The sequence below is a fragment of the Geotrypetes seraphini genome, chromosome 2 (genome assembly GCF_902459505.1).
Source record: "Geotrypetes seraphini chromosome 2, aGeoSer1.1, whole genome shotgun sequence".
In the NCBI taxonomy this organism is placed as follows: domain Eukaryota; kingdom Metazoa; phylum Chordata; class Amphibia; order Gymnophiona; family Dermophiidae; genus Geotrypetes; species Geotrypetes seraphini.
The window spans coordinates 219063379-219135467 of record NC_047085.1 but is presented as its reverse complement, the minus strand read 5'-3'; positions in this window follow the sequence as shown (position 1 = coordinate 219135467).

Below are 72089 nucleotides of genomic sequence, written 5' to 3'. Positions count from 1 at the left end.
TCGCAGGCAGGAGGGTGCCCAACCCCTCCTGCCAGACCCAATCCTCAATGAAACCCCCACCCCGGAACCCCCCCTCGGGCTTACCTCGCACCATCCGGCCAGCAGGCCCACCTCCCTCCAAATGAGGCAAGCCCACCCCTCCCCTGCCCAACCCACAGGATCCTAGGGCCTGATTGGCTCATGTGCCTAAGGCCCATCCCGCTATAGGAGGGGCATTAAGCGATTGGGCCAATCAGGCCCTAGGATCCTGTGGGTTGGGCAGGGGAGGGGCCGGCCCACCTCATTTGGACCGAGGCGGGCCTGCTGGCTGGTTGGTGTGAGGACCCGCCTGGCCAACTTGCAGGTAACCCCGAGAGGGGGTTCCAGGGTAGGGTTTGTCCGGCAGTAAGAGTTGGGCACCCTCCTGCCAGCGATCTTCGGGGAGGTTATTGGGGGGGGTGTCTGGGGAGGGTGGTTGGGGCATTTTGTTTGGGTGGTGTTGTTGGTGGAGGTCTGGCAGGAGGAGTTGGGTACCCTTCTGCCAGTGATCTTCAGGGGGATGGGTTCTGTCGGCAGGAGGGGTTGGGCATCCTCCTGCTGTGATTGTCGGGGATGGGGTGGGGAGGGGAAACTGGCGGTAGTAGCCGCGGCCGCTATACTAATCACGGCAGAGAGATCCCTTGCCGCGATTAAGTATAGCGGCCACGTCTAAACAAACCCGATTCTGTAACAGGCGTCTGCAACATGGACGTCGGTTACAGAATCGGGTTTACTTTGCACGGGTTTTGTTCCGATTCTGTATAGGATGCCCGGGACGGGCGTCCTATATAGAATCTGGGCCTTGATACTGTTTACTTCAATGGACTGAAAAACACCATTGATTGGTTTTCGTTTTATTAGTGCAAATTTGACATTTTCGTAAAAACTACGACACCCACTTTTAGAAGTGATGTAAGGAGGGTGTTAATAACGGCATAGCGCCATTTTTTGATTGCTGGAGCTCTGGAGAGTGGAGCAGCAATGAGGCAGTAACAGCAGCATCAATTACAAATTGTAGGCTGATTCTGTGAGCACATGAAATGTTTTCTGTTTTTTGGGGGCATTTTTTTTTTTTTGCAACATTTAATAGCCCCCAAGCCCTGAAGAAGTAGCGGTTGAGCCCAAAACGCAGGGCTTTTTTATTTAAAATTGTGCTCACCTCGTTGGGCTAATATTGTTTCTGCATTAATCACAGCGTTCTGGAGGTTTTTTATGCATGTGATGCATGAGAAAAGGGCAAATACTCTCTCTGGTTCTGAGGCTTTTTCCTCCATTCACTGTTATTATCAGCAGGCATTAGTGAAGCTATACTTGGTGGATTAGCGGATGCTATATCTCCACTTCTAAGTACAGTATATAATTTTATGTGAGTAAATATAAATATGTGAATGTAGGGGAAGTGGAGTCGATCACAGGTCTCCACCAATCTGAGAAAATAAATCCACAAAAGCATTGAAAATGGCTGACATGTCACAAGTCACATGTCACAGACAACCTATTATGTCATTTAACATTTCTCCTACATTACCCACTCCTTTACTTATGCATAGCGTGGGTTTTAGCGCCGGCAGCGGCGGCAACTGCCCCGATGCTCATATAATTCCTATGAGCATCAGAGCAGTTACTGCCGCTCTTGGCGCTAAAACCCACGCTACGCGTTAGTAAAGGAGGGGGTTAGTGTATTAAATAAACTGCGCTCTAGAGCAATATATAATTGTGTTGCCACTTCCCAAGTATTTTAAACTAAGGACTCCTTTTACAAAGGTGCTTTAGGGCCTTAACGCACAGAATAGCATGCGATAAATTGCCACGCGTGCTAGACCTTAATGCAAAACCGAAAAAAAAATCTTTCAATGTCTTGCAGTCATCTAAAATTAAACATGGCCAAAACTGAACTCCTTATCTTTCCTCCTAAACCCGCCTCTCCCCTTCCCCCATTTTCTATAGTGGTGGATAACACCATCATCCTCCCCATCTCATCGACTCACAACCTTGGGGTCATCTTTGATTCGTCGCTGTCCTTCTCCTCTCACATCCAACAGACTGCCTAAACTTGTCATTTTTTTAACAATATTGCTAAAATCCATCCTTTCCTTTCTGAGCACGTGGCCAAAACCCTAACCCACGCCATCATCACCTCTCGTCTGGATTACTGGGTACACCGTCAAAAGCATGGAGGACAACGGTGCGCTGACAATCCTGTACTGACATTTGAGTGCAGGACAAATGCATCTGCCGCTTTGAGAACTTCCATTCTACACTCTGAGGAGGGATGTGAGGGGGGGAACCCCCAACTACACTTAGAACTGCTGGCGCTCCCATTGGTGGTTGGGAGGAAACCCCCCCCAGCACACTGAAAACTCCCATTCTTTTTTCTGTTTGGGAGTTTTCAGTGTAGTGGGGGGAGTTCCCTCCCTCCCCCAGTGGGAGTAGAAAGACTTCTAAGTGTAGTGGGGGGGGGGGGTAGTACAAAAGGGAAGGCCTCAAAGCAGAAGAAACGACAGCCCGCATTTGGCCTGCATTCAAATGTTGGCGCGCCGTTGTCTTCCATAGTTTTGATGCGGCACCGGATTACTGCAATGTGCTTCTCATTGGTCTACCAGTACGCCACATCTACTGCTACTACTATTATTTCTATAGCGCTGAAAGGCATACACAGTACTGTACATTTAAACATGCAATACACGGTCCCTACTCTCTCCACTTCAATCTGTTCAGAATGCTTCTGCGTGCCTCATATTTTGCCAGGGTCCTTATACCCACATTACACCTCTACTCTGATCACTTCACTGGCTCCCAGTCCATCTCCGCATATGATTCAAACTCCTCTTACTGACATTGAAGTGTTCTCGCTCTGCAGCTCCTCAGTATCTCTCCTCTGTTGTTACTCCCTATACTCCCCTCCTGGAACTCCGCTCATCAGACAAGTCCTACCTCTCTGTGCCCTTCTCCTCTACCGCCAACTCCCATCTCTTTCCCTTCTACCTTGCTACGCCGCATGCATGGAACAACCTGCCTGGCTTGCTACGTCAGTCTCCGTCTCTAGCAGTATTCAAAGCCAGACAAAAACCTACTTTTGAAGCTGCGTTTAAACAGTGACCCAACAACATATCTGACTATCATTCCCTTAATAGTCCCCTACCATTTTTTAGCCCCCCTCTGTGTTTCTGTCATAATTAGATTGTAAGCTCTTCTGAGAATGGACCATCTCTTGCATGTACAATGTACAGTACTGCATGCGCCTGGTAACACTATAGAACTAATAAATTGTTACTGTTGTTACCTCACCAGCCTGCGCTAAAAACCTCTAAAATGGTTTAGTAAAAGGAGCCCTTAGTTTGAAAGAAGTCAAAGGGCTAGATTCACAAAGCAAACCAATCGTGTACCGATCAGTTTGCGACCCCTTTGTAACGCCGACCCGATTTACTAACCTCTCCTCCGATCTGATTCTGATCCGTGCATGCAAATGAGGGGAAACAGCATGCCAAGTAGGCAGGGACATGATTCACAAAACTTTACAGGGAACACCAACTGGGCTGGCTGATCCAACAAGAAGTGACTGCTGAGGATCAGTCGCTCAGGTCCTTTCCAACTGCCCTGCCTTCTGCCGCCCTAATTCTATGCTCCGTTCTGCTCTCTGCCCCATCTCAACCCTTCTCGTGCCTGCCCCCGATCTGCTCTATGCCCCGTTTCAGCCCTTCTCGTGCCTGCCCCATCTGCCCCATCTCAGCCCTTCTCATGCCTGCCTCGATCTGCTCTCTGCCCCATCTCAGCCCTTCTCCTTCCTGCCCCGTTCTGCTCTCTGACCCATCTCAGCCCTTCTTGTGCCTGCCCCCGATCTGCTCTATGCCCCGTTTCAGCCCTTCTCGTGCCTGCCCCATCTGCCCCATCTCAGCCCTTCTCATGCCTGCCTCGATCTGCTCTCTGCCCCGTCTCAGCCCTTCTCGTGCCTGCCCCGATCTGCTCTTTGACCCATCTCAGCCCTTCTCGTGCCTGCCCCCAATCTGCTCTATGCCCCGTTTCAGCCCTTCTCGTGCCTGCCCCATCTGCCCCATCTCAGCCCTTCTCATGCCTGCCTCGATCTGCTCTCTGCCCCGTCTCAGCCCTTCTCGTGCCTGCCCCGATCTGCTCTCTGCCCCGTCTCAGCCCTTCTCCTTCCTGCCCCGATCTGCTCTCTGCCCCATGTCAGCCCTTCTCCTGCCTGCCCTGATTTGTTCTCTGCCCCATCTCAGCCCTGACCTCCTGCTCTTCCCCGTACTGCAAGCCTGTGGTTTTAACCTGCGGGTTTAAAGCGGGTTAAAACCACGGGCTCGCTGGGCCAGAAAGTTTTAAAAGTTGCTGTTTTAGACACAGGCACACACAGCGTTGGGATCACTCTCTAGCAATCTGAGCAGTGGGTGGGGGCGTGTCAACAACTGTCCCTATATGCATGCAGGTCTTTTGTGAATTCATCAGCCTGCATGAAATCGGGAACAGATCGGACACGGAATCAGGGGTTAGTGAATCTAGCCCAAAGACATTTATTTTTTATACCTACTGTATGTACTACAATGTAATATTAGCTCATAAGCACATAAGCATTGCCTCTGCCGAGTCAGACCATAGGTCCATCATGCCCAGCAGTCCGCTCCCGCGGCGGCCCTCCAGGTCAATGATCTGCAGTGATCCATTACTCTACTACTCTTTTACTCTACAGCCTTTTGTACTGTATAGTAACCCTCTAATTGTACCCCTGGATCCCCTTTTTCTTCAGGAACTCGTCCAATCCATTTTTGAACCCCAAAGTCATACTCTGCTCTACCACCTCCTCTGGAAGCGCATTCTAGGTGTCCAGCGCCCTCTGTGTGAAGAAGAACTTCCTAGCATTTGTTCTGAACCTATCTCCCATCAATTTTTTTGAGTGCCCTCTAGTTTTTGATGCCCCCGCCAGTCTGAAGAATCTGTCCCTCTCCACCTTAACTACACCCTTCATGATCTTATAAGTTTCTAGAACTTGTTTGAAATAGACTGTTTAAGACATTTTAAAAATGTTGGAAAGCACCTCATCAGTGTTCAAACACCTATTCTCAATTAACTCTCCTGCTTTAAATTGGTAAACTATCCTTGTTCATAAAATAAAATGTTGACCAAGTTAGTGAAAATGGGAGAAAAATAATATGCATTCATTTTATTTCTCAAAATTCAGTGCTCTTGGTAAGATGCATTTTAAGATGCAATAAGTTAAATTGAAGTCAATCGATGTTAACTGAGAGAAGCTGAAATAAAAAAAAAAAAAAGAAAGTTACTGTTTATACTTTACAAGATATGGATTTAAAAATAAACTATGCCAGTTTTCTCAAAATGTGTTCACTGAAAAAATTATTTCAAACTTTTAGAATTGTTATCTGAATCATATTGTAACCATATTAGCTTCCATTCTCCATCAGTATTTTACTTGAACTTTTTATATATATATATATATATATATATATACCTTAAATGTGTTCTTTTATGCAGGACTGATAATGAGATTTCTATTGGCATCTGTAGATGGTGTGGCCCTTATTTTAGAAGACCTATTTGCAATGTGTGCATGTAAATGTTGATATTTTTCACAAGCATATCACATATTTTTTGTAAAACCTGATTTTGGAAAACTTTGATATTTATGAATGTATATGTATAGATTGCAAGGGTGTAAAGTTTGACGGAAACCACTTATTTGCCATTTCAGAAATTGAATGCATGTGTATGTACCATTATATCAAAATCAGGCTTCACAACCGTTCCCTTGGAAGGGTAGATTGGTAAAAAGTGTTCATTTGGGCCAGGTTGCCCCCTTAATGCCCCATTGCTTACTTCTTCCTCTAAAATGAAACAAGTGGTTGCAGCCTCTGTTGTTATTTGCTAGCATGTATACAAATAGGTTAGGAAAATGACAGGCATACTGGTTTAATGGTTGTCTAACATTAAGATCGTATCAGGTATACAATGGGGGAAAACTTTCTTCCCCTTGGACCTCTAACTGTGGGGTTCCACAAGGTTCATCATTATCTCCTATTCTGTTTAATAAATGCATGACTACATTATATTATTTGAAATTAATTCCAACGAAATCAATTTATACATGTGCAGATGATATTTTCATTCTGCTTGAAATTGATTCTTCTTTGAATGGTCTCACACCTAATGTAAATTACTGTATTTCAAGGATATAGGACTGGGCGCAAAATCTATACACTTCTCCCTCCAAATCCACGGATTCGGTTATTCGCAATTTTTTTTGGGGGGCTGAGTTTAATTTGGGGGGCTATTTTTAAGCCTTATCTGGTCATCTAGCAGGTTTTTGAGGCAGGATAGATCTTCTTACGCTTCTGCCCCGTGAAGATCACTCATAGGAAATAGCTGCCATGAGCTCCTGTAGTCTCTCAAGACTACAATGGAAATGCCCCGCAGCCATTTTCTATGAGTGATCTGCACGGGGCAAGAGTGTAGAAAGATCGTTCCTGCCTGAAAGCCCACTAGACCAGTGTTCTTCAACCTTTTTACACCTATGAACCAGCAGAAATAAAATAATTATTTTGTGGACCAGCATTGGTCCGTGGACCGACGGTTGAAGAACACTGGGCTAAGTCATGGGCCAGACCCCACCCATCTCTACCAAATCTCCAACCCAGACCCCACCCCCTTAATAGTACTAATTGTAACACTATTTTTTTCCATTCATTTTTCACAGATACACAATATAATCTTATTAACAACACATAATGGTTAACCACAAAATTAAACTACACAAAGCAAACTGACAGCAGATGTAAATTATCATGATTGACATAATTCAATCATTAAATTCAAAAATATAATTATTCCCCCTACCTTTGTTGTCTTCCTCCCTCCATGCTATGCCTTACCTTATGGCCTGCTCCCACCTGGCCATTTTATGCCGCCCCTGGTGTTATCTTCAGGCCGGCTCCCTCTTCCTCACTGATGCAGTGCACAAAGCTGCGGGCAGCGACTCCTTGTGCGTCCTGTGCCTCATCTGGAAGCCTTCCCTCTGACGTCAGAGAAAAGGCTTCCGGTTCATGCACAGGACGCGCGTAGGAGCCACTGCCCGTGCCTTTGTGCACTGAATCAGTGAGGAAGAGGAAGCTGGCTCGAAAATAATGCCGTATCGATCGCACCGTGGACCGGCGGTTGAAGAACACTGTTTTGGGCCTGATGCACATGCTGGCCCAGTGGATCGGCAGGAAATTTCTGTGGATCGGCAACGGTCCATGGACAGGTGGTTGAAGAACACTGCGCTAGACCACCAGGTAAGGTCCAGGATGGTTTGTTTGAGTGAGAGTTTATATTTAAAGCATGGGAGGGAGGCGGGGAGGGTCAGAGCCGGCTGAGAAGTTATTTGCGATTTTCACACTTCGCGGTCCAACTCTGCACCTAACTCCCATGAATATGGAGAAAGAAGTGTATATACCGCGTATCAACAAGAGATCCAAGAGGAAAAAGAACAAGGAACCGGCATGGCTCACTATAGCAGTGAAGGAAGCAATCAGAGACAAGAAGACTTTGTTTAAGGAATGTAAAATATCAAAAATGGACAAAAACTGGAAAAAGCACAAACATCAAAACAGGTGCCATAAGGATGTAAGAGGGGCCAAAAGAGACTACGAGGAAAAAATAGCCAAGGAGGCAAAAAACCTCAAGCCGTCCTTTCGATATATTAAGGGGAAACGACCCGCGAAGGAAGTAGTGGGGCGTTGGATGACCATGGAATAAAGGGAGTGCTAAAGGAGGACAAAGCCAACGCTAACAAACTGAACTCATTTTTTTGCATCTGTATATACAACATATCAGAAGCTGACAGGCTTTAACACGAAATGAAGACGGGAAACTAACAGGGTTGACGGTCAGTCTAGAAGAGGTATGTAGGCAGATTGATAGGCTTAAAAACGATAAATCCCCAGACCAGATGGCATCCATCCGAGGGTAATCAAGGAACTGAAAGGGGCTATAGTTGAACTGTTTCAACTAATAGCCAATCTGTCGATCATATTGGGAAGGATTCCAGAAGACTGGAAAGTGGTGAATGTTACACCACTCTTCAAGAAAGGTTCGAGGGGAGATCCTGGAAACTACAGACCTTGGTACCGGGAAAGATGATAGAGGCTCTGATAAAGGAAAGCATCATTGATCACCTTGAGAGACACAATCTGATGAGAACCAGCCAGCAGGGCTTCATCAAAGGAAGATCTTACTTGACAAACTTGCTGCACTTCTTTGAAGGAGTAAACAGGCAGATAGACAAGGGTGACCCGGTCAACATTGTATATCTAGATTTTCAGAAGGCATTCATCAAGGTTCCGCGTGAACGATTACTTCAAAAAATTGTGAGCCTTGGAATCGAGGGTGAAATACGTTGATTAAAAACTGGCTGGCGGATAGGAAACAGAGAGTGGGGGTAAATGGACAATACTCGGACTGGAAAAGCATCACCAATGGAGTGCCACAGGGTTCGGTGCTTGGGCCCGTGCTCATCAACATATTTATAAATGACCTGGAAATTGGTACGATGAGTGAGGTAATTAAATTTGCAGATGATATGAAGTTATTCAGAGTAGTGAAGACACAGAAGGATTGAGAAGACCTGCAATTTGATATAAACACGCTCGAGAAATGGGCCGCGACATGGCAAATGACGTTTAATGTGGATAAGTCTAAGATGATGCATGTTGGTAACAAAAATCTTATACACAAATACAGGATGTCCGGTGCAGTACTTGGAGAGGACCCCCCACCAGGAAAGAGACTTGGGAGTACTGGTCGACAAATCAATGAAGCCATCTGCTCAATGCACGATGGCGGCAAAAAGGGCGAACAGAATGCTAGGAATGATTAAGAAGGGGATCATGAACAGATCAGAGAAGGTTATCATGCCGCTGTACAGTGCCATGGTATGCCCTTCCCTGGAATAGTGCGTCCAGCACTGGTCGCCGTACAGGAAGGACACAGTACTACTCGAAAGTGTCCAGAGAAGAGCAACTAAAATGGTTAAGGGGTTGGAGGAATTGCCATACAGTGAGAGATTAGAGAAACTGGGCCTCTTCTCCCTTGAAAAGAGGAGACTGAGAGGGGACATGATTGAAACATTCAAGATAATGAAGGGAATAGACTTCTCTGGACCCTTTCAAGTAGTTCCATGTCCTTCTTCAAGTACGGCGACCTTTGCTGGACAGAGTATTCCAGGTGGGGTCGTGCCATGGCCCAGTACAGTGGCATGATAACCTTCTCCGATCTGTTCATGATCCCCTTCTTAATCATTCCAAGCATTCTGTTCACCCTTTCACCGCCGCCACACATTGCGCAGACGGCTTCATCAACTTGTCAACCAGTACTCCCAAGTTTCTTTCCTGGAGGGTCTCTCTGAGTACCGCACTGGACATCCTGTATTCGTGTATAATATTTTTGTTACCGACATGCATCACTTTTGTGACAAACCTAGCACCTGCACCAGTTGTGCACCTAGCAGGATCATGTGCAGAAGAGCTGACCAGATTAATTCTGGTGACCAACTTGAAGCTGACCTCCCTTGTCCATACGAACAGAGCAGTGGTGATCTGGATCAGGGGCAGGTAGACTGGCAACAGCAGCATCCTGGCTATAAGTCAGCTAGGGCAGTCAAAAAGAAACTAGCTGAGCCTAGGAAACGTAGGCAAAACCCAGGTAAGTCTGCAGTTAAACAAAAGCCCATCCCCCTTTTCAGGCTGAAGGGGATTGGCTGTGGGCTGATTAAAAGCAGGCTGAAGCAAACAGCAGAGGAAGGAGAGAGTGATGGGGCTGATTCACTCCAGCAGCCCAGAGCAGAACTGGAGCCGTGGGACAAGGAAGCAGAGACAGAGGTCCTAGATTGGCTCATGCAGGAGGTGGAAGGCAGCCTCCCCAGAGTCCTCACTTCTGCCTTCCAGATTCTAGAATGTGTGGAAGGGATGGAAGTTCAGGAAGCTGGCCCTGTTCCAGAGAGCCAGACAGAGCTTATGGACATTAACTGAATACAGTGAGTAGCCAGGAAGCAGCTGGTGTTTTTTTCCTGAGCCAGAAATTGCTTTATGTATTTGCTGCTTGCTTTTGAGCTAACCATAATTTTTGGTTCAAGAAGTTTACTTACCTGAGTGTTGATAACCTGCTTTCTTAAAGTGAAGTTTGGGCTAAAGAACCTGGGAGCTGTATGGATATTTTTTAGTTTAAAACTTTACTGTGTGTGCCGTTTGCTGGTAATACAATTGCAGAATCTCACTCAGCTGTGTTACCTTCCAGGAGATAGCTACAATGTTAGTGAGCCATGTGCAAAGCTGTGCTGCTACTTGCTGCCTATAAAAGTAGATAACCTTTGCTGCTATAATTGCTATCTGGACTTTATATGAATTCTGGGAGTCTCTCTTTCATGCCTCTGAAACAACTACTGCTGAGAGAAAGTTTGGTTTTTGTTTTGAATACTAATTTGATTTCATGGTTGAGCCAGAGTGAATGAACTCAGGCAAGACAAATTGTATGTGGTTTCTTTTGTACCTTTATTTTTCTTTGAAGCTGGATTTGTTTTGGTGAAATGCTGCAGATATTTGCCTACGTGTTACACCTTTTGGACCCCTGAGGTCAGAATAAAACTACTATTAATTTTTGAAGAACTCTGAGTGTTGGTGATTTGAAGCCAGTACTTACCCTTTCTCTCCCAGGCCTAGGCAGTTTCCTAGGGCCAATCAAAAAGTCCAGAGGATACCCCTGATCGTATGGGACATGCTAGAACATAAGGTTTGTCATATGCAAATTTAATCACTTCACTCGTCGTTCCAATTTCCAGGTCATTTATAAATATGTTGAAGGGCACAGGCCCAAGCACTGAACCCTGAGGCATTCCACTGGTGATGCTTTTCCAGTCTGAGTATTGTCCATTTACCCCCACTCTGTTTTCTATCCACCAACCAGTTTTTGATCCACTTGTGTATTTCACCCTCAGTCCCATGGCTCGTATGTCAAAGTTGCAGTCTGTTCTGGAGTCTGGAATTCAGACCCAAGAATCAAGCCAGGCCTTTCAAATGCTACTGCACAAAACTTGCTCAATATAGTCAGCCCAAAGCACTTAAGAAGGCTGAAAGTATCGTATAATTTATTGGCAATGTTGTAGAACACATTATGACTAAGTCAGTTGAAATATCATTATGTAAAAAAAACAATGTTATATTATACAATATCTGAACTTGATTATATTGGAAAATTACATCTTAATTTGAAATATTGAGATAAAGTCTATAATAATCACAAACCATAAGAAAAACAACAATCTGTACTGTACATTTTAAGATAACACAGTATATCAATTCAGATTCTGGGCACACATGAATGAGCTTCTATGATAATGATAGTCATAATGTTGAAGAGTTAACATACTTTTCTATTGTGTTTATTTTTTATTTTTTAAATTATTTATTTATCATATTTTCCATTAACATATCAAGTATCCACTTGTACAGAAAGATGAAGCTAATTAAAGAACAAAAACATTTCCAATTATATATATAACCACAATCAAGAAAAATAAAGCTTAACTCCAGCTCAAGTCCTCAAATCATAGATCCAAGAAGTGTGATCAGCGAGCATGCTAAAAATAAATCATAGAAATAAAAGGAAAGGAAAACAGGGAATTCAATCAGCTAAAGAAAGTGTCCAAATTAAACATTCAAGCACTCATGTTGTCCCTGCTTTCAGGCGTGCAGCTGACAAAAAGGTTGTCAGTTGAGTAGGATCAAAGAAAACATATTTTTGCCTTTGATACAATATCACACATTTACATGGGTGATGCAGAAAAAAAGATGCTCCAAGAGCAATAACTCCCAGTTTTAAAATCAAAAATTCACGACAACGTTTTTTGCCAGATCTGGAAACATATCCCAAGAATTCTTTTAATTTATTTCTGAAGAAAAGTCTCAGCAACCAGTTTTTATCTGGTGCTAAGGCAACTATAAGGAGTAATGTTGCTGGTGTCGCCATTTCCCTATCTGAACGTTCCAACTTCATTGAAATATTTAATAGCTGTTGGTCATCTTGTGATTTTTGTAGTTTTGGGTGTTGTCCTTCTTTTTTTCGTATAGGTAGATAATAAACCTGGGTAAATGGTGGCAACAATTCTTCTGAAATTTCCAATATTTCCATCATATAACGTTTTAACATATCTCTCAGAGGTATTGTTGCAACTCTAGGAAAGTTAATTAATCTGAGATTATTGCTACGAGAAATATTGTCTAATGCTTCTAATTTCCTTCTCAGATTTATATTATCTCTCATTAGTGTTTCTGTAATCTGTTTAGAGGCAACATTTAAATTTTTAAGGTCTTGCACATCAGTTTGAAGATTTTTCATATGTTTCATGAGTATTTAATTTTTGTTCTTCTTGACACAATTGAGGCTTAATAGATTTAGCCAGGTCCGCCACAAGATCCCAAATAGCATCTAGGGTTACTTCTCGGGGCTTCTCTATTATAGAAAGTTTTTCAGGCTCAGTTTTTCACTCAGTTCAACTGACCTATCCTTCTATTGGCGACTCTTCCATTCGCAGTACTCTCTCTTATTGTTGGAAACCTCAGGCTCCACGGGACTCTCCAAACGGGAATCCAGTTCCTGACTCCCCCCTCTGATGTCCAAAGCCTCCCGGAAGAAGAGCTCACCGCCTTCCGATTGCTCCTTCACCCACGGGGAGCTGGCATTCTGAGGAAGAGGGAGAGGTGCTCTAGTGTCAGGGCTCAACGAGATCTCCAGTCCCGGGGAAACCACCTCTGACTCGCTACCGAGTGTTTCCAGCGGGGATGCCGACGCTGCCACCAACACTTCCTGCATCCGGCGAAGAAGTTTGTCAATATTGCCAAATCTTGCTGGGACGGGGCGCCGCGAAGCTGCAGCAGCGCTACGGCCTCTTCTTTTCGGCATTACAGGGCAAGAAAAGTTCTTCTTAGAAACAAGATAAACTGGTATTCGCTCGAACGTCTATGCCAGGATGCTCAGCTAACCCTCCCTTCCGCCATCTTGGATCGTCTATTGTGTTTATGTTCATGTTTCTTAGTACAAAACAAGAGAACAGATTAACCACTATCGACAAGATCCACAAAAAAGGTTAATCTACTGGAGACAACAAACCATTAATTCTAATGGTAATACATTAATTATTAAATGAAGGAAAAGATCTCAGAGTTGCCACTCCCAGGATAATATTGTTATTGTCCAAAAGGGAATTGTGGCATGTGGTTTCTTTCATTGATCAAAAAACCTTCATTTTTGATTCTTATGTTATGTTAAATATTCAAATTTTAAAAAATTGTTGTAGATACTACCACTCTAAACTAGTTATCTCTTTTCCTTCATTTAATAATTAATGTATTACCATTAGAATTAATGGTTTGTTGTCTCCAGTAGATTAACCTTTTTTGTGGATCATGTTTCTTAGTAGTCAGCTCTCTATAAAATTATATCAAAGCTATTACAATATAAAATAATTTAACATAAAATGATGAAAAATATTTATGACTATTCATATGTTGTCTAATCTTGTTTATCCTTTCCCCAGTCTTCATTAATAATGTCATTAAAAGTGAAAAAATTTATTCAAATAGGAAAGATTTATCCATTTCCTAATATAAGAAAACATAATTCAATATGAATTCTAACTATAGGGAAAGGGAATAGAACTTGATATACTACCTTTCTATAGTTACATTCAAAGCAGTTTACACATTATACAATATACAAGTAATTATTTTGTACCTTGAGGTAATGGATAGTTAAGTGACTTGCTCAGAGTCACAAGCTGCAGCAGTAGGACTCAAACCCAGTTTCCCCAGGCCACTCAACTAAGAACTAGAGTATTCCTCCACTTCTAGGTTCCATGCCCAGTCTTTCTAGCTTAACCACAGCCAATGCTGGAATCGCAAACTTCATCTGTGTCCCAGAGCATAGTATTCTGCTCACTTTGGCCCAAATTCTTTAAATGGTGCCATTGTTGGTGGCTGCCTTAAAAGCGGCCACCAATCACGTATCAATCACATGATGGAGCCATATAGAGAATGAAGCAACAGTGGAAATATCCAAAGTTCCTGATGTGCAACTTTATTTCAACACTCTGCTTAAAAGTGTGATGGCTCGATATGCACGTATTTTGGCCTCAATGGCCTGCTTCAGGAGCCTTGCTGGACAAAATTCTCGAAGATACAATCAGTATGAAAAATCGGATTGTATCTTTGAGAATTTTGTCCAGCAAGTGTTCTTTCCAATGGTTATTTTTGATATGTGCCTCTCTTATAGGAGTGAAAGTTCTTTACAAGTGTATTGATTAAGTACAAGTGATGAGCTGCACTCCATAGTAGTAAGAATTATCAGCAAGGCTCTTAAGCAGGCCATTGAGGCCGAAACACATGCGTGTCAAGCCATCGCACTTTTAAGCAGAGTTTTGAAATAAAGTTGCACATCAGGAACTTTGAATATCTCCACCGTTGCTCTGTTCGTGTTTGTATTTATGGAGATTTTTCTCCCTGTGGTGTTTGCCATTTTTCCCCCTGTTTTACTAAAGTACGCTAAGCCTTTTAGCATGCATTTATCATGTGCTAACCACTAACACATCCATAGACTAACATGCATGCATTAGCGTTTAGTGCTTGCTAAAATGCTTAGCGCACCTTAGTAAAAGGAGCCCTTAGAGAATCGCACATCTAGCAAAGGTAGGTGCTGGAAATGTAGGTCAGGATTTTCAAAGTCTACATTTCTGGCGCCTAACTTTCATATGAATCACGCTGTCTTCTGAATATCTTGAGCAGCCATAGCCATTTGGAAATGCCCAGGCATTAGGTCCAACAATGAAAATCAAAAAGCTTTTATATATAACTAGTGTTTAAGCCCGTTACATTAACGGGTGCTAGAATATATGTCTTTCTCTCTGTCTTTCTTTCTTTCTGTGTGTCTCCCTGCCCCTGTCTCTTTCTTCCTTTCTTTCTGTCTCTTTCCTTCCCTCTGTCTGTCTTTCTTTCTGTCTCTCTCCCTGCCCCTGTCTCTTTCTTTCTGTCTCTTTCCTTCCCTCTGTTGGTCTTTTTTTCTGTCTGTCTCTCTCCATCTGGCCCCCTGTCTGTCTGTCTTTCTTTCTTTCTGTCTCTCTCCCTGCCCACTGTCTTTCGTTCTCGTGCGCTGTCTGGCTTTATATCTCCATTGTCACCTGCCTGCCTTTCTTTGTCTTTCTCTATGGCCCCCTTCTATATCCTCCCCAAAGCAAATAAAGATTGCTCCCTGCACCCAGCACACCCCTCCCCCAAAGCAAAGCAAGTTCACTCCCTGGCCCCCTTTCGCTACTGAAAAGGAAACTTTAAAATAATGCATTTAAAATGATCAGATACTTGGAAACTGCAAAGAAAGGACTTTAAATCATAATAAAAGTCATAAAATTCTGCAGCTTCCCTGCTTTCTATCTTGAAAGTTGTTTAATGATAGAGAAATTGATAGAGAGAGAGATTTTTGCAGCTTCTCTTCTTTCTATCTCTCCCTTCCTCTCTCCACGTTTTCCCTTCACACTTTCACTGAAATAACCTGAGTTACAGCTTCGGGAGCGGAATGCAGGCTACTTGCTAGGGGATCGGCCATTTTTGCTGCATCGGATCCATTGCTTTGGCCGGCCGACTTAGGCCTGTGAGCGTCGTTGGCCTGGAGGAGCCGGTCGGGGCGGGGCTTCCGTGCTGGTCGGCTGCGTGTGAGTTTAGGGGTATGGGTGATTAGTGAACATACCCGCGCATCCCTGAACCTACCCAGAGACTCCCGCGCGGGAGGAATCGCCGCCATCACCGCCCCCCTGAGCCGCCACTACTGTTGCATCCGTCGCCGGGCTCCGTTCCCAATGCTGCGCACCTAGGCCAGGGAGGAGGAGGTGGCAACAACGGCAACAACAGTGGATTCCGGGAGCAGCGGCTGCCTTCCCCGCCTCCCTCACCGCCCGACTGCAGAGCCGAGATTGAGGAGCCGCCACCGACAGCCAGACTGTGAGTGCGCGGTCTGGCTGGCTCCTCTACCAAAGCCCTTCCGGCAGCAGCCCCTCTCGCATCCGTCCCCGCGTTGCAAGCCTCTCCGAAGGCCGGCTCTCACGAAAATGCTGCCCCTCTGTCCAAAGCTGCGGCCGGACGCAAGAGGAGCCGTCAACACGAAAAACTCCAGTAAGGGAGCCATTCAGAGTGCGGGGCCGTTGCAAACAGCTGGGTTCTTCTGCTTCCCCTATTATCTCCACCGCCGTAGTCTCTTTTTTAATCTGTGGTAACCGCCATGCAGAAAATGCCATTGCTGGAGAGCAGGGAGTGCCACGTTTTAAAATTTCTCTGCCTCGCGTGTGGCTGTAGTAAGCGCACTCTTGCCGGCCACGGACCTACGGATCATGGAAGCACGCAAATAGGAGTGCGCATGCGCAAGTTAGCCTTTTATTATATAGATATATATATATATAAATACTATATATAATGTTATAGTATGTTATTATTATATGTAGGATAACTGAAAATCTTGAATGATATATATGTTACCTGTACAGATATTAGTGTAAGGTATGTAATACCTACTGTTTGTTCATTTGTATGGCATTGTTTTAGATTAAAAATCAATAAAGATTAAAAAAAAAAAAAAAAGCTCGTCCTAGGGCATCTAAGATCTTATCTATTCTGGGCAGTTGATATCCATTCTTAATTATCAAAGTATTTAGTTTTCTATAGTCACAGCAGACCTGTAAGGATCCATCTTTTTTCTTAATCACTACAGCTGGTGACACCCATGAACTATTACCTTTTTTTTGTAAAATTCCTTGAATTACTAGTTGGTACATGTGTTGTTTGAACACTTCAAATATGTACAGAGAAATGTGTCTGCAAGGTTATTTGATTGGGATATCATTGATGGTGTTAATCACTAACAAATTTGCTAATTCAGGAAGAAGTAGCTGTTGTGAAGGACTGAACAACATTGCACATGCCTTCATACCATAAACACTGTGTCACTTGCTTTCTATAAATTTCTCAGAGAAGGGTAGAATTACTGTCCTATGATTTCCAATGGTTTGCAAGAGCCCTAGTCTTCTCTGAGAGTCATGATTTTTTTAACTCGTTCTTTTGGTAAATATCCATTAAAATTCTTCTAATACCAGTTTTACTTGATTCAGTTTTACTGATATCAGTTTTACTGATTGGCCCAGGCTAGGCACCTTGGCCAATCAAGCCTTAGGATTAGTGGGGATGGGCGGACCCGCTATGCCTAAGGCCTGATTGGTCCAGGCTTCTACAGCCTAGGCCAATCAGGCCTTAGATTTAGCGGGGATGGGCCGGGAAGGGGCGTGCCATCTCATTTCCACGAGACAGACCCGTCGGCTGGACGGCAGCAAGACCCGTCCAGCTGACCAACATTGAAAGGTTAGTTGGGGGAGGGAGATTAGTTGGGGCGGGGGGGTCATTGGGCTTTCCGGCAGGAGGAGTTGGGCATCCTCCTGTCGGCGATTACAAGTTTGGGGGGGGAAGGGGTTCCGGGGTTCCGACAGGAGGAGTTGGGCATCCTCCTGTCGGCGATTATGAGTTTGGGGGGGGAGGGGGTTCCGGGGTTCGGGGTTCCGACAGGAGGAGTTAGGCATCCTCCTGTCGGTGATGGGACAGGCGGCCGCGGCTGCTATACTTTATTGCAGCAGGGAGATCCCTTGCCGCGATCAGTATAGCGGCCGTGTCTACTTACAATGTAGACCAGCATTTTGCTGGCCTACATTTTAAGCGTCTCTTCCTCTACTAGGGAGACGCGTAGGGCCGCCTAAGATCGCCTAAGGCCTGTAGGCGAGCTTAGGCATCTTGCGGGTCTCCCTAGGCTCCCGGAGGCGCCTTCAGGCTTGCCTGGGGAGCATTTTTTTTAAAAAAACGTGCATCCCGATTGGCTGATTAGACAGCTGTAGGACATCTACAGCTGCCTAAAATCGGGACGCACTTTTGGAGAATCAGGGCCTTAGCATTTTATTATTATAGATATACAATACAAATAAAGAATAAAGTTACCCATATATCACTATCAATATTTATTCCTCTCCCTCCAACCCCCCACCCCCTCTTGAGGACTGGAATTGCCTACCTCTAACTTAGACCATTAAAACAAGGGTAAATGGTTCCCATCCCACTGCCCAGAAATAAGAAGGAATAACTAATTTACAAATGCTTCATAGTGAGAACAGACCATAATCCTCTGAAATATCTTGAGTCTGCAAAAGTACAAGCTATTGAACAACAATGGTTAGCTCAGTTAGACTTTGATGCCATTTATAAGCCTAACCAAATCAACTAAAATGAGGATGTGTTAGATTACCCTAAGAGTGTGCAGATGGTCAGGGTTCAGAATATGTGAACAAAAAATTTCTTAATCCTTTCCAGTAAAGAAATTCAGTCACATGTTGAGGAAGAGATGATTTGGTAAAATAGCAAAGAAATGACCCCATGCTGAGCAAAATAATTTGCATGTTAGATCAGTCAAGTAGGTCTGATTATCATCTCTTAATTCACGATGCTAAAAAAAACCTCTGGAGAGAAAAGAACCAGATAATATTTAAAAAGGGATTATTCAGAAGAGTGGAGGATTCCTGGAATGGTGAAGAACAATTACAGCAAGAATGTCAAGAAGTATTACTAAATATATATCATGACAGAAGAGGTCATTTTGAAGTAGAAACAATAGTTGGGGACTTGCAAAAGAAATACTACTAGATGAATTATGTGACAGGGAATCTCTTGTCATGGGCTCAAAACCTGCTTTAAACCCTGCCACTAAAGAAAATGTGCCTTTTCCTAAGCCAAGGAAGCTGCCCATTAACTCTGTTCCCAGTGCTAAGATCAGACAGGCAGGGCAGAACAGAGAACGGATGGCACAGAAGCACAGAATATCTGTTCCAAGCAACTATAATCCCTTTTATAAACCATCTGTTAATTCTCCTGTAAAACCTCTGGTCAGGCAGCTGACACAGCAAAGGTTAAGAAAAGGGGTGGAGCTGACAGGCAGAACGTGGTAGAGCACCAGTGAAAGTTCCATAGCAGAATAAATCAAGGCCAGCTGAAAACAGACAGAGGCAATCAGGAACCTGGAGGGAAGGACGTTCCTCACAGAACAGGGAACTGAAGGCTAGAAGTTCTGTCTTACTGCCTTCTGCTAAGAAACCTTCTGTTCCACAGCACTGCCATGCTGAAAAAACTTTGCTTTTCCAAGGGAAAAGCTCCAGGAGCAGGGCTGGCCAAATGCTGTTCCAGAGGATACCTTGTACCCAGCTTCAGAGAGTGAAAAGTCTCTTATTGAAGTAGAGGGATATGTCTCTGAGGAGGATGAAATGGACTGCAGCCCATAAGCCCTAGACTATATGTCTGAATGCAGCATGAGTCAATAACGTACTGTGTGGAGGAGGGGAATTAAAGTTTGTTCTATAACAATGGTCTAAAGTATTTAAAGAAACATTTCTGTCCTTAAGAGGGACTATTCAATGAATGAGAGTCTGATGTGTGAATGTGAGGATTGCCTAATAGTAAAAATTAAACCAGAATCCCTGTATGCAAGTAAAGCATAATGAGTGGGGGATGGGTTAATGCTAACTAATTTTAGAAGGAGAAATCAAGCCCTGAGTTAATTCAGTGACCTGACATTTCACATCCCTGATAGTGAGAACGTTTGGGAGGGGAATCAACTTAGACCAGGGGTAGGCAATTCCGGTCCTCGAGAGCCAGAGCCAGGTCAGGTTTTCAGGATATCCACAATAAATATTCATGAGATAGATTTGCATCTCAAGGAGGCAGTGCATGCAAATCCATCTCATACATATTCATTGTGGATATCCTGAAAACCTGATCTGGTTCCGGCTCTCAAGGACCGGAATTGCCTACCCCTGACTTAGACCATTAAAACAAGGGTAGATGGTTCCCATCCCACTGCCCAGAAATAAGAAGGGTCAGTGGGATATTCATACTTCAAGCAGTCAGGTGGGGAGAACTTGCTGAAGAAACAGTGGACTCAATACAATAATTGTGCCAAGCCTCAAAAGGCATGTAGCTAAAGCCCAGGGCTGGCTGGTCTAAAGGGGTTCTTGTATATAAGTTCTTGAAACCAGAATGCTGCCCAGAACTTTGCAAAGCATGGCAGCAGAACTGTGAGAAAGAAATCTGGTTGAAAAGGGAAATGTCTTGGGTTATTTTTTCCCTTTCCTGATTGAAGCAAGGACTTGCTGTAAAAGAAAACTTTTGTTTGTGATAAATCTTTTCCAAGCATCATCAGCCGGTGGGGCTGTATTAGAACTGGATAATAAAACTTTGAACTGGCAATTATTGGTGGAAGGTTGTTTTTTTCCCCCCCCCCCTTTTCTTTTTCTCTGCTGTGCTTATTCCAGAGTGGTCCTCCAAAGAGCGCTATTCTTGCACCTGGGGCGGGAGCCGGGTTGCCAGCTCTAGGCTTACCCCTGGCCCAGTCACAATATGCATAATCTGGTAGACTCTTGGGAAAAAAAAGCCCCTATGCAATTATTTGCAGTTACCAGACCTCTAGAAGTTATTGCAATTGACTATAATATATTAGATAAGGACACCAGAGGACATGAAAACATATTGGTTGTAACTGACATGTTTACTCATTTTACAAAATCCATCCCTACGAAGAATCGGACATCAGGAACAAATGGTAATTGCAAAATGGATTAGTGTTTATGGGAGTACTCACTGAACTACATTCTGAACAAGGAGAGAGTTTTGAAGCTACTGTTATTAAGGAGCTATGTAAGTGGTATGGGATTTAGAGAAGCAGAATATCATGCTCATGGAAATAGCCTTTGTGAACTATATAATCATAGTGCGCATTAGTTCTGGAAGACCTTGCATGAAGAGAAAAGAAAATGGTGGTCTGAATACATAGTAGAACTAAATCAAATATATAATAGTACCGTTCACAGTGCAACTGGGTATGTTTCATCCTACTTATTACTTGTGCAATGAACTTTACTATCACATTTCCAAATATTCTCTGAAAATGAAGAAGAGCCTTCAGAAGATTTGGATGACTAGATTCAGAGTGATAAGCATAAATTGCATGTAACTTGAGACATAGTGGAACAAATTTCCAGACAAAATAGTCATCAAATAAAAAAGAACTATTACCAACAATATGAGAGAAGTGATCCTGGAACTTGGAGATTGGGATCTTATTCAGAAACAGGGTTAAAGAGAAAGACATCAATTGCAAGACATGAACATAAATATTGAAAAATTGGGGTCTTATAATAATTTGTTTAAAGTACAAAATAATGCTGGTCTAGGAAAAGAACTACATAGAGACCAATTACTATTGGTTCCTTAGGAAGTAATAGATAATGATGATGTTGCTGAACTGGTGAAAGAAAAAGTGAAAATTGTCAAAGATACAGTATACTGTACAGTAGATAACCAAGTAATTACAGATGATAAATCTGATATCTGATATATAATGCAATGTACAACAAATTTTGTGAAAATGTATTCTCTACTGCCACTGAATGTTAAGTAATACAGGACAATTCAGCTTCTATTAGAAAATTACATCTTAGACAGTGGCGTATCAAGAGGGGGTCTGGAAAATTCAACGATGAATTTGAAACGGCTCCCTTTCTCCCTCCCTGCCACTTACCTTCGTGGCTGCGAGTCTAAATTGCCTTCGTACAGCAGCTGGAGTTACGTGTGGCTGCTGTAAAGGTCATCTCTGACGCAACCAGAAGTTGCATCAGAGACGACCTTTACGGAAGCCATACAGTAGCCGGCTGCTGTACGAAAGCAGTTTAGACGTCACCAGCCAAAGGGCAGGGACGTTTGTCGGTCCGGACCTGTTGTCCGGGGGGGGGGAAAGAAAGTGCCATGAAGGTAAGGGGCAGGGAGGGAGAAAGGGAGGAAAGGTGGGGTGGAGAGGAAAAGACGCTGAAGGGAAATGGGTAAAACAGAGGGGGGGAAAAGGATGCTGAAAGCATATAGGGAAGACAGAGGGGGAGAAGGACGCTGAAAGCACATGGGGAAGATAGAGGGGGGGAGAAGGACGCTGAAAGCACATGGGGAAGACAGAGTGGGGAGAAGGATGCTGAAAGCACATGGGGAAGACAGAGGGGTAGGAGGACGCTGAAAGCACATGGGGAAGACAGAGGGGAAGAAGGACGCTGAAAGCACATGGGGAAGACAGAGTGGGGAGAAGGATGCTGAAAGCACATGGGGAATACAGAGGGGGGAGAAGGACGCTGAAAGCACATGGGGAATACAGAGGGGGGAGAAGGACACTGAAAGCACATGAGAAAGACAGAGTGGGGAGGATGCTGAAAGGACATGGGGAAGAGAGAGTGAGGAGAAGATGCTGGCAGGGAAGAAGACAGAGATGCCAGACTATGGGGGGAGCAGAGGGAAGAAGATGGGTGCCAGACCAATTTGGAAGGGAGGGAGAAAGGGAGAGGCACAGAAACAGAGCAAATGGAAGACGCAGAGAGAAGAGAGACAATGGATGGAAGGAATTGAATGAGAAGATGAGGAAAGCAGAAACCAGAGAAGACAAAGATAGAACAAAAATTTTCTATTTTTTTATTGCTTTAGGAGACATGTGTCACTGTTTCTATGGTGTTGCATTGTGTGCAGAGTCCAGCTTCTTGCTAGTACAATTTAAACTTTGTCTATGTATTTCTATTTTATCCCCCCTTTTACAAAACTGTGGAGCATTTTTTAGCGCCAGACGTGGTGGTAGCAGCTCTGATGCTCAGAATTCTATGAGTGTCAGAGCTGTTACCACCGTGGCTAAAATCCACACTAGTTTTGTAAAAAGGGGAGGGGTTAGTTTGTGATGACATATTCCAAGGTGTTTTCTGTGTTCTGTGTGTTCGAACGACATGGTTTTCTGTTAGGATTGACGGTGTAGGATTGATCTGTACTAGTCTGGTTAGTTTAGTTTTACAATGGGTGTAGTGATGTTTTACTGCTCACTGTAGTATGTAAGATGCTGCCTTTTCCTAGGTACTCATGTATGACGTGTGGCTTGTTACTAAAAATCATGTTTTTTGTACAGATGGGGGGGGGGTTGCCAAAAAATGATGGGCCCCAGGTGTCACATATGCTAGCTACGCCACTGATCTTAGATTAGACTTATTGATAGGTTTGACTGCCAAGACTATGAGGGGCATTCAATACTGTAATGTATTTACCTGAGTATGAAAGAAAGTAGTAAGCTCATTTACACAAGTCCTGTGCATGTTGTCTTATTATGAACCACTTCACATTCTATTGTAAATCACTGTTCAATGATAAAATTTCTCACAAAAGAAGGGAAAATAGTGGACCTTCCCCTTCCCCAGTGCATCCTGGGATGCACTGGGAAAGGGTATAAGTCCCTGATTGGGCCAGATGCCTAAGGCCCCTCACATAGAAGTAGCCTTAGTTACTGGGGTCAAACAGGGCATTGGACCTCCTTCTCAGTGCATCCTGGGATACACTGGGCATGACCTAAGATTCCAAAGGAAATTTTGTAATACCTCATACTTAAAGGAAAAATTTTAAAAAGTCAAATTGGTAATACTATTGTAAAAACATTTACTTATCTGATATTATAGGCAGTCATATGTTGTTTCTGGTACAGCCAACTTGACGAAGGTTGTAGTATTAAAATCTTCTGCTCTAAACCCTTCCTTTATAAAGCCGCACTAGCATTTTTAATGCTGACTGTGGCAGTAAGAACTCCAATTCTCAAAGAATTTCTATAAACATTGGAGTTCTTACTGCTGCGGCTGGCACTGAAAATGCTAGCGTGGCTTTGTAAAGGAGAGCCTAAATTCCTATGAAGTTTCAAAAAAACAGAACTAATTTTTTTTAAAAATCAGCTGAATTTAATCTTTAAAGGAGTTTCAAATTTATTAATCTAATTATTGGATTTTAAGCAACACTTTAAATAACTTATTTTATTTTTAACTTATATGCACATTTTTAATTAATTTTTTTATGGACTCCTTTTACAAAGTCACAGTAGCGGCTGCTGCTGTGGTAAACACTCCAATAACCAATGTATTTGCTGTGCGGCAGCTGCTACCATGACTTTGTGGATGGGTAAATTTTAAACAACATTTTTAATTAGTATAATAAAATACCATACTTTTATCTCTTTCAATTGTCATATTTCTTTGGTTTATTAGAAATTAAGGACTCCTTTTACTAAACCACAGTAGAGGTTTCTACCACGGTCAATGAGGTAAATGCTCTGACGCTCTACAGTAGCTTTGTAAAAGCCAGTATTAATGAGATTTAATAATATAATCACATATAATTGCCTCTTGTCGTCTTTGAAAAGTTGAAACAAGGTTCATTTTTTGTGTGACTTTCTTGGTTCCCTTGCAGAACAAATCCTGTCTGAGGTAATTTTACATATATTCTTATCCCTATCCCTCCCTATCCCTCTCCCATCCCCCCCACCCATATACTCCATTATTGTATGATATATGTAATAATAAAATCCCCCCTCCCTACCTCACATACTAATAAACAATAAACACAAGGGAAATAATTTTACTTAATCCTGACAGTATTTTGTTAATGGTTTCCATACATCCTGAAATTTCTTAAAATATCCCTTTTGTAACGCAATAAATCTTTCCATTTTATAGATATGGCATAAAGAATTCCACCAAAAGTTATAATTTAATCTCCTCCAGTCTTTCCAATTATATGTGATTTGTTGAATGGCAACCCCTGTCATTATAAGTAGCAATTTATTGTTGTTCGCAGAAATCTAACTTTTTGCTCTCATATCCATACCAAATATCACAGTATCATAGGACAATGCCACCGGGTTCTCCAATAAGTTATTAATTTGGTCCCAAATTGATTTCCAAAAATTCATAATATATGGGCAATGAAACAATAAATGATCTAAAGTTCCTACTTCTAAATGACAATGCCAGCATCTATTAGACAAAGAACTATCTATTTTTTGCAACCTAACAGGGGTCCATAATGCTCTATGCAACAGAAAAAACCAAGTTTGTATCATAGATGCTGACACCGTACATTTCATCCTCCAAGACCAAATTCGTGGCCATTGAGATGCAGTAATTTATCTCAGGATTTCTCAAATAGAGCAATATATCATCCACATAAGCTGAAATCTTATATTCCCGATCTTTATGAGGAATACCCTGTATCTCCTCTGTCTGTTGAATGGCTAACAACAAGGGTTCCAATACAATATCAAAAAGCAGAGGAGATAAGGGACAGCCTTGTCTAACTCCCCTACGCAACTTAAAAACTTCTGAAAAGTTATTATTAATATATAATTTAGCAACAGGAGAGCTATACAAAGTTTGAACCATTTGAACAAATCCTGATCCAATACCAAACCACTCCATCACTTGATACATAAAGGTCCATTCAACATGATCAAAAGCCTTCTCTGCATCTAGAGATACAGAGAAAACTGGTTCTTTTAAGGCTTTGGACAAAGTCAACATATGCAAAGCAAGCCTAGTGTTGTTAGAAGAATGTCTTTGAGCAACGAATCCTGTTTGATGCATACCATTAATAAAAGGGAGAGCTTTAGCTAAACGAATAGCCAAAATCTTAGCCAAAATTTTCCCATCAACATTAATTAAAGAAATAGGCCTGTAATTTGAAACCAGTGTGGGATCTTTATTTGGCTTTGGTAAAACTATAGTTAATGATTCAGCCATGGTACCCGTAATACAACCTTTAGTAAGTTGAGTCTGATATAAATTTAATAAATATGGTAACGGTAATTTGAAATGATTTATAAAACTCTACAGTAAAACCATCTCCACCTGGAGCGGATCCAACTCTAAGGGACTTCAATGCTGTTTGCAATTCGTTTCTTAATATTGGCTTTTCTAAACTTTCTTTTATATGCTCAGGAATTTTCGGTCCCTTAATTAACTCTAAAAATTTCAAACCATCCCTTTCCTTATCTAAATAAGGCTCCGAAGAATATAGGTTTTTATAAAAACTTAAAAATTGTTTTAAAATCGGTTTGATTTGAGAATAACTATTTCCCTTTTCGTCTCTAATCATCACTATTTTTGTTTTTCGTTTTTTAGCTTTTAAATAATTTGCCAATAATCTTCCTGCCTTATTTGAGTTTCCATAATACAATGCCTGTTGAGAGAATAAATCCTTCCTAATCAACTTAGAAGACATTTCATTATATTTCCCTTTCGCTTTCAAGAGGTCTTGTATTGTAGAATATTCCCATTTCTGAATTAATTTAGATTCCAATAACTTTATATCTTTTTCCAAACTATAAAATTGTTTTTTAATTTGTCTTTTAATATATGCCGAAAAAGAAATGATTTGACCTCTCATGGTTGCCTTAAAAGCATCCCATAACGTTTCTATTGAGATATCCTTTGTATTATTAATTTGAAAATAATCATTAATTTTCACTTGAAATTCCTCAATAAAATTTGGCTCCATCAGCAAAGTATTATCAAATCTCCATATAGGTCTACTATCTTCTTTATCCACTATCTTAATTTTAATCCATACCCCAGCATGATCAGACAAAATCATTGGATCTATGGAGGCTTGTGTTACTTGTTGAACTAATGAATTTGAAATCAAAATATAATCTATTCTCGAAAAAGATTTATGAACATGGGAACAAAATGAAAATTCCCGATCATTAAAATGAAATATTCGCCAAATATCTTTCAGATCACAATTTAGTACCAAATTATCCAATCCTAATGATTTCATATTTCTACTAGGTTTTTTTGTCCATTATAGGATCTATAACAGCATTAAAATCCCCAGCCACAACTAAATTAGAAGCAGCCAGTGGTAATAATAATTGTTGTAGAGATTTAAAAAATTAAATTTGATTCGAATTAGGTGCATATACATTGAAAAGCGCCATTGCAGTATTTCCCAGAACCATGTCCACATGTATCCACCTTCCTGCAGGATCAGCTGCAATTAATTTGAATGTAGCATTACATTTTTATTCACCAATATTGCAACACCTGCTTTCTTTTTAACAGCTGGGGCATAAAAAACATGTTTTATCCATTTATCTTTTAGTTTTTTAGACTCTGGGGCTGATAAATGAGTCTCTTGTATATAGCATATATCAATATTTTGTTCTTTTAAAAATGAGAGTGTTTTCTTCCTTTTTATTGGATGATTTAAACCATTAACATTTAGCGACAATATTTTAAGTTCCATTTATATTATTATTATTATCATCCTTGATTCTTAACAAATCTTTCAAACTATTATAAAATTCCCTTGTATAACTCATTTCCCTTAGTTTATTATAATGCATACCCCTCCCCTCCCTTAATGTCTAAACCATATATTATTAAAATTCTCCAAACCCTTCCCTATTCCCACCCTTATCCCTCCCTGTCTTATAATACGATAACTTAAAGACATAGGATCAGACCAGCCACCCTCCCCCTCCCCGAGCATCGTACGATAGAATTTCTTCTATAATTTAAGATTAATCCCTTCCTATGTTTAAAACCCTTAAATTTCTCTTCATATTAAACCCAAAACCTATTACATATTTATTTGCCTAACTCATCCCAACAAAGAACTGAATAATTTATTATTTAATTGTGTTAAAAGTTACAAACCAGATGTTAAAACACATACTATCATTTCTTTACCAAAACTTTTACCAGTGGTAACACATTTTTGTACTTACATTAATATTATAATATTTAAATTTCTTCAAAACATGTAAATTGAGAAATTAGTAAATTTTGTAAATATTCAATTTCCTTAAAATCTAAATTAGAATTCCACACATTTAAATACTCCTTGCAGAATATTCATAAGTTAACATAAATCTTTCTAAATAAAATATAATATCCATAAAACTAATTATTTCATTGATATAATATCCGTCTGAAATGTAAAATAGATTACACATCCAACTTTATTTCATTAATAATTTACTGCATATTTTAAATAATCTACTAATAACCATTTCATTATATCCCCAAGCACAATTTTTTTTTTTAATTTTTTTTTTATATAGAGCTTATAGCCTCTGCATAAATACCTTTTTATTAATCAGTAAAAGTACTCCTTACAATCCATATTAAAAATAAATAAAGTAAGCTATATAAAGAGGGTTGTATTTTAAAACATTTAAATATTAATGAACTACAGCAACATTTCCAATGCCCTCTAATCAACAATAGAAGCCCTAAGACTCAAGGTTCTTCCAGAATGCCTGTTTGAGTAGTATACATTACTCCTTTCCATGTACCGTATTTTCGCGGATATAACGCGCACCGTTGTAAAACGCGCACAGGGGTATAGCGCGCATAAATCACGAAGATATGTAAAAAAACTTTTCTATACCGCGCTCAGGCATATAACGCGCATGCTGCCCGACTCTCCTCTGGCCACCCCGACTCTCCTTTCGCTCTTCCCGACTCTCCTCTGGCCACCCCGACTCTCCTTTCGCCCTCCCCGACTCTCCTCTGGTTGCCCCGACTCACCCTGACTTTCGGTGCACTGCCCCGCCTCTCCGTGCGCTGTCCCGACTCTCGTTCACCTGCCCTGACTTTCCGTGCACTGCCCCGCCTCTCCGTGCGCTGTCCCGACTCTCGTTCACCTGCCCTGACTTTCCGTGCACTGCCCCGCCTCTCCGTGCGCTGTCCCGACTCTCGTTCACCTGCCTTGACTTTCGGTGCACTGCCCCGCCTCTCCGTGCCTGTCCCCCTTGAAGTCCTGTCCCCCCTTGAAGGTCTGCCTGTCCCCCCTTGAAGGTCTGCCTGTCCCCCCTTGAAGTCCTGTCCCCCTTGAAGGTCTGCCTGTCCCCCTTGAAGATCTGCCTGTCCCCCCTTGAAGTCCTGTCCCCATCCTGAAAGCCTGATGCCCCCCCTCGACGTCCGATTCTTCTCCCCCCTCGGCAGGACCACTCGCACCCCCACCCCGAAGGACCGCAGACTCCCCGACAATATTGGGCCAGGAGGGAGCCCAAACCCTCCTGGCCACGGCGACCCCCTAACCCCACCCCGCACTACATTACGGGCAGGAGGGATCCCAGGCCCTCCTGCCCTCGACGCAAACCCCCCTCCCCCCCAGCCGACCCGCGACCCCCCTGGCCGACCCCCACGACCCCCCCCCACCCCCCTTCCCCGTACCTTTGGAAGTTGGCCGGACAGACGGGAGCCAAACCCGCCTGTCCGGCAGGCAGCCAACGAAGGGATGAGGCCGGATTGGCCCATCCGTCCTAAAGCTCCGCCTACTGGTGGGGCCTAAGGCGCGTGGGCCAATCAGAATAGGCCCTGGAGCCTTAGGTCCCACCTGGGGGCGCGGCCTGAGGCACATGGGCCAAACCCGAGCATGTGTCTCAGGCCGCGCCCCCAGGTGGGACCTAAGGCTCCAGGGCCTATTCTGATTGGCCCACGCGACTTAGGCCCCACCAGTAGGCGGAGCTTTAGGACGGATGGGCCAATCCGGCCTCATTCCTTCGTTGGCTGCCTGCCGGACAGGCGGGTTTGGCTCCCGTCTGTCCGGCCAACTTCCAAAGGTACGGGGAAGGGGGGTGGGGGGGTCGTGGGGGTCGGCCAGGGGGGTCGCGGGTCGGCTGGGGGGGAGGGGGGTTTGCGTCGAGGGCAGGAGGGCCTGGGATCCCTCCTGCCCGTAATGTAGTGCGGGGTGGGGTTAGGGGGTCGCCGTGGCCAGGAGGGTTTGGGCTCCCTCCTGGCCCGATATTGTTGGGGAGTCGGCGGTCCTTCGGGGTGAGGGTGCGAGTGGTCCTGCCGGGGGGGGGATGGATCGGACGTCGGGGAGTCGGCCGGGCAAGAGGGCTTGGGCTCCCTCTTGCTCCGATCGTGGATGCGGGTGCGGGTGGGAGCGCGTGCGAGCGGTCGTTCGGGGTGGGGGTGCGAGCGGTCCTGCTGGGGGGGTGAATCGGGCGTCGGGCGGGGTGGGAACTGTTTAAAAACTTTTGTATACCGCGCTCAGGCATATAACGCGCGAGGGGTATGCGCGGTACGTAAAAACCACGTATAACGCGCGCGTTATATCCGCGAAAATACGGTAGTCTTCTATTTCCTCAGTCAATGTATTCAAAGTCCCCCATCTTCACCACCTCGAGCAAATTCTTTTCCTTTATCTGTCTTAAAAAAAAAAAAAAAAAAATAGGGCAAGCGGAGCAGTGCTCTTACGTCCCGTTGTTAGGCCCCCATGAATGACGGTCACTGTCTTAAACCAACTCTGAATCCACTATTTAAAAAATCATGCTGATTCTAAGCAGAGTAATCCTCCAACGACGCAGCACTAGGCCCAAATGTATACGCTGTCAACAGTATCACATGGGACGGGCGGAGCACCGCTTTAACGTCCCAACACTGTGCCCTTACTAGCGCTGATCGCCGATCCACATCAACTCCGTCCCCAAGGAGCCTCACCAGCCTGAGGGGCAATCGCATCCACAATCCAACTCTCCAGTGCTGAACCGAAAAAGTGCCAATGTCACCCAGACTCCTCACCATCGCTCTGTTACTTTCCTCTGTTGTTTGTTTTTTGTAATTTTGCTCAGCCATTGGTGATAGCTGTCAGAAATATCTGTTAAAAGGTATGATAGGATTTGCTCTTGGGAATTGGCGATTACAATAAAATCCCAAATGGAATGGAATGGGTAATCTCAAATCAATTGTTTACTTTTTCAAAGACCATAAACAGTTATATATATAGTAGTACATTTAAAGGAATAAATAGTTAAACTCCTAACTCATTTCCAAAGGATGTAATTTATGCATATTGGGTCAGTTCTATAAAGGGGTGCCTTCTTTTAGGTAACCCAATACTTTACTATATAGTGAGAGCTTATTCCATAATGGCATCTGGATGACTGGATACTGTTATAGAATATTGTTTATTGAAAGCTTCAATGCCACTACTAATGACTGGAGAGTCAATTCAGAGTGGCTTACATGAGCTTCTGTAATGGTGTTACAATACAGAGTTAGAGGTTTGCTGTGTTGGTTTTCCATACATGAGCTTCTGTAGTATTGTTATAATACATATATTTACATATCTTTTATATTCAGTCTTTTTTGACTGTGCGTAAAGTATGTACACACTACAGTACTTCCCCAAAATTCATGGGGGTTTCGTTCCAGGAGCACCTGTGAATTAAAAAAACAAACATGAATGCAGTTTAGAAGCAGTTTGGAGGCAGGAGAGGGCTGAAGGGCAGCAGTGGGTGCTGAAAATTGTTCTTAGTATTTTCTGACCATCTCTTCCAGGAACTAAAGTCAGGCTACACCAATCAGGAGCTGCTTTGACATGCTATCTAGCACATCAAAGCAGTTCCTGATTGGTGTAGCCTAACTTTAGTTCCCGGAAGAGGTGGTCAGAAAATACCGCGAAAGATTGAGTCCATGATTTGTGAACTGCAAATTCATAGGGGTGTACTGTATATCTTTACCCTAATTATACACCAGAGTAAACTTTATTTAACATATATCTCAACGTATACATTTATACTATACTACACTCATCCTATGTATCTCACACATAATACTAGTTTTGTGTATTTATACACATTCTGGTAAATCTAGTTTCCTGTACATTATTTATCATATCTATAGCTTTCTGGGTATATCTACTGTGTTCAACCTATCGTGTCCCTAATGGGGAGTTGCCATCTCTGTTGCATTATTAGGTAATGTAGTTTATTAGGGCATTCGTCTGTGGGTAATGGATAAGGGTGATGAGATTTGATATACCACCTTTCTGTGGTAAAATCAAATCAATTTACAAATTTTACATGCAGGTATGTTATCTATCCCAGTAGTTAGATTGTGCTGATCTGATCTATTTACCATGCATGGGTAAACTAGGGAGACATAATTATCTATCTTTAAAGATGTTTCTAAAGAAATCAGCTAACTTTTTTGCCTGAAAATTAATTTTGCATTCATTTTTTGTATATGCCATTGTTAGGCATTAAACGTGGCTGTCATAAATTTATGTATGAATAGAGATCTGCTCTAAGTTGTCTTATTTCAGGATAATGATCTAATTACCGTATTTTCGCGGATATAACGCGCACCATTGTAAAACGCGCACAGGGGTATAGCGCGCAGAAATCACGATGATATGTACAAAAACTTTTCTATACCGCGCTCAGGCATATAACGCGCATGCTGCCCGACTCTCCTCTGGCCACCCCGACTCTCCTTTCGCTCTCCCCGACTCTCATCTGGTTGCCCCGACTCACCCTGACTTTCGGTGCACTGCCCCGACTCTCCTCTGGTTGCCCCGACTCACCCTGACTTTCGGTGCACTGCCCCGACTCTCCTCTGGTTGCCCCGACTCACCGTTCACCCGCCCTGACTTTCGGTGCACTGCCCCGCCTCTCCGTGCCTGTCCCCCTTGAAGTCCTGTCCCCCCTTGAAGGTCTGCCTGTCCCCCCTTGAAGGTCTGCCTGTCCCCCCTTGAAGTCCTGTCCCCATCCTGAAAGCCTGATGCCCCCCCTCGACGTCCGATTCTTCTCCCCCCTCGGCAGGACCACTCGCACCCCCACCCCGAAGGACCGCCGACTCCCCGACAATATTGGGCCAGGAGGGAGCCCAAATCCTCCTGGCCACGGCGACCCCCTAACCCCACCCCGCACTACATTACGGGCAGGAGGGATCCCAGGCCCTCCTGCCCTCGACGCAAACCCCCTCCCCCCAACGACCGCCCCCCCCCCAAGAACCTCCGCCCGTCCCCCAGCCGACCCGCGACCCCCCTGGCCGACCCCCACGACACCCCCACCCGCCTTCCCCGTACTTTGTGTAGTTGGGCCAGAAGGGAGCCCAAACCCTCCTGGCCACGGCGACCCCCTAACCCCACCCCGCACTACATTACGGGCAGGAGGGATCCCAGGCCCTCCTGCCCTCGACGCAAACCCCCCTCCCTCCAACGACCGCCCCCCCCAAGAACCTCCGACCGACCCGCGACCCCCCTGGCCGACCCCCCCACCCCCCTTCCCCGTACCTTTGGAAGTTGGCCGGACAGACGGGAGCCAAACCCGCCTGTCCGGCAGGCAGCCAACAAGGAATGAGGCCGGATTGGCCCATCCGTCCTAAAGCTCCGCCTACTGGTGGGGCCTAAGGCGCGTGGGCCAATCAGAATAGGCCCTGGAGCCTTAGGTCCCACCTGGGGGCGCGGCCTGAGACACATGGTCGGGTTTGGCCCATGTGCCTCAGGCCGCGCCCCCAGGTGGGACCTAAGGCTCCAGGGCCTATTCTGATTGGCCCACGCGCCTTAGGCCCCACCAGTAGGCGGAGCTTTAGGACGGATGGGCCAATCCGGCCTCATTCCTTCGTTGGCTGCCTGCCGGACAGGCGGGTTTGGCTCCCGTCTGTCCGGCCAACTTCCAAAGGTACGGGGAAGGGGGGTGGGGGGTCGGCCAGGGGGGTCGCGGGTCGGTCGGAGGTTCTTGGGGGGGGCGGTCGTTGGAGGGAGGGGGGTTTGCGTCGAGGGCAGGAGGGCCTGGGATCCCTCCTGCCCGTAATGTAGTGCGGGGTGGGGTTAGGGGGTCGCCGTGGCCAGGAGGGTTTGGGCTCCCTTCTGGCCCAACTACACAAAGTACGGGGAAGGCGGGTGGGGGTGTCGTGGGGGTCGGCCAGGGGGGTCGCGGGTCGGCTGGGGGACGGGCGGAGGTTCTTGGGGGGGGCGGTCGTTGGGGGGAGGGGGTTTGCGTCGAGGGCAGGAGGGCCTGGGATCCCTCCTGCCCGTAATGTAGTGCGGGGTGGGGTTAGGGGGTCGCCGTGGCCAGGAGGGTTTGGGCTCCCTCCTGGCCCGATATTGTTGGGGAGTCGGCGGTCCTTCGGGGTGAGGGTGCGAGTGGTCCTGCCGGGGGGGGGGATGTATCGGGCGTCGGGGAGTCGGCCGGGCAAGAGGGCTTGGGCTCCCTCTTGCTCCGATCGTGGATGCGGGTGCGGGTGGGAGCGCGTGCGAGCGGTCGTTCGGGGTGGGGGTGCGAGCGGTCCTGCTGGGGGGGTGAATCGGGCGTCGGGCGGGGTGGGAACTATGTTTAAAAACTTTTGTATACCGCGCTCAGGCATATAACGCGCGAGGGGTGTGCGCGGTACGTAAAATCACGTATAACGCGCGCGTTATATCCGCGAAAATACGGTACTCATATTGTTAATTATGTGAAGGCTGGTCTAGCTCATACTAAAAAAGTAGGGGTGTCCAAGGCTATATTTCATATTGTGACAGTGATGTAACAGCAGCTGGGAAATTCTTCCTCCTGGATTTGACTGTAGTAAAAAGAAAAAAAAAACCCAAACAAACCTGAAAACATGGAGTGTGGTGAGCTAGAGGTGAGAGAACAATGGGGAAAGAGATGTGAGAACAGATAAAAATGGACTTTAACATTTTAAAGTTTATGGGCTAGATTCACTAAGCTCACCGATCGTGTCCTGACCAGTTTGCACACCTTCCCTGTCCCCAACCCGATTCATTAACGTTCTGCCTGATCCAATCCAATCTGCACATGCAAATGAGGGGAAATGGCATGCATAAGTAGGAAGGCAGCGATTCACTAAACAAAAGACGGAACACCAATTGGGTTTGCCGATCCAAAAAGGGCCAGTCGCTATCATTCTTGCGACTGTCCTGCTCTCTGCCGCCCTGAAATCCCAAAAATAAAACCATCAACATAAAACATCTCCCTTGTGCAAAAAGTGCCCTGCTCTCTGCAAGCCTGTGGTTTTAACCCACGAGTTTAAAGTGGGGCTGGCATGTTCTGTTCTCCAGCCTGGCTGCAAAGCATGTTTTGACCTCAAGCTTGTGTGGAGAGCAGGTGCATGTGCCGATCACATCTACAAGCAAAGAGGATCACTCTGCAGTGATCCATTGGGTCGCTAAGGTGCTTGCATCCAATCACTTCATTTGCATGAGGACACTGTAGTGAATTGGTTGGCAAGACTCGGCCATTGATCGCCCGCAGATCACCCAGATTGGTGAGTTTTAGGGAATCTAGGCCAATGTGACTGTTTTCTGTGAATGTAGCTTTTAAGCAAGCAATTCTTGTCTTCACTTATCATAACACTGACACTCTCATTTATTTTAACATTGATTCATACAAAATATAACATATCAAGTAGTGACAAAAATGGGCTGCAGCTTTATTGATCTTCATCAAAACAATGCTTCAATAATATGCAAAAATTGACATTACAACAAAATTCAGTTTAGTGTAACAATCTCAAATCCTGGAGCTATTCGGTGTTGAATTAGCTCCTCACAAAATTTCTCACATTTTTCTGATTCAAATTCCTATCAAGATTTGCTGTGTCACAGAGTCCTGCCACCACCCAAGGCAGTGTCTCACATAAGCAGCTCAAAAACCAGTTCCCAAATCTTTTCCATAGCCACACTGATCCAAAACCTACCCCCAAAACATATTATTTTCTGCCACCTAGTCATTGTACATATTATTTTCTGCCAGCTAGTCATTGTACCTCCCAAAAGCTGTGACTCCATTTGTTTACATAACAAGCCTCTAACAAGTCTTATACTGAATTCAAAAACATATCCATCCCAATTTCTGACAAATGGACTCCAACTACTCAATACAACCCAGGGCAGTCAACAGAAATCAAATCATAACACAATACCAAATCCCCCAAAGAACCAATGAATCTAGAAACCTCAGAATTTACATATTTTTGGAGATACTCAATACCTTCCAGTCTACAAGCATCCCTCCACACCAATTGAAGAATGATGAAAGATCAAACCAATCAAGTGACAGGAAAATAAAATGTGGCAAGCAAATAATAATAATAATAACAACAACAGTTTATATACCGTAGGACCGTGAAGTTCTATGCGGTTTACAAAGATTAAAAGAAGGTACAAATAGATTGAACTTAACAGGGTGGAAGCTAGTGATTAATAGCTCAAGGGATCAGTTATTGAAGAGAAAGAGTTATGCGGGTCAACTGTCTAGATATTTCAGGAACAGATATGTTTTTAGGTGTTTCCTGAATTCCCCATAAGTAGTAGGCGTAAGCAATTGTTCTAGATCTTTACCCCATAATGCTGCCTGATGTGAGAAAAGGTGTTGATGGTGTCTTTTGAGTTTACATCCTCTAACTGGAGAGGAAACGAAGATCGAATGTGAACTTCTCTTATGTCTGTTGGCTAAGAAGGAGAAAAGGTTAGTTATGCATTTAGGGGCTAGTCCATATAGTACTTTAAAGCAGAAACAGGCAAACTTAAACTTTATGCATGCCTCCATCGGAAGCCAATGCAACTATCGGTAGTAAGGTGTCATATGATCAAACTTCTTCAGCCCGAAAATCAGTTTGACCGCTGCATTTTGCATTAGTTGTAATCGTCGCATATTCTTTTGGGAAATTGCTAAATAGGGACCCCTGGACGACAAGGGAAAAAAAGGGTACATCAAGGAAGATAAACAAATCGCGGACAAACTAAATTCCTTCTTTGCGTCCGTCTTTACGAAGGAGGACACCTCAACAATACCTGAAGCGGAGAAACTGTTTACAGGAGAAATAGAGGACAGCCTCACCACAGTTGAAGTGAACTTAGATCAGATATACTACCAGATCGACAAACTTAAAAGTGACAAATCCCCTGGACCGGATGAAATTCACCCAAGAGTCTTGAAGGAATTGAAGGTTGAAATCGGAGAGTTATTGCAAAAACTTGCAAACCTGTCAATCAGAACTGGTCAGATACCAGACGACTGGAGGAAAGCGAACGTCACGCCAATTTTCAAAAAAGGATTGAGAGGAGAACCGGGCAACTATAGACCTGTGAGTCTTACGTCTGTCCCCGGCAAGATGATTGAATCACTGATCAAGGATAGCATAGTTCAGCACTTGGACACACACGACTTGATGAAACCCAGTCAACATGGATTCAGGAAAGGGAAATCGTGTTTGACGAATTTACTCCAATTCTTTGAGACCGTGAACAAGCAAATTGATAGTGGAAAGCCGGTGGACATAATATACTTGGACTTCCAGAAAGCATTTGACAAAGTTCCACACGAAAGACTTCTCAGGAAACTACAAAGCCATGGCATAGAGGGAGATATACAAAGATGGATAGGCAAATGGCTGGATAACAGGAAGCAGAGAGTGGGCATAAATGGGAAGTTCTCCGACTGGGAGAAAGTGACTAGTGGTGTACCCCAGGGCTCGGTACTTGGGCCGATCCTTTTTAATATTTATATCAATGACCTGGAAAACGGAACATCCAGTGAGATCATCAAGTTTGCAGACGACACAAAACTCTGCCGGGCAATCAGATCGCAGGAGGACAGTGAGGAACTCCAGAGCGATTTGTGTCAGTTAGAAAAATGGGCGGAGAAATGGCAGATGAAGTTCAACGTGGAGAAATGCAAGGTAATGCATTTAGGCAGTAAAAATAAGGAATACGAGTACAGAATGTCAGGTGCAACTCTGGGAAAAAGTGAACAAGAAAGGGATCTGGGTGTACTGATAGATAGGACCCTGAAGCCGTCGGCACAATGCGCGGCAGCGGCAAATAAGGCAAATAGAATGTTGGGCATGATAAAGAAAGGAATCTCGAGTAGATCGGAGAAAGTTATAATGCCGCTTTATAGGGCAATGGTCAGACCCCACTTGGAATACTGCGTCCAACATTGGTCTCCCTACCTAAAGAAGGATATAAAACTGCTGGAGAGGGTGCAGAGACGAGCAACTAAACTAGTGAAGGGTATGGAGAAACTGGAATATGAGGATCGACTTAAAACACTGGGATTGTTCTCCCTTGAGAAAAGGAGACTGCATGGGGATATGATCGAAACCTTCAAAATACTGAAAGGAATCGACAAAATAGAGCAGAGAAGATTATTTACATTGTCCAATTTGACACGGACAAGAGGACATGAAATGAAGCTAAGGGGGGGCAAGTTCAGGACTAATATCAGGAAGTTCTGCTTCACACAGAGAGTGGTTGACATCTGGAATACTCTCCCAGCGGAGATTATTGCGGAATCGACAGTCTTAGGCTTCAAAAGCAAACTAGATGCATATCTCCTTGAGAGAGGCATATAAAGATATGGTTGGCTATAAAATAATTTGTTTGAGGCAAAAACGTGAGACTAATAATAAATATATTGAAAATACGTTTTATCAAATTCAGTTATGAGCAAGGATTCATCCAGACCAAAAATACATAGATAAAGCTGACATACTAAAAATCATATATAAAAAAAGACTGTGAAAAATAACAAAAAGAAGATTTCGTATGAATGAAAGATGTGAGAATTGATTATTTATACATGTTTTGGAGTTTTTTATAAACCCGTGATGATGAGTGGATGGTTGGGTACTTGTGTAGTCCCAACGGCCCTCAATTGAGGTTTATTTTTCTCCTTTTCATCTTTTTGATTTTTAGTATGTCAGCTTTATCTATGTATTTTTGGTCTGGATGAATCCTTGCTCATAACTGAATTTGATAAAACGTATTTTCAATATGGCTATAAAATAAGCCAGGTGTATACCTGGCAGGGCCTCCACGTGTGCGGATCGCCGGACTTGATGGACCGAGGGTCTGATCCGGAGATGGCGCTTCTTATGTTCTTATGTATGTTACAGTAATCAAGTTGACTCAAAATGAGGGATTGTACCAGGATTCTAAATGCTGGCATATCAAAATATGCTCTATTGGATTGAAGTTTCCAGAGAGTGAGAAAACCCTTTCTGTCTACCTGGTCCTTCATGGTTAAGCACTGGTCTAGAGTTACACCCAATACCTTCATAGTAGATTGAATAGGATAACTAAGGTTATTGATGCATAGCAGTGTTTTAGTGTCAAACGGGTGTGGCAAAGCTACAAAAAATTTTGTTTTTTCTGAATTCAGTTTCAGTTTGAATTCAGTCATCCATTGCTCCATCAAATTTAGTGCTTCTGATGCCTTGGGAGTAATTTCCGAGAGAGAGTTAGTAAATGGAATGATGATCGTAAAGTCATCTGCGTAACTGAATAATTTTATCCCTAGCTGGGTCAATTGCACACCTAGTGAGGACATGTAGACATTGAAAAGCAATGGGAATAGTGGCGATCCTTGTGGTACGCCAGATGGATTGCTCCAGGTATCGGAGAGATCGTAATTGAAATGTACTTGATAGGTACGGACATGAGGAAGCCTCAGAATCAGTCCAACACCTCTTCCCTAATACCAATTGCATCTAGGCATTGTAGCATTTTCCCATGGTCAACTAGGTCAAAGGCAGAGCTCATATCAAATTGCATGGTCAGGGCATTAAGGCCCTTACTGAATAAGAGACGCAGATTATCTAAGATAGCCGCAATTACTGTCTCAGTACTGAACAAAGGTCTAAAGCCAGATTGAGTTTCATGCGAGAGAGAGAATTGATTGAGATATTCCATCAGTTGGGAATGTACCAATCCTTCCATGATTTTTACGATGAATGAAATGGATGCTATTGGTCTGTAGTTGGTTACCAGCGCTGATGATTCTTTACTATTTTTTGGAATTGGGGTTATTATTATATGACCACTATTAGTGAGGAATTTTCCATTTTTTAGGTTATGGGCTAAGTGATTCAGCAGAGATAGTTTAAATTCTAAAGGAGTCGCTTTCATAATTTCTGGGGGACATGAGTCCAGACTGCAGTATGATTTGGAGTGTTTGTTATATAGTTTGATATAATTATTCTATTCTAAATCTTGAAAGGAACTCCAGATCATGTCTGCTGGTATTTCATTTCCTTGTATGTTAGCTATTTGATTAGTTAGTGTCATTTGTCGAATAGTTGTTTCTTAGGTTTTAATTTTTGAATCGAAATGCTGTGCTAAATCATTTGCTGAAGGTAGTTTAATGTGCTGAAGATAGTTGAGTGTGGTGTGTGGTGTCAAATAAATTTGTAACCAAGTTGAACAGCTCTTTTGTATTGATTCCTTTGTATTGATTCCTTTTGAACAGTGCTAGATAAATTGATTTTAGAAGAGTAGAATGCTTTACGTTTGTCTTTTATCAGTTGTTTGTAGATTTTTATGTTAGATCTTCAGTTGTTACGGTCTGACAATTCTGTTTTTTTCCAAATTCTTTCTAGTCGTCTTACTAGTTGTTTCATTTTTAGAAGTTCGGAGTCAAACCATTTGTTATATTTATTTGCGCAGCTTTTGCTATTTAGTTTAGGGGCTATTTCATCTAAAATGGCTGTGCTAGTTTTCGTCCAGTGATCCCAGAAATCGACTTCTTCTCCTATTTCCGCATGAAGTTCATATTGTGACCAATATTCTTCTGGATTGATATGACCCCTTGTGTGATGTTCTCTTTTTTTCTTTTTATCCTTGGGAGTGTTTTAGATTTTAAATGAGTCCAGATTAATTTGAAATAATAAGTAAAATGGTCAGACCAGATCTCGTGACACCAGGTGCCATTGAGTAGATAGATGGCAGGGTCTAAAATATCCTTTGTGGACATAGCTACTACATCTAAGTGATGACCTTTTTCATGTGTTTGTGTGGGTAGAGGGAGATTGTAATTGAGTAGAGATAGAAAGTTTTTAAAGTCTTTCGTATCTGGATTGTCCTCTTTCTTCTAGGTGTATGTTTGTCACCTGCGATGATATTGTAAGGAGGACTAATTAAGTTATGTAGGACAAATTCACAAAAGTCCTCTTTGGCTTTTGGCTAGCTTTTCGGTGGGACATAGAATAATATGCAAGATAGGAATTCTTCCAGTTCCTTATTGCTAATTTTACAGGCTAATATTTCTAACTGATTGGTCATTTTGGAATCCAATAGTTCAAACTCAAATCCTTCCTTAAGAATAATTGCTAATCCTCCCCCTTTTCTTCCCTCATGGTTTAGCATAAGGATTTAAAAATTATCTGGTAGAAGATCAATTATTATTGGATCTTCTTCAGACAATAGCCATGTTTCGGTTAGAAAAAGACAGGCTATTTGTTTGCTGATGATCCAATCTTTGATTAGGAAAGCTTTATTCCTGACCGATCTAGTATTAAGATATGCACAGGGAACAGAAAGGCTTGATAGGAGTAGTGGTTCTGATAGGTTTTACTTTCCTTATTCTTTTTTTAGAGGTTCGTTGATGTCTTCTTTATATGAGATTACGTTAATATGATTTACCCTGTCTTCTTGTGGGTTATGTGCTTGATTGATAGATCAGGGTAGTGGACTGAGCGTAATTGTGGATAGAGTAAGTTAACATCGTTGATGCTACCACTTATTACATAGGTCAGTAAAATCAATAGAAAATTCATGTTTGTAGGGTAGTATGACTCTTCCTGTCGCAATCGCTATATTGGTTTCCTTAACACTCCTAATTTCTAGTTTGTTTAGTTGGTAGCAAACAGATCGATTTAGCTCTTAAGATGTAGCCAGTAACTGATAGTAGTGGTTGTGTTGGGTGAGCTAGTTCTCCCAACCTAAGTCATGCATTCATCTAATACATGCATATAACAATTACTCATGCGTTTAACATATCCATCGAATACATGCGTCTAATATTTGCATCCCTTGCATCTATGAAATGCAATTAGCAGTCACGTATGTGTCTAATACATGCATCGAGTGTGTCTAATACATGCATCTAATGCATCTAGTACATGCTTTCCAGGTATCTAATACATGCTAGTACATGCTTCCCAGGCATCTAATATATGCGTCTAACACATGCATCTAGCAATTACATATGCATCTAACAATATGGCAAGTAAAGTACGGAGAACAAAAAAGTTTAGCAAAAAATCTTAACCAAAGAACCTTAGCAAAGAACTTTAGCAGGGTGGGAGGGACGATGGTGGATCTCTGTTCTGTTGGTTTGAAATCGACTGTGGCACCCTCGTAGGCCCTTTTCCAAGGGCTGAAGCAGATAGGTCAGTGAAGTCAGTGAAGTACAAGTCAGGTGAAGTCAGTGAAGTTCAGTCCGACCATGAAGGAACTGGTTACTGCAGCTGATATCAGGGATTCTAGGCCTGACTTTGGGTCTTCTGAGGGCTGCACGGCAGTCACTGCACAAAGGTGCGCATTAAGGCGCACACGCCTTTGCCGTGCACCTTAGCCGGCGCCGTTAGCACTGCTGGCTTTTAGAGTTCTTCCCCGCTGGATCGGGGGGAGGGGCAGAGCTGTGCTCACACGCCCTGCCGAATAGGGGGAGCCAATATCGCCACTGGGCCGCAGGCGTAGGTGCGGGAGAAAAAAGCTCCCGCTCCCATTGCTGGCTTTTAGAATTCTTCCCCGCTGGATCGGGGGGGGGGGGGGCGGCAGAGCTGTGCTCACACGCCCTGTCGAATAGGGGGAGCCGATACCGCCGCTGGGGGCCGCAGGAGTAGGTGCGGGAGAAAAAAGCTCCCACTCCCGTTGCTGGCTTTTAGAGTTCTTCCCCGCTGGATCGGGGGAGGGGCAGAGCTGTGCTCACACGCCCTGCCGAAGAGGGGGAGCCGATACCACCGCTGAGCCGCAGGAGTAGGTGCGGGAGAAAAAAGCTCCCGCTCCCATTGCTGGCTTTTAGAGTTTTGCTTCATGCACTGGGTGAGATTCAGCTCTTTAATACTACACAGATCATTATCCCTTACAGGCAAAACAATAACTTGAGGTGATGAAAAACTTCAAGCTTGAAGTAGAGTTGCACACACAAGCTTGAAGTAGAGTTGCCCCACAAGCCTAGCCAGCTGATGCAGACTCTGTAATACACCAGGCCAAGATTCAGTCCCCAATGAGATTCCTTTGTTCATTTCTGTGCCCAAAAGATGTAGGAATGACCACATAACCAAACACAATTATCCGGCGGCAAGGCATCTGTAGGAAAAACTGAAACATTACACACTAGCACAATCAGCCATATCACACACATAGCACTGATAACATTCCAAATGCCAGTTCCCAATTTTCTACAATAAAGACAGAAGTGCCCCTCCCTGCAGCATAAGAAGCTGCACCTATATGGAAGGAATGTATCCTGAATTGCATCGGATCACACCCAACCGCCACCAAACATATTTTCAAACAGCAGCAAATTGAAAACATGTCAATGGTGTACAATCACCTACACGGAGATATGGTGTGTTGTCTATAAATGGGGACGCTCCTTGAAACAGCTACCTTGCAAAATGCTGAATTCACGTCGGAGCCCCATTCAGTGTATCAACTATAAGATAAATTATTTAAAATTTTTATATGATTAATTATTTGAATCAAATGAAGGAATATTAAAATATACTGATGAATTAAGATTATGACTAAGATTAAAGGTGACCGATGAGGAGGCTGGCTACGTTATAACCAGGGTTTTACATGAAATATGAAACCCAGGTGTAGCCGCTGAGGTCACATTAAGATGAATTATTAGAACAATGGAATAATTTTGGGGAGAATTGATATGAATTAAGAAGCAAGCAGTGAAAGAAGATTATTACAATAAGTGAGTGATATATGTTTTGGAAGTGAATGGTGCACAATCAGCATGAATAAGTCAAAATATCCCCCTGTCAGCTGAGCCACAGCATATAACTATGCACAACGGACTGGACACAATACCCCAGCTGCAAGCACCTGCAAAGATACCCACGCACCTCTGTCCAAATGATCTTTCTTAGACCTATGAATCTACAAGCACAAGCAGCTCATATGCAGAACTACATCAGATACTAGCAGTCCGGTCACACTGATCACAGACTTGGCCAGTGCCACCAGCTCACTAATTCCCAGGGCTGCAATATAATAGGACTTCAAAGCATTAGCACAAACCACTGCCAAAGAGTCCCAGAGCTGCAGCAGTAAAGCAGAAGAGATAGGCAGACACAATGGCCTCATACACCTGGAGGTGCTCGAGAGTTGGAAACTCATAAATAACTTGCGCACCAAGAAGGAAATGCAAAGATCATCATATTCCAATAACTGGGACAAAAAATCCCACCCTGGCTAAAGAGGCATGCACCATCCCAGCAGACCACCCAATCTGCTGAACAAAAAGCAAAAACTGCACCATTGCTGCCACCAAAAAAGGCAAACTACCACCAGAAGCTAGAGCTGCCAAAAAAATGTAGGCACATGTTGCCAAATAGACCAATAAGATTTCCATGTATTTTCAGAAAGACAGTTCTTCAGCAACTCTGCCAAGGATCCAGTAGACTGCTCTACAGTTCGACCGGCATATCTGTAGGTTCTTTGTTTGCCATGGGAGCTAAAGCATGGAAATGAGCACACTGACATTGAGATAAAGCATCAACAGTCTCGTTAAGCAAACCTGGAACATGCTTAGCAGTAAGAGTCACATTCAACTGTAAACAGTGCAGAACTATAAGATGCAGCAGCTCAACCAATAAAGGACATTGAGCTTTAATAGCCTGCAACACAGAAACATGGTCTGAAAATAGCACCACTTTCCTATGCCTCAACCTATCGTCTCAAATCATAGATGCCATGCAAACTGGAAAAAGTTCCAGAAAAGCTATATTGGAAAATCAACCATGATCTCGCCAACAATTGGGCCAGGGCTGAGCACACCAAGCTCCCCCCAGATAAGCTCCAATGCAGTAGCCTGTAGCAGCATCAGTATAAAGGTGTAAATATGCAGAGGACACCGCCACACGCTGCCAAACACAAACTTCATTAAAGCACTGCAAAAATTGATACCATAATTTCAAATCTTCCTTAACATTCCAAGTAATACACACATGAAAATGCTTCTTTATCAGACCCTTAGACAGGATCGCCAAATGGTGAGATAAAAAAAACCATGGCCCATAGGAATTACCCAGGAAGCAAAATTAAAATGACCAACCAAAGACTGAATTTCCTGAAGAGTTAATTTGGGCCTCCCCAAAGCATGCAAAATCACTGTGCGCAAAGCCTTCATTTTCACCAAAGGCAAACGAGACTCCATATGGATGGAATCCAATTCAACTCCCAGGAAAAAAAAAACAAAGAAGTATCAGGCCCTTCAGATTTCTCTGCTGCCAACAGAACCCCCAAATTGGAAGTCATAGCCTGAAATGACACCACTAACTCCGCACACTGGGAGGATTGTGTTGGACCTCCAAACAAAAAATCATCTAAATAGTGAACAATAAATACATAGCCTTATACCTGTTTAGTAACCCAATGAATGAAGGAAGAAAAGGCTTCAAAATAGGCACATGACACCAAGCAAATGAAAAGGCACATGATGCATTGGCAGCAAATGAGAGGCAGACCCAAACTCCACAACATCAATACAGTCACATTGAAAGAAGAATACTGAACAGAGCAGAAAAGTGGATCAATAAAATAATTCAAATTATGCCCACTGGAATTAACAAATTATGAATAAGTTGGAACTTCCTAGGCTCCTTCATAGGCACAACTCCCAAGGGAGAAACCACAAAATCTGAAAAAGGACCAACAATCTGCCCCAAAGCCAACTTCTTCCCCAACTTTTCCTGTACCACCTCTGCATGAATCCAAACAGAAGGTGCGTTACAATAAAAATTAGAAAGGGGAGGCCCCGCAAAATGAATCCTAAAACCAAAATGGAAACCCTCCCCAAGCAACTGTGCCACATCCTCTACCGCGTAGACTCACAACCAATTATCAAGCACTGGCAAATTAAATGGGAGAAGGTGCCTTGACCGTGCATACTCCAGGAACATTCCCACTGGGCTGAACTCCCACACCCCACCCTCCAAATCCACTACCAGGATAGTGAAAGGCTGGGAGGGGACTGGCACATTGACTACACCGATGCTGATACTTACACGTGGTTCTATCAAACTGCCCGGCACTGAACTGAAAACAGAAAGGGCTTGGTCTACCCTTAAAATTGGACATTCCAAGAACCTCCCCTTGCCCAAAGGAGCTGGGAAATGTTCACGGTATAACCAGGGACAATGCCTCACTTGAGGAGGAACCAAGAATGAGCCTGTGTTATCTACGACATTGAACTGAAAATAGAAAGTGCTTTCTTAGCAGACTGGCCATACAGACATCTCAGCAGAGCAGTAGGGTATCCTAGGAGGGTACTGCTGAAGATTTCACATAAAAGTTTCCAGGGTACACATCTAATTTTTACTCCCTTACATTGTATATGGTCCCTCCAAAATCCACCCCTAAATTGCTATAACCAACAAGTCCATTACCACAACAGCCCTTATGCCTGCAATTGTCACCTATACATAGGTACAGAAGGTTTTGGATGTGGTTTGGAAGGCTCGCATGTTCCACCACAAGTGTACTAATTAGATTGGGATATTGTCCTGGGTCTCCTTCTCTATAGTCCACTGCACCAACCAGAGAAGTGGACTAGAGAAGTGGACCTGCTTGCTGCTCTAATAGGACTGGCCATAATATATGAATCTGTCATATAGGCTGGTATGTACTATTTCTTTCGCAGCTTGGGGATGGATGGGAGGGGTCAGTGACTACTGCATGAACAAGGAGGTCATGCCTTATTTCCTCCAGTGATCATCTGGTCAGCTTGGGTACCTTTTTGACACATTTGTTATTGAAACAGGTCTAGCCTCAAACATCCAATTTTTGCCCTGGAAGCTTTCTACAATGTTCCATTATTGCAGTAAAACTTCCAAAACATAAACATAACCTAGTCCCACCCAAAACTCACCCTTTTGAGGTTTAGATGGCCTGTGGATAAATTCTATAGAAAAAACCTAAACATTCATCTGCCTCTTTGTGTCGCTTTTTGGTTGTTTTTCTGTTTTGAAAATGAGGCCCAAAATCAAAATTATTGCTAATGTATCATATCACCTTTACAGAAGCTCATGTAGTGTAGCGCCTTTGAAGAGGCACATATAGACCGCCCTGAATTGACTCCCCGGTCATTAGTAGCGATATAGAAGCTCTCAATGATCATAATCATATGCTGAGATGGTATTTAAGAAAATCTTAGACTGAATAGTTTGAATTATTTTTGGGACTGATTCAGCGTACACATTAAAGATCCATAATGTATCCAGTTTGGGATAACCAAAGTTAAATTAGCAATATCATTTAATAAAAATGCCCCTCCCCCCCTTTTTATTAAGCTGCACTAGAAGTTTTTAGCATGGTAAGTGCTTTGACACTTATAGGAACTTTATGAGCATTGGAGCACTTATCGCACCAGTTCATGCTTGATAAAAGGGGTCCTAAATTTGTTGGTAAACTAGTAACCAAACCCTTTTTCCTGAAATGTCCCAATATCAAGTGACATTACAGAGAATGAATTATAATTTTTTTGGATCCTTCTCAGCTAGAGAACTTAACACAAGTTCAAGAGTTAGAGTTCCATCAGCTAGGCAAACAGGAGAGAGGAATGTATGATTATGTAGCGCAGCTTGTTGTTTTAGGTTTAAGTGTTTGAAATTCAGGGATTAGCTGTGATAAAGTCATGAAATTTTTGTCTGTGTTCCTGTTCTGTATTTCTATGTGATATGCCTATTTTAGGTCATAAATAATAATTATCTTATTTTTAAGGTCTCTCCTCCCAATTTCTTTTATTTCCGTACTAATTTTCATTGATAGGGGAACGTTGGTTGTAATTTTTTTCCCATGTAATTTGATTTTCTCTGTAGAAAATTATGATTATGTAATTAAAATGCTGAACAAAATAGCAAAAAAAAAAAAAAAAAGTGAGAACCAATCAAAAGTTCAAGATGGATTTATCTAATCAATATATTGCTAATTATTCTGAAACTGGCAAGTTTCTAGTTTCCAACAGTGAATGTATTAATGATTGATGAATGAACATCCATCACTCTAATGTATTGTGCACTCAGACCTCCCCCTAGTCCAGGGGAGGGCAACTCCGGTCCTCGAGAGCCGTAATCCAGTCAGGTTTTCAGGATTTCCTCAATGAATATACATGAGATATCATGAGTATAGTTGCATGCACTGCTTTCAATGCGCATTCATTGGAGAAATCCTGAAAACCCAACTGGATTACGGCCCTCGAGGACCGGAGTTGCCCATCCCTGCCCTTGTCTCATGGAAATTGAAAGAAGCCAAGCAGGGAGAGGGTGGTGCTTGTTATGGATCTTAGGAGAAATGGAGTTTTGCGAGAGGCAATGGAAGGCACGAAGGGGCGCTGAAAAGTTCTCAGCCTAACCAACCAACTTCCTAAATTCTGAGCATAATTTTACCACAGTAGCTGAAAAGAGTGTTAGCTTATTCCATTAAGTGCCAATTTGCTGAAACAAAATTCTATATGTTGGCATTGTTTCAGATCACTGATTGAACCACATTAATATCATTCTCTTCTTAGATGGGCTGAGAACTTTTCAGCACCCTCTTGCAACCTTTACATGTATTTGTGTTCTCACGATATCCCCTGCCGTACAGAATATTTTGCTGTTTGGTGTATAGAATATTCTATGGTCAAAGCCTCAACAAATCTGTAAGGTACTGTGGTACATAAGTTGGCACAGGCATCTCAGTTGCAGCAGATTGTTATAACAAGGGCTTGTGCCAACAAAAATGGTTGAGTGGTGCCTCCAAGGATCTGGAGGACAGATTAGAGGACAAGTTTATTTATTTATTTATTTAACAGATTTCTAGCCCACATTATCTGTAAAATTTAAGTGGGTTGCAGCTAGCATTCACACAGTTCAAGGCATCTCCATCAACATATGTGTCCAAAGCCTTACAAACAGCAATACAATTCTAACGGCTTTTCCAAAGCCACATGACAAAGCCCTTTAAATCTCTATGGGCATCAAGGCAGTTACCACAGTGGCAGCTGCTAGAGAAACTTTATAAAATGGGGGGGGGGGAGGGGAATGGGGACTAACTTTTTACAAAAATTTGAGTGCATTGCCTTTGTTTGTGAAGATTATCTGCTATTAAAACTTTTTATATCAAGACCATCATTTTCCAGAGTTTTGTATGTTCTTGGCTTTTCCCTTTTTTTCAGGAAAGAGACAAACTACACCGCATTCAGGAAAAACCCTAAAGACTCATCTCTTTGACATTTAACTGTTTCAGCTTCAGTATTGCAGCCTCTACTTCTAGGCCCCTACCCTTGCTTCTCTATATCCCCTCCTCCACTTTCCCCTTCCTTTTTGATCTGTCGCCTTGAGCTTGTATAGGTTTGTGCGATTCACAAATGGAAGATTAGATTAGATTTTCTGTAGAAGAACTTGGTGATTTTTTTTCTTTAGGGTCAATGTTGGACTATTCATTATGTTATACCTGTAGTAAACCAGTAGCTTCCCCCCTGTTTTGTCTAGCTTCTACCAGTTTGCTTTCAGGGAGAGGTAGGGAAGTGTAATTTGTGCTTATTGATGATAAAAACCCGTGCATCTACATTACAATCTCAACAATCAATGTCTTTTTCTTTTTTTTTCTTTCACTTCATATGCTAATAAACCATTGTGTATTGGCATTCAGCTTAATGCAGGTTAAAGTGAATTTTTTTTCTCAATTTTATTATACTTTGCAACATTCACAAGCATTAACACTCGTTGAAGGAAATACAAAGCATAAATTCTTATAGAAAAAGAAAAAACAATGGGCCTGACAGGAAATGGCACCCCACCATAAAATAATAACAAGGATGAGATGAATTTACTATGAGAAAAGGCTAAAGTGGCCAGGGTTGTTCAGCCTGGAGAAGAGACAGCTCAGGGGAGATATGATAGAAGTCTATAAAATATTGAGTGGAGTGGAATAGGTAAATGTGAATCGCTTGTCTAATCTTTCCAAAAATACTAGGATTGGGGGGGGGGGGGGCATGTGAAAAGCTACTAAGTAGTAAATTTAAAACAAATCAGAGGAAAGAGTTCACGCAACATGCAATTAAACTCTGGAGTTCATTGCCAGAGAATGTGGTGGAAGTAGTTAGCTTAGCAGGGTTTAAAAAAGGTTTGGACAACTTCCTAAAAGAAAAGTCCATAAGCCATTAATAAGATGATACCGGCTGGCTATCCCTATATACTAAACATTGTCCTGGAGGGTATTGCATAGCTGGGGACTGAGAAATGCAATATCTGTTTGCAGCATTCATGCTAAGCAGCTTTGAGCTAGCTGTGTGGGAGGCCTCTGCTGCTATTCTTGGCAGTTGGCAAAGTGCTGCAATATCATGCTTTCACTCTCAAAGGACAAGCTTGCTATATGCTACCTTGGGCGAGTTTCTTCAGATAGCACCAGCACTAGCCACTATATCTGTACTGTATATTTGGTGCCTTCTACTGTCCAGATAATGACCACGGTTTAAATATTGTCCCATATATTTCTGTTGCATTAGACACTATCACCTTGAACTACCTCACTAGGTCATTACATCTATATATGTATTAAACCAAACTTTATATTAGCTACAGTTGATAGATTCCTTTGATTGGATAGCTCATAACATCAAGCATATCACAACTGGAATGTTAGAAAAAAAAAAATTTGTGTGAATAATGAAGGAAAGAATGTACAAAATAAATACCTCATGGTCAGATCCAATATAGAAAACAGAAGCAACAGCTGGTTCATTTGCTTTTTTTCCCATTTGCAGCAAAATAATAAAAACACCAGCCAGATTGATTTTTTAGACATACAGCTTTGTACAGTGAGAGCAAGATTACAGAAAAAGGATGAATTAGTATATTATTTTCTTCTAGCACTCCTAAATTTCTCTATTGATTTAGAACTATATATGAAGGCTTTTATTTTCAAAATGTGAGGCTTTGGGTTAAAGTTTGGATTAAATGAAATAAATATGTAGCAATGAAAGAAGTACAATACGTATTAATTTCCCTTGGTGGTATTCAGCAAAATATATTTGACTGTTTATAAAGGCAGGCCTCAGAGATTTCAGGCCCTTCCCAAGATCCAATTATTTTTCACTGCTTAACACCCCCAGTTTTTGATAGGTTGTTTGTCTGTGGCAATTATGTTTTAAATTTGTCAACCTCCTAGCAAATCTAAAAAGGGAAACTAAAGAAAATATTTACTGTAGAATTTAGGCCTCCTTTTAAGAAACTGCGAAAGCAGTTTCTAGCGTGGGGAGCTGCGCTGAATGGCCTGCGCTGCTCCCAATGCTCATTGAGTTCCTATGAGCTTCGGGAGCAGCACGGGCCATTCAGGGCGGCTCCCCGCGCTAGAAACTGCTATCAAAGTTTTGGAAAAGAGAGGGTTAGTTTAAAAACTTTTGATACATTTGATATTTCCTGACAGCAGCATATACATCAGGGGTCCCCAACCATCAGGCTGTGGACAGGTAACGGGCCGTGGGCTGTGCTGAACCGGACCATACAGAAATTTTAATTTTATTTACATTACAAGAAGTCCCCAGGTTCTGGTCAGCTCCTTCCTCCCAGCCGCACTTCTCTTCACAAAGCCACAAGCAGCGGCTCCTACATGTTCCTGTGGCTGACCTAGAAGCCTTCCCTTTAGGCTTCCAGGTCAGCCGTGGGCCACATATAGGAACCATGGCTATGGCTTTGTGAAGAGAATTGGAGCTGGGAGGAGGAAACTGGCCAGAATAGTAAACACCTGAGGGAGGGAAACATGAACTTGGGACACAAAATAGAGGGAGGGAAGGACAAAGAGGAGCGCGTTGGGACATGAGAGAGAGGAGGCATGTTGGGACACAGAAAGAAGGGAGGAAGCACAAAATCTGGACAAAGGATGGAAACTTGGATCATAGGATGGAATAATTGAGGGAGTGAGAGAAAGAGATACTGAGCTGGGGGAGGGAATAAAGGAGAATTGTTGGGCATGGGTGTATGAGTGAGAGGGAAAGAGAGATGGTGCACATGGGGAAATGAAGAAAGAGGATAATTGTTGGACATAGGGATGGGACAGAGTAGACAGGACATGGCAGCAGAATCACTGTAAATGGTGCTATATCAGCAGTGACACTACAACAACAGTGCCTATCGTATGTCAGTGATGCTACAGCATCATTTGCAGAATTGCGGCTCCCATATTAAAGGTAGTCACCGGTAATGTAGGCCAGGGTTTTAATGGCCTATATTACTGGTGCCTATCTTTGACAGAGAATCATGCCTAATGGTGCCTAAGGTGACCTTAAACACCACTAGGTGCCTCTGTAGATATAATTCTAGTGCTTTTTTTGTAGGCACAAGATTTTATTTGGATTTTAATTAGCACAGTCAATTAGTACACCAATTAAAGTCCCCTTTGTGCAGCCGAGTGCCGCACAGCAAATGCGCTGACGCTTTGATGCATTGGAGCATTTACCATGCCAGCCCATGCTGCAGGCTTTTGTAAAAGGAGGGTGTAAGGTAGGCGATGGTAGGATGTTGACCAGCAACAAACTTATGGTGCCATTTTCAGAATGTGCGCTCTCTCTCTCTCTCCCTTCTTATAAATGTATATATAATATATGAGGATAAATAAAAAATCAAAGGCAATTGTTAAATTACGCAATAACCAGAACAGAGCTAGTGAAATGCAACATATGTACTCGTACATTGTCTGTTGGATAGTTCGTCCATGCACAGTGCAGCACTCGGCCTTTAGTTGTGTGACAGCAATGAGATCAGAAACATGGACGCTCTATTGCAAGATTGCACCATCGAAGACCACACATGCATTAGTGCGCTTTCTTTGGGTAAAGGGAGTGGAATCTGTGGAAATTCACTTTCAGATATTGATTCAGTATAGACATAGCACCATGAATCAATGAAAGGTTTATGAGTGGATAAAAAGGTTTAATACAGGAAAAACAGGTGCAGCCAATGATGTTTTTTTCTGGTCGCCCATCGTACACAAAAGCACATTCACAGAGTGGGTGACTTGATTAGAGAAGACTGACAGATAACGGTGTCTTAATTGGCTGCAAATTTGAATATCAGCTATGGATCTGCATTTGCCGTAATGCATGGTGACTTGGGATACAGCAAAGTCTGTACACGATGGCTAGTTTTATCTGAAGACCTGATATGTGAATAAATGTATAGCTTGCATTCTCTGCTCTAAGCTGTGTTTTATTAAGGTCCTCTTATACTATGCAGCGGTAGAGGTTTCTACTGTGACCTGGAGCACTAAATGCTCCAAAGCTTATAGGAATTCTATGAGCGCCAGAGTAACGTCAAAGCATTTAGCACTCTGAGTCATGGTAGAAACTTCTGTGGCTTAGTAAAATGGGAGGGGGGTGAGACATTTAGGGTAGAGAATGACACGGTGGTTGTTACCCACGGCTAGCTGCGAGTAGCCGCGGGTAACCCGCTGAAACGGGGAAAGAAAAAATCGTGGTCGCTGCGGGGACGGGGACAATGCCATTCACCGCCCCATGGAGCGGTGAATGGACTTGTCTGTGCAGTGAGGCAATCAAGGATCGCGTTGTCCAGCAGCCCCCACCCACCCGATTGCGGCGTTCACCCTCTCCATCCACCTCACCTTAGATGCAGAGTTTGCCGGCTTTCTTTTTCGCCCAGCTGCACGCTTTCAAAAAGCCGGAAACTTCCTGTTTCCGGTTGTGTCAGAGGAGAAGATTGAACAACTAAGCAGCCGCACGTGCGGCTGGGAGAAAAAGAAAGCTGGCAAACTCGGCATCTAAGGTGAGGTGGAGGAAGGGAGCTGATGGAACGCTGCAATCGGGTGGGAGGGGCTGCTGGACCATGCAATCGTGCGTGTTCCTGGCTCACATTAAGAAGGAGGGAGTGAAAGGGAAAGAGATTCTGGGCAAAGGGGATGAAGAGGGAGATAAAGAAACCCACAGCAGGAAAGAAAGGGGAGGGCAGGCAGGTGAGCCAGATGCTGGAAGCAGGGGTGGGGGAAGAAAGAGGGAAAGAAGCTAGATGGGGTTGAAAAGAAGGGACACATTGGTGTGGAGGAGGAAGAGAGGGAAAATCTGGACACAGGAAGGTAACAGAACAGAGGGAAAATTATGTGCATGGGGGTATAGGGACAGAGACATAAAGGGGACATACATGCCATGGGGATGGTATATGGACACAGAGGGGGCAAAACCAGATACATAGGGGAGATATTAGAAATGGGGGAAAATAGGAAGCGAGATGGTTTGGGGACCGAGCTCGCAGGCTCCAACGGCTTGCACAAATTACATTGTAACGTGCCATGAAAGTAAGAGGGAGGGAGGGAGATAGATAGGCCGCGCGAGGAGCTGAAGGGTGGTAGAAAGGAACAGATAGTGAAGGAGGGAGGGAAGGGTGGTGGTGGAAAGGAATAGAACAGACATTGAAGGAGGGTGGAGAGGAACAGATCCTGAAGGGAAATGTGGAAGACAGAGTGGGGAGAAGATGCTGGAAGGGAAGGAGACAGATGCCAGACTATGGGGGAGCAGAGGGAAGAAGATGAGTGCCAGACCAATTGAGGGGGGGGGGTGAAGGGAGAGGCACAGTAACAGAGCAAATGGAAGATGCAGAGAGAAGACACAGTGGATGGAAGGGATTGAATCAGAAGATGAGGAAAGCAGAAACCAGACAACAAAGGTAGAAAAAAAAATTATATTTATTTTCTTTTTCTTTTTTTGCTTTAGAATAAAATAGTATATTAGTTGTGTTGATAAAAATTTATAAACAATGCCCTACCAGCTGAACATCTCTTTCTCTAGTTCAGCAGCCAGAACTTTGATTTATAAGGAAGGCATAAGCTAAATATTGCAGTACTGAGGCTTATATGGATGCTGCGGGGATGGGATGGCAGTGATAGTGACGGGGCAGTGAAGGGAATGGCGGTGATGGGGCGGTGATGGGGCGGTGAAAGGGACGGTGGGCTGGGGACGGGGCAGTGACGGGGACAGATTTTTTTCCCCGTGTCATTCTCTAATTTAGGGGTCCTTTTACTAAGCTATGTTAGATGATAACACATGCTTGAAATGGCATACTGCACCACAGGACACAATCAGTTGTCCTGTAGTAACCACCAAACTAGTGTGTGCTAAACAAACACTAAAATATTTCAGTTTTTTGAGGGTATATTGTCAGGAGAAGGAGAATGAACATTCCTACCCTATTCACTTTATGCTGATACATTAACATGTCAATATTGCTTTAATATCATGTAATCCATTCAGTCGGGAAGGTTCAAAGTCAACACTAATACAGCATATTGACTAATCTTCAGCAAAAAGGCCTCAGAGTTTGGAGCTCTAAGCAAAGTCGTATCATCGACTAGCACTATCAGCGTAATTAAATCAAATATTTTTGCTCCATAGTTCGGACATAAAACCTGAATCTGTACATTGATTATTTTTTATTTTATATTTTTTCTTTTCTATTATTCTTTAGCATTCAATCAATTAATTTATAAACTTGTGCAGTAGACCACCCTAACAGTATGAAAAATACTAACAAGTGATTACTTATCTTTATTACTCTATTTCTCATATGTGTCGTCTAATGAACAGCCAGAACAGAAACCAGAGACGATGCGACCAGCGTTTCGTGGAATATAGTTTAGTCCACTGCTTCAGGGCAAGTAGTCAGGCACAGTGATTTATTTCTACTCTGCTCTGTCAGTAGTTTTCAGACATTAACATGCCCATATTGTTTAGCACAGGAATAAACCCTTACCACTTATCAAATGGGTGGTGGTAAGTGCTTATGCTGTAATAATTTTTAAAGGCCATGCACTAATGGCTACAACAGAGCATGCACAATAGAATCCTCTATAATAAAACCCCTAAGCGCGCATGCGCACTTAGAACGTTGTGTTCCCTGACAGTGTGATGTGTGCCTCCATGCTGAATTTGATTGTAGGCGGGCTTGCGACGCATGTGGCGGCTTCGGGTGGCTTGCGGTGCTTGCGGCTTAGAATTCAGCAGCGGTTTGTGTCAGCAACGACTGTGAGGTGTCCCACTGCACTGCAAGGTGGTAAGAAGCAGTGGTTTGTGTCATGATGGTAAGAAGTGGAGGGGAAGAGGGAAAGGGGGCTGCTTTGGGGGGAGTGGTGTGCTGGGGGGCAGACAGCAATCATGTGTCCCATGCTAGTAAGAAGTGGAGGGGGAGAGGGAAAGGGAAAGGGGGCTGCTTGGGGGGGATGCTGTACAGAGGGAGCAGGGAAAGGAGAAGGCCTAGTGCTGGACAGGGGGATCAGGTAAGAGGTGCTGCTTTACAGGGAGCGGGGGTAAAAGGAAGGGAGAAGGCCTACTGCTGGACAGGGGGAGCAGGGAAGAGGTGCTGCTGGATAGGGGGGAGGTAAAATGAAAGAAGAAGGGCTACTGCTGGACAGGAGGAGCAGGCAAGGGATGGTGGTGGATAGCCGAGGAAAAAGAAAGACAGACAGACAGAAAGCGGCCAAGGAGAGAGAGAGAAAGAAAGAAAGAAAGACACACACACATCTATTCTAGCACCCGTTAATGTAATGGGCTTAAAGACTAGTAGTACTCAATAATTTCAAACTCTTCAAGCTTAAGTCAATTTAATTTAATTTTTTTTTTAGATATCAGTGATGTCCCTCAATAGCGGTCTAACTTCTTTCCACTAAAGAAATGGGCATCAGTTCTTCAGCGATACATTTATCCTTATACTTTCTTTAGTATTCATTTATTCCCTGTACAATTTACACAGGTTAATTTCACCTCTTAAATACATTTTTCATCAATAGAAAATAGATGTATAACTTAGCTTTTCAAGTTGGTCAGGGGGTTCATGATACTGACTTTCACATGTTTCGCTATATCACTGTTTCAACTTCAATTTCATTGCTTCAAAGCAATCAGTAGCTTGTTCAACTTCAATGAACATCATATCCTCAGTTAAAGTAAACTGTACTTCAAATGTCTACACTATACTTATCCTTGTAAAAGTCTCAACTCTTCTCCTAGACTGATGTCTTCCTACTCTTTAACTTTTCTATGAATTTTATCTCTTGACTTGTATGCTGTCTTAAATCTAATTAGCAATAGAGTGACTCATAAATTGTTAATTAGATTAGATATCATGTGGGAAAAAACTACATAAGGGCGCTAAGAGCACTTTCTTTGACACAACAGAGTAAAAAGACCTCTTATTGTCCTAGTAAATTTAATTCTACCCAACTATTCTTTTCAGCATGCCATATAAATAAGCCTTTTCAGTCTAGAGTGGATCTCTCTGCATCCTTTCAGAGCTTTTTTCAGCATCAAGCAATGCCAGCAGGTAATTTCAATTAAACATGGTGTCACAGTTTTCTGCCAAACTAAAATTAAGTTAGTGATTGAGTAGAACACCTCTGTTCATTGAACTGGTCAAAACAGCTGTGTAATTCATTTTGAGCTGTTCCATTGCTTTCTAGTGCAGGAATGCTTGTGACAGTCTAAAATATAGCAGTGTTCAAGTATTTCATACATTAATGCAATATGCAACGCAGGTCTTAGGAGAGAAATTGATGTGACTTCAATATCAAGGTGCTAAAATTCCTTAAATTCGATTTCTGGTTTAAACTTTCATACTTTTATAAGACTAAGATTTGTTTAGTAATTTGAGAAGTAATTAAACATGCTAACAAAGACTGGCCCTCTTACACACACATACAGCATATATCATTCAGGTTATGGCTAAATATATATAAAGATAAAAATGGATAACAAGGCTGTGACTTTTTTTTTTTCACTTAAGAACCTCAGAGACACAACTCCGAGCTCATTAAACTCATAGCCCTAAGCTTTATGTGTCATCTCCTCACCGGTTCTATATAATACTTATTTATGAAATATTTCAAACATGATTTATATATAAATAACACTTACTTTGTGATCTTGGAAGCCGGGGAGAAATCCAACATGTTTTGCTTCTGCTTTTTCAAGGCTATTCCTCTTTACACTACCACCATCTCTCATGACCACTTCCTCAATCTGTGCTATAGAAATGATAAGTAGAAGTAGGAATTAGTAGTAGTTTGAATATCATCCCTAGAGTGATTGTAATGATGCAAATAATACTCCACCAACTGTGTAAATTCATTTATATTCCATCTATCCTTAATTACACTGGTCAACAAGCATTTTGCTACTGGAGTTCTGTCACCTGTACCTTAACAAGGGCCACATGCTGACACTAAATCTAAAAACAGTTTTTGTCTATCATATCCTGTTTTAAAGTTATGTATCTGGTTGTGTTTATATCATTTTTATCAATAACACTACCGTGAAGCATCAGTATTTTACTGTTTCTGTAACACAATATTGCATTTAAGGATAGCTCATCGATCATATACAATAAACCAGTAATTTTAAAGTTTATACTAAAAAGTGATTGTGCTGCTTTTTCTACCTGTGAATTTTTATATTTAGTTTGTTTTTTTCTAAGATTTTATTATTATTATGAACAGATGAGGTTGTGTTAACCATCCTGATAATTTCTGTTATGTCTGCAGACAATTTACTGCACAAGATCAGCAAAAGGATCTGTCCAGCAGATTTCAAAGTTAATACAAACATTATTTTGGGTGTAAAGTTGGCAACCAAGATGAAGCTTGGGCACCTCATGTGTGCTGCACAATCTGCTATTCTAGATTAACATAGTGGTGAATGGGAAATGGAAGAAAATGCCTTTCGCTGGTGTGGCGTGAACCAACAAATCATCATTCAAACTTATTTTTGCATGGCAAAAATTACTGGATTCACAAAGAGGAATGAATCAAAATTGGAGCTGTATGAAAATGAAGTGGATGAAAAACAACCTCACCTGCTAACTCAGGAAGATCTTAATGATTTGTTTAGAGACTTGTCGTGTCAAAGGAAAGAGCAATGGAATCTTTTAAGGCAGGACTCTAAAATATCTTTTTTTCCATGATCGTCACACCATCCTGTCTTCCTTTTACCAAATGGAAGGAAACATTTGTTTCTGAACTGATATTAATGATCTCATGTGTGAACTGGGATATGATCATGTTTATGACAAACAGAGACTATTCAATGATTCAAGCAAAGCAAGCCTTAAAACGGTACTTTTACACAATGAAAACTAGAAGCTGTTCCTGTTGCTCATTCAGTTGGGTTGAAGGAAAGATATGTCAATGAGACACTTTTAAAACTCACACGCTATGCAGATCACCAGTGGAACTTCTGTGGTGATCTCAAAGTTGTGGTCACTTCTTCTGGGTCTGCAACTGGGGTACACCAAATACATGTGCTTCTTGTAGGTGTGCTTAGACACTGTTTATAGAATCTGGCTCTCTGTATCCCATAAATGGCAAGATAAATCAGAATGGACTGGAGTTAGTTTTTCCTGTATGTCAAACTTTGTCCCTGGTGGTATTCAAATCCATGCTAAAAGCCAACTTTTCAAAGTTGCTTTTAACTCCTAATCCCCACTTGCTCTTCCCCCTTACTTGAACAAACTTGTATGGTTTGTGTTCCATATATGATGACTCAGTGTAGGATGGGTGAGGAAGAGCATCAATGGGAACTCCACTAATTTGGAACATTAGGACTTTACAGACCAGACTTTATAGTAGATATCCTGCTAACAATGGGATGATTGGATCGGCTAGAGTGAGCTTGGATGGCAAATTCAGCAGTTGGAACCTAGGACAATACAGGTGGACTTTAGACTATGGGCCAGAGATATTAAAGAAGAGACAAGTTAATTTAATCATGCATTTTTATTGAGAATAACTAAAGGGCAGATTGGATGAACCATTCAGGTCTTTATCTGATATCATTTACTATTACTATGTTACTTGTCCTGCTTATTTGTTAGATTCGTTTTTAAGCTCTATCAAGCAGAACCTGTCACTTGAATGGTTTAATGTGTAAGTCTAGCAGCGCTACAGAGATGACAAATAGTAACAGTAGTAGTAGCTTTGACAGCAGCTCCTGTAGTGGGGCAATGTAACCAAAGTTGGCAGACTTCTATGGCAAGATGGACCAGGAGCAAGTATGCATATTTTTATGCCACATTCATGTCATCTGAGTGCAGACTTTGCCTATCTCGGTGGTGGGGGGGGGGGGGGGGGGAGAGGGAGGAGAAGACATTGTATAGTGGAGCTTAGCAAATCAAATAAATAATTGCTAAATTGATGATTCCCAAAACAAACAAAGAAGATATATACTGCCCACGAACAAGCCAACAGAAGGTCCAAGTATGCATATTTTTATGCCACATTCATGTCATCTGAGTGCAGACTTTGCCTATCTCGGTGGTGGGGGGGGGGAGAGGGAGGAGAAGACATTGTATAGTGGAGCTTAGCAAATCAAATAAATAATTGCTAAATTGATGATTCCCAAAACAAACAAAGAAGATATATACTGCCCACGAACAAGCCAACAGAAGGTCCAAAACGAGTGGGAGTAAAAGAGCACAATGTAGAGTAGCAATGTAAACATTCCGAAAAAACTCTTAATGCTAAAATTCTCATTGAGGACTCAACACAAGCTGTATTTCGACATACAAGCCTTCATCTGGAATCCAAATTTATAAAACACATTAACAAATAATAATGAAAAAATACAATATAATGTCCATAAATAAAAAATGAATATTATTTATTTATTTATTTCAATTTCTATCCTGTCCTCCCAGTAGTCCGATAACCAGAATGGCACTCTTTTTAAACTTTGGCATTCTTTGACCAACTCTGATTCTAAATCTGACCATTCTTCATCTCCCTCTGCTGATACTCTAGCTTGCTTTTTCCAAGATAAAATCTCTCTCATTAGACAATTTTTTCCCACAAGCGAAAATGAGTATCTCTCTACATATTTCAAAAGTTCTATAGAGAAGATTCCAGCTGATCGCTACTGGTGTTCTTTCACTCCAGTATCTGAACTTCAAGTTCAAAAGATCATCAAAAGATGAGAAAATGTAAATGTTCATTGGACCCTTTTCCGTCGTATCTGTTTCTTAATATTCCTTCTCAAGCTATACCATGGTTAATCATTTTACTGAATTTCTCTTTGGAAAATGGTTACGGTACTTTTCACAATTCATGGAACAAATAACACGAATCGTCAGAACCATCTTTTTTTTCAGATGAGTGAATGTTTTTTGCTCTTATTATTGGCAGTATTTTCAGGCTTCTACAATTGCTTACACCTGTGAAGTTTAGCTGTTGCCCTCATAAGAAAGAATTTTTGGTTAGCTTGGTTCCGGTTCACACTTAAAGATAGATTAGTAATATTACTGACTAAGCTCACACGAAAAAGTTTGAAAAAGAAAAAAGAGTTTTTGATAAAACGTATGAATGAAAATTATTTAAATGTACACGGAGTTTTTTTATGAACCCGTGATGATGGGAGTGGGTTCAGGCACTTGTGTAGTCCTGGCCTCTCACAATTGAGGTTCATTTTTCTCCGTTGTTTTATGTCTATATTATTTTTCATGTGTGATGTCATTGAGAGTGTGTAGCTTGAAGGTCCTCAGTTAAAAGTGGTGTGAACAAGGTCCAGCTACTGAAACTTATATTCAATTTGTTTGACATACATTCTGATTTATTTAATTGAATCCCCTGTTACATTTAGTTGTATAACTGGACTATAAATTACGCCAGGTGTACACCTGGCAGGGCCTCCGCGTGTGCGGATCGCCGGACTTGATGGACCGAAGGTCTGATCCGGAGATGGCAGTTCTTATGTTCTTATGTCAGCTTGAGAAACGTTATTCACTTATGCGGATGATATCTTTATATTGATTGAGATTGATCTGGGCGGTTTCTGACAGGAGAGACCTTCCTGGGGGGATACATAGGTGTTTCTCCATTTCAGAGCGGAGGAGGCAGGTGAGAGTGTACAGGGATTAGCTTGGATCAGGGGTTAGCTGGGGTGGTGGCTTAGATTCTTTTATGTGCTATCACCAGGGCCTTGAAAGCACAGTGTTGGTTGATCAGGAGCCAGTGCTCTGCACATAGGGATGGTGAGATAGGGTAATGGTAGTTGAGGTTGTGTAGGAGGCGGATTGATGCATTTTGTATGTGCTGGAGGCATTTGAGATCTTTATTGGACATTCCTCGCCCTATGTAGAGTAGGATGGGGGGGGGGGGGGGTTTGGTTGATGTTACTCTTCTTTTGTCCATGCTTGTTATGTTATTGTATATGATGCATCATTGTTTGTACAGTGCACCTTTGGGGTGGCCTGGCACTGTATTTGCTGTTGTTTGCATCAATAAAAATTGTTTGAACCTAAATAGGGAGTTACAGTAATCTATCCTGGAGAGAACATAGGCGTAGAGGAGTTGGGCTAGATCAGATTTGGAGATGTAAGGTTTGATTCTTCTCAGTTGGCAGAGGTAGTAGAAGGAGGTGGAGGCTATTTGAGATATGTGGGTGGTCTGGGACAGGTAGCCATCTAATGTTACTCCTAGGCTGCGTACCTGATCTGCTGCTGTTAATGAGCTGAAGTCCATGATAGAGTTGGGTGTGTGTATTTGGTACATTTTTTCCTAATCCATAAGAGTTTGGTTTTGGAGGCGTTCAGCTATAGTTTGTTGTTTGACATCCAGGTTTTCATGTCAGAGAGGCAGAGTAGGAGGTTATCAATTTGGGATGATTGATTTTCACCTAGTAGGAGGAGCAGCTGGATGTCATCGGTGTAAGGGTGAATTTTGATGTACTTCTGGGCTATATCTCGGACAGGTCTGATGTAGAGGTTAAAAAGGAGGGGGGATAGAAGGGCGCTTTGGGGAACACCATATTTGATAGGTTTGGGGGTCAGATTTGGTCAGCCCGAGTAGAACTGTTTGGGTTCTTTGGTGAAGGAAGGAGGTGAACTACTGGAGGGCTGAGTACTTGATTCCGAGGTCACAGAGTCTGGAGAAGAGGAGGTGATGGTCGAAAGTGTCAAAATATTAATGAATGGCTTCTTACCAGAGTAATCCCAACCAAGCTTCTATGAAAGCAAACCTGAAGGAAGTAAATGAAATAATGTAGTATGCAAAGAAATAAACATTAGGGGGCTCATAATTGAAACAGAAATACTTCTAAAATCCCACCAAAATCAGCACGTGGACGACCTTAAAGACAGTTCGTTCAAGTGCCAATAATTGAAATGGGTTTTAGATGTATCTAAAAACAGCTTAGGCCTTTTCAGTGCCACTGTACGCCCAGAGCTGAAAGAGGCCTTTTAGCAGGAGTGGTGAGGGTGGGATTTGGGTTAGACATAGGCTGACCTAGACTTAGGGGTCCCTTTACTAAATCACAATAGCCATTTTAGCGCACGCTAAATATTAGCACGCACTAAACGCTAATGCATCCATTATATCCTATGGATGCATTTGTGTTTAGCGCACATTAATATTTAGTAAAAGGACCCTTTAGTTGTACTGCAAGATTTACCAAAAGTTTAATGACACTGCCTAGAGCAGGAGTGTCAAAGTCCCTCCTTGAGGGCCGTAATCCAGTTGGGTTTTCAGGATTTCCCCAATGAATAAGTATAAGAGCTATTAGCATACAATGAAAGCAGTGCATGCAAATAGATCTCATGCATATTCATTGTGGAAATCCTGGAAACCTGACTGGATTGCGACCCTTGAGGAGGAACTTTGACACCCCTGGCCTAGAGGGAACCTACACATAGTGACTTAGGCGATCTAAAAACAGGTCTAAATGCCCATAAGGTATCCAAAGTGACCAGATAACCACTGTAGACAACAATTACAGACCCCAACACACTCCCCCAGTGATCACTGACTCCCTATATTGCCATAAAAACCTGAATAAAAACATACATACCTGCCTCCAGAACATCAGCACCTGACATAGGAAAGCTTACTAGAGCTGCACAGAGGTGGTTTAAGTAGTCTGGGCGGGTGGGCTAGTGAACCTTAGAGAGGAGGACCCAGGCCTATAAGCCACTCTAACCACTGCTTTCATGGTGAAACATGTGCACACACCTAAACCCCCCAAACCCTATTGTACTGCCATATAAATAAAGATATAGCCATAAGGGCTATTGGGATGGTTGACAGATGGGTCTAGTAGGTTTTGGGAGGCTCACCATGACCTATGAGGGAGTTGTGGTAAGATGTTTATTACATTACATTAGTGACTTCTATTCCGCCCGTACCTTGCAGTTCTAGGCGGATTACAAAAGAAGCTAACTGGACATTTCCAGGAACAATACAATTTATGATTTAGGATTACAAAAGAAGATAACTAGACATTTCCAGGAGTTAAGATATCTGGATAAATTTTTTGAATAGCAGGGTTTTGATTTATTTTCAAAATGATTTGAAGTTGCTCGTTGTTGTCAGCAAGTTGGAGATGGAGTGGTCAAGTTTTGCTGCTTGCGTCACTAGTAAATTGTCAAACATCTTCTTGCACTGAGTACCTTTGAATGGGGGGTAAATAAATGGGGTCTGAGTTCTCCTTTGTCTAGTTGTAAGGTTTCAATTTAGGCGATTGTTTAGATAAGTGGGGGCAGTGGCACCCTTTTTGTGCCCTATTAAATGCCCTGCTACTCTGTTGCCATGTCTGGGTGTCCCATCCATCACTTTGTTGACCCCTCCCATGTCCAAACGTATTGTTCTAGGCATTTTTGACTTGGATGAATTTTTGGACGAGAATGGGGTATAAAGATAGAAAACTTAGCGGTCTGGACGATCAAACGGCTGGACGTAGAAGTAGATGATTCTCAAAAAATATATATATTTTGGGAAGTATTTTTCGATAATGGACTTTGGACATGTCCAACTTTGGGTGACTAGCAACTTAGGCCCAAAACAGACTTAGACATATTTTTTATTATGCCCCTCCAGGTGTATACATATACATCTTCATCACATCATCATATATGGTTTGAGAAAAAGCAACCAGCAGTCTTAGAAGGAATCGGTTAAATATTTAAATAAACATTATTGAAATATGCACTAAAACACTTAAATTTGATGATTCAATATTGCCATGAGAATGAATGCATCTGTTGGGCAGACAGCATGGACCATGCATGTCTTTATCTGCTGTCATTTACTATGTTACTATCGCTGGCTTCTACTAAACCATGGTAGAGCTTCTTACTGCGAGCCAGAGAGGTAAATGCTCTAATGCTCATAGGGATTGAATGAGCATCGGAGCATTTACTTCACCGGCCTGCAGTAAGAAGTTCGACCACAGTTTAGTAAATGGAGCCTAATGTTACTAACCCTAGCATAAATACAGTGCTCCAAAAGGTTAGGATTCCTAGCGACACCTAAGGCCACATAGATAGCATTAAGTGCAATTCTACACAATGAACTAGTCAGTGCCAATTTTATAGGCAGCATATATAGAATCAGGGCCATAGTCTGTTGATTTGTTTTGTGCATACTGGAGTTTATTAAGAGTGCATTCTGGTAATCCATTGTAGAAGGTGTGAAATGATGAACACATGAAACAATGAGACAAGGGCTTCCTTATCTATCAGAGTCCCATGGGGCCACAAATGAGCATTGATAACAAAGAAGATCTGAGAGGACAAAAAAAATTAAGGGTCAAGAATGACTCCCCAGAGTGCTCTGGAATAACTGCTCATTGCTCAGTGTCACAGTATCCTCTAAATTAAATACTATTCTCATTCCACTCAGATTTCCTCTTCTCAGCTTTACATTATGACTCTTTGGGCCAGATTCACTAAGGTGTCCCGACTAGTTTGCGACCAGTTTGCGACCCAATTTTCCTCCAACCTGATTCACTAACGTTTGTGCCGATCATCCTCTGATCTGTGAATGCAAATGAGGGGAAATGGCATGCAAAGTAGGCAAAAAAAACAAAAGGAATTGACCCCAAAATATCCACAAAGAAGAAAATCCAGAGAAAACCAAAAAAACTGTGTGGAGTGACGATGTTCCTAAATGGACTTTATTTGAAAGTATCAAAGTTCCAAAGGTACACTAAAATCATCCACATAAAATAATTCCATCCACATAAAAGTAAATCATCCACTTAAGAGCCTTAAAGGACCTAGTCTCTAGGGATACAGGACCCAACACGGTCCGTGTTTTGACAAAAAGTCTTCTTCAGTGGTCCCTGGGGGTCCTATAAAGGTGAGTAAGTAGGAAACAATTGTGTGGTGAGCCAGAAGTGAGACACTGCTTGCATTTGCAATGCAAGCAGTGTCTCACTTCCGGCTCACCACACAATTGTTTCCCATGTATTCACCTTTATAGGACCCCCAGGGACCCCTGAAGAAGACTTTTTGTCGAAAAAGGGACCGTGTTGGGCCCTGTATCCCTAGCAGACTAGGTCCTTTAAGGCTCTTATGTGGATGATTTACTTTTATGTGGATGGAATTATTTTATGTGGATGATTTTAGTGTACCTTTGGAACTTTGATACTTTCAAATAAAGTCCATTTAGGAACACCATGCAAAGTAGGCAGGCAGCGATTCACTAAACAAAAATCTTGAACACCGACTGGACTGGCCGATCAACAAGAAGCAACTGCTGGGGAGCAGTCGCTCACATCCTTTCTGGCTGCATCTCCTGCTCTCTGCCCGACTCGTTGCCCTGCACTCTGCTCCCTACAGTGTGTTTTGCCGGCATTTAGGAAGTTTTGTGCCAAATATTTTGACATTAATTTTTTCTTTCTTGTGCATGTTATGAAAAGGGTTGGAATTATCTGCTACACAACTGAACGATTGGCTATGCTATCCACACTGCTCTCTGCCTGACTCTCCTGCTCTCTACCCTGACTAGCCACCTTGCTCTTTGCCTCGACTCGCTGGTTCTCTGTTCCAATTCTCCAGCTGTTCCCTGCAGAGCGAGCTCTTGGTTTTAACCTGCGGGTTAAAGTGGTTTAAAAACTTATTCACTAATCACCTTATTTCTTTATATGAAACATTATTACTTAATTCAACAAGTAGCTGATGTGGTTAAGTGAACACTCAGACCCACAGCTGAGGTCCCAGTGAAAAAATCACGGAGCAGCTGTATAGGAGACCATCATAGTTGTTCACAGTCTCCTCCACCATACAAAGACTAAATAACATAACATCAAATAAAATAAAACTAAACAAAACATCAACTTAACTTTGAATGGTATGGGTAATAAGAACTACTGCTCCGGGCTCCTCCTTTATTTTCAATACCGACCCCTCCCAACCTAGGGTTCACCAAATGGCTTCTTCAGGAGGGGTGCTGAAATTACAAGATGACTAGAATCAACACTAAACCCAACAGCTTACTCTACCTTCTCAATAAACTTTAAAACATACCAAATACTCGATATACACATACACTCTACGACTTACCGACACAGACACTCCATGCTGCACACAGACACGCTACTGGCAACGGGCTACGTCCCAGCAGGCCACACCTTATATACACACACACACCTCCTTCTAATCCTCATACTGACATCCACGTCATCACTCCCTCACCCAATGAAAAACTAAAGTTGAAACCATTCAATTTCATTGTTTAGCCCGGCAGGAGCCAAGGTATGCCACTGGAAAATAAACTTCTGCTCCAAATACAGTAAATATTGAGTGATATTTCCTGTTTCTTTATGGGTTTAAAACCACGGGCTCTAAAGTGAAGTTAAAAGAAAAAAAAATTGCAGCTTTGTGAGCATGTGCAGACCATCTACAGGCAAAGAAGATGGTCTGCACATGCTTCAGGATCACTCACTAGCGATCTTTGTGGTCGGAGGGGAGTGTTCCTCCGATCGCTTCCATTTAAATACTGACCCGTTGTAGATCAGTTGGCCTGCCGCGGATCGGCCATGGATCAGGCACAATTGGAAGGTTAGTGAATCTAACCCTTTGTCCATAACCTTTGTCCTAATCCTCTTAATGATGAAAATCACTGACCATTTTAGTAGCTGCCCTCTGGACTGACTCCATTCTGTTTATATCCACTTTATGAAGCAAATCATGTAATAACCAATTAAAAACAACTATTCAAAAAGCCTTAAATAAATCAGCTTTTAAGGAGAGAAACGTTTGTGTGTGTGTTTTAATTCACAAGCATTCATTCACATTCATGATATTTAATTTACAGCAATCATTATTTTTCCTGACCCTAGTAGTTATACTTCTTCGGTGTTTCAACCATTGCTTTCACAATTATAATGAAAAAAAAAAATCTTTCTAGTATAATACAAGGCAATAGAATAAAACCTATAATTCATCCTAAAGATTCATTTGTATTTGTCAATGTCAAACATATTTGGCTTTTAAGCATACCTCCTCATGGCCTTGGCTTTTTTTCTTTTATTGTTCCACTTGTCAAGTGTAAATGAATTGTGGCAATACAATTTGTGATTTGAAGGCTGCATTAAAAAGAAGGGTAATGAGAAGCCACCATGCAGAGCTTTTTAATGCTGAATATCAGTAATATGTTACTAATAGAAGTGAATGTAGACTTTTTCCTGTTACAGTACATCTATCTCAATGTCTGCTGGTAGTTTGCTTGAATTTGAACAATAGATTGATTGATTTGACTTTGTTTGTGGAGTAAAGCCATTCCAGTGTATTATATCCAGCCTGTTAAACTATAACTTATCTTCAATTATACTGCTGGCTTCCACAATCTATTGGAAATATTTATTTTATTAATTTATTTAAAAGTTTATATACCACCTAAAATCTAGGCGGTTTACAAGATTAAAACATACATAATGATTATTTTTTTACACCAAAATCAATACAGTACCTCACAGGAAAGCTTTAACAGCTGAGTTTTTAGCTGTTTCTTAAATTGTAATCGGTTTGAGCATAATCCTAATTGCCCTGCCAAAACATTCTATAATTTAACAGCAAGAGTATAAAAAAGCATTACCCTAGTATCTGCATATCTCCCTTGCACTATTGGGTCCAATAACCTTCGGTTTTCAGATTACAGAGATTTATTTGGCTGTTAGGGAACCACAACTTGACGGAAATAGCATGGTGCTTGGTAATAAATCAGTTGATATACCACAGAAATAATATCAGTGATAAGCATAATCAATGCATAATTTGTCCTTGGTTGCAAAGGTGAAATTGAATTCCTGGAAGTATAGCAGGGCTGTAGCTATGGGTAGGCCCGGAAAGATCTGGGCTTACCCAGATCAGGCTCAGGCCTGCCCAACAGTGGTGCACATTGATAGTACCAGTTCCTGCATTCCTATGTTGCTCTCTTCAAATTCACTGGATCCCCAACAGAGGCAGCAATTCACACACACTACTTTTCACTGATCCAGAAGCTTCCCCTCTGCCACAAAAAAGGAAGTTCACAGCAGAGGGAAAGCTTTGGGGTCAACAGCAGGCAGCATGTGGGAATCACTGACACTGTTAGGGATCTGGTGAACTTGAAGACAGCAATGCAGGAGCATGGGAGCTGTGCTTGTGCTATAAAGGTACACCTCTGCTGGAGACCTTGAATCAGAGGAAGAAGTTTGGGTGGAGTGAGATGAAGGAGGGAAGGAGATATACTGCACTGGTGCTGGAGGAGGGAAAATTGCTCTATGTGGGGTGAAGGGGAGGAAGGGAGAGATGTAGCAAAGTAGTGGATATAAGTGAGAAAGGGAGAATCCTTTATATAGGGGTAGAGAAGAAAGACATATGATGCATCGAGAGGGAAGGGATGAGAGAGGGAAATATTGGATATAGGGGTGGAGGGGAGGGAGAGATAGTGCATGGGGAGAAAGAGAAATATTGGACAAGATGGTGGAGAGGTATAAGAGATGTTGCATGGGGGAGAAGGAAGAAAGATGGACCCATAGTATAAGTGAAGGAGAGAGAGAGAAAGGAGATATTGGATATGAGGTTAGATGAAAAGGAAATAGAGATACATAGGAGGTAGAAAGGGAAGTAATAGGGAAATTGATCCAGGAACAGAAGGCAGTGATGGAGAGATGCTAGACACTAGAAAGAAGGGAAGATAAGGAGAATGCTGAACCATAGGGAAGAGGTAGAAGGGAAGAGAGAAGGGAAATGAGAGGCTATGGGAATGGAGAGGGGAGAAAGAAGGAACAGATGTTGGACATGGAGAGAGGAAGGCCTGGGGATGGTGGAACTAGTATTTGGGAGAGGCAAAGAGAGAGAGTGGAGGGGGTGGCAAGGAAATAAAAGGATATGGATTAGAGGGTAGAAATATGGTAATGGGGAGTAGATTAAAGATGAAAGGGAAGAGAGGGCTGGTGAAGGAGTGAGATGGATAATGGGAGAGCTACTGGGTAAAAGAAGAAGACAGAAATTTGATAGGTAGCTGAAGAGTAAAAAGGAGGAGAAGGATGGGAAAGAGGATGAAATTTGAGTTGATAGAGAGACAGAAAATAAAAAAAAAGAAAGGAAAGAGCTAGAAAGTAACAATCACTATATCAGAGGTAGGTGTAGTGAGGGAATAGACAGGGGAGAGGAGAAACAAAACAAATGGATAGCAGCCACTTGAAGAAGAATTAGCAGATGACAGACAAGACAGCTGAAAAGAGAAACTGGAACCAACATGATGGAAAAATAAAATGTTGAGACAACAAAGGTAGAAAATTAAAATAAATTTGAATGTTTTAAATGGAATATGTTAGCTTTGGGAAATATGTATAGCATATGTCTGTATTGTGTTCAGTAGAAAAGTAAATACGTTTCTGGTTTTATTTCTCCAATTTTGCAGTGCATGCTTTCTTAGGATCATGAGCTCATTTTTCTGTCTAAATACTCATATTTTTTTTTCTACTTTGTGATCCTTTGTTCTATCTTTGAGGAAGGTACCCTTTATTGTTTCTCTCTCCTATTACAGATTATATTTCTCTCTCTATCCCCCATGTCTCAATTTGTCATTTAAGTCTGTTGTTGTCCAATTATGCCCTCCAAGATTTTATCTGTTCATGACTTTGTGCACCGCTTAGACAACTTTTTAAGCGGTATATCAAATTTTAAATAAAACTTGGAAACTTGGCAGTATGCCATTCCAATAGCTCTTAGGGTTTTAGTGGGTTTTCTTGGATTCACACTTTCCACCACAGTGTAGTAGCTAGAGTGGAATATGGGCCTCTGTCCCCTTCTCTGGAGTCCTGCACTGACCACTAGGCTACTCCAGGCACCTCCTTGCTGCTCTACTAGGACTGGCCATAACCTCTGCTGCTGTCTTTGGGGATGGGAGAGGGATTAGTGACCACGGGGGAATGTGTGGTCTTGCTATAAAATGTCCAGGTCATAAGCCCACCCTAGCCCCAAAACATGCCTCTGACAAGCCCCCTTGAAATTTAGATGAACTACTGAGATATGGCATAGAAAACTATCTAGAAAATAGGCTTCAAAAATGGCAATTTGGATATTTTAGTGATTAAAACATCCACATACCACTTTATGATGCTTTTAGATGTGTTTGTTTTTTTTAAAAAGGGCCTGATTGTGGCATTAGAAAAGGTACAGAAAAGGGCAATAAAAATGATAAAAAGTGACGGGATGACTTCTTCATGAGGAAAGGCTAAAGAGGCTAGGGATCTTCAACCTGGAGAAGAGATGACTCAGCAGAGACATGATACAGGTCTATAAAATAATGAGTGAAGCAGAAAGGATAGATGTGAATCACTTTACACTCTCCAAAAATACTAGGAGTAGGGTGCATAAGATGAATCTACTAAGTAGTAGATTTATAACAAACTATAGAACATATTCCTTCACTCAATTGCAGTTTAACTCTGGAATTCATTGCCAGAAAATGCAATGAGATCCTTGGTCTAATATACTAGTGCGTAGGCTGTAGATGTCTTCCAGTGCCTAACTTGATGTAGGCGCCAGTAAGCGCAATTCTATAAACGGAACCTACATTTGTCTGACATGTGGTAGTCACCATTTCCTTAATTACCTACCAATTTAGGTGTTGTTTATAGAATCAGGGCCTGAGTGTTCAGTTCTCTCAATATAAAAATAATATGATAAATATCTATAAACCATCATGCTCATGGAGATCTAAGGGTACCTTATTGTTTGCATCCCTTCAACTAAACAAGGCTATATGGCAGAAAGGCAAGTGTGTGCTTTCTCAGTAGCTGACTTGATTGGGTGGAAGAAACCGTTATAGGAATTGATGGAAATGTTATAGGATTCAAGAAACAGCTGAAGGTATTGATGTTTTGGTGAACATTTTCATAGTAAATAAGACCTACTATTACAGCAGGTCTATAACACAAACTTTTTTAAAAGTACATACATACAGTTAAAAGCACCAGCTAATGTAAACATATTACCTTCTTTCACAAAACCACACATACCACATAACCCCAGTTTAGGCTCCTATATACTATCCTTGTATAAGCAC